At 45.5% G+C, this 71,702-nt stretch overlaps 1 protein-coding gene across 2 annotated transcripts; it reads left to right on the plus strand.

Moving 5' to 3' along the window:
- Positions 1-10,972: 10,972 nt before the first annotated feature.
- On the plus strand, positions 10,973-37,869 carry FAS (Fas cell surface death receptor). 2 transcript variants are annotated; one of them, XM_042960080.1, is made up of 9 exons: positions 10,973-11,138; positions 25,499-25,664; positions 30,005-30,142; positions 31,176-31,284; positions 33,949-34,007; positions 34,161-34,229; positions 35,670-35,776; positions 36,816-36,840; positions 37,554-37,869. In XM_042960080.1, exons 1-9 carry the CDS (start codon positions 11,109-11,111, stop codon positions 37,838-37,840), a joined length of 990 nt encoding a protein of 329 aa, XP_042816014.1. In that variant the 5' UTR covers positions 10,973-11,108; the 3' UTR covers positions 37,841-37,869. The 2 variants fall into 2 exon arrangements, with proteins under 2 accessions (XP_042816014.1, XP_042816015.1); XM_042960081.1 differs by having other exon boundaries at positions 10,978-11,138; positions 35,670-35,731.
- Positions 37,870-71,702: the final 33,833 nt, after the last annotated feature.

Genomic DNA, 71,702 nt, shown 5'->3' on the forward strand with positions numbered 1-71,702 from the left:
ATCCTAAGGTAACAGTGGACAAAGACTTTAACAGAAGGGACCCTTGAAAGCGGTCGGTGGGGGGAAACGTGGCTCCCATGGACAGAAGGTCCAGTCCCGTGAAGATCTGGCAGCTGACGATCTCCGCGAGCAGACGTGAGCACACTGCGCTTCCCTGTCCTGATCTAGGCCCACACTAAGGACACTGTCCCCTGCGACCTCTGTTTACTGAAGGAATAAGGAGGATGACAAGAGGCAGAGAGAAAGAACAAGTTCAGAACTGATGGTTGTCAAAACATGGGCATTGGTGAGAAGCATCAACACCATGTCGTTCTATGCTTAGGAATGTGGTCCACTGTCCAAAACACTGAAAAGCCAAGCACCGGCCAAACTCTAGCGTCTTTAGCTGCTACTAAGTCGCTTCTACTGAGCTACGCTGGTGTGGAGGAGGGAGGGAGGGAGGGAGGCAAGAGCTGTGATGAAGGGGAGGAAAAATGGGGTCAGCGAGTTTCCAGGCTCCACAGCGCAGAGGACTCTGGCAGCCCCATCTCCTAAGGAAGCCAGGCCTTGTGATTCATCGCGGACCAGATGCCTGCGGACTTCAAAGACAGAAATTCACTACAACATTCCAGCGCTACGAAAGGTTGACAGGCTAGCTAAATAATTGTCAAGAACCCTTACAACGTAGGCTACTCGTGTTAGGATGAAACTAAAAAACTCTGATTAGTGTAGGTGGCAGTAACCCTAATAAAAACATGAGAAAGAGAATATGATGGTCTCAAGCTGAGGCTAATCTCTCCCTGTCTCTGTGTCTCTGCGTCTCTCTCTCCCTCTCTCTCTGCCTTTCTATTATTGACGATGACACCATCGCTTTTCTGAACACGTCTACAATCCCTGAGAGGTGGGGAAGGACGGCCTGGATGGATAGAACTGTTTTGATCTTTCTATCAGAAATCAGGACAAAACTCCAACCTCATTCAATCAGGAAGAATTAAGGGTGTGGAGGGAAGGCGCAGGGGAGGAGAGAACTCAAAGCTAGTGTCTGGGGAACCAAAGAAGAGAAACATTCCTCAAGGTGGGGAGAGGCCAGGGCTGACTATTGTTAACCCTCTGCTGTGTTGTCTGCACTGGTCTGTAAAGCCCTGAAGGCAGGGGCCATCCCCGTCTTGCTCACTACTGTTCCTAGAGCCTGGCTGAGTCCGTGCCATGAAGTAGGGACTCATAATGTTTTACTTAATTCAGGAAAACTGTTGAGATCCAGACTTAAGCTCAAAGCCTCCATTCAAAGACTGTGGGAAATAATGCCTTCTTTTCAAGCGACTTGCTTCCTGATCAGTAATGTGTCTCGCGCCATCTAAAGTCACGTATAGTTGTGGAGCAGTGAACTACCTCGGTCAGACCGGGGTAGTTCATTTCCAAGCCCATATGGATTTATCTGAAGTGTCCGTTTTTAAAAAGAGAGATACTTTTTGGAGACTCAAAATATGAAAATTGGTCTCCTCACTCCTCAAAAGTGCAGAGAAAGTTCTAAGTCTGGAAGGGTTGCAATGGCGGGGAGGGGGGGGGGGAGGGAGGGGTAGCAAGTCAGGGAAGGCTCCAAGTGTTTCATTTTGCTTCATATGAAAAGTGGGGGTTGGATGGTCAAAGTGGAGGAAGCAGGTCCTTCCAGAGGGGCAGTTTGGATGACAGCACGGGAACAGGGTGCGGGGAGGTAGAATATAAGGAAGTCAGCTGAAGCAAAGGGTAAGACGAGACACCATCAAAGAGGAAGGGGACTCTGTTGACAGAGGGGCAAATTAGGAGCCGGGAGACCTGTGTTCCAAGCCCAGCTTTACCATGTCCTGGCACATAGTCTCAGGCAAGCTACTCAAGATCCTTAACCTGTAAAGTGAGGATAACAGTGAATATTAAGATAATGTGCGGATCCAATACGATGGTATGTGCATGAAGCATTCTCTAGTGCAAGTGACCCCCTGGCAAATGGTAGCAATGGGTTCATCATTGGGTTGCAAGATGGCTTTTTTTTGTTTTTTTGAAGGAATTGGCCAATGCTTTATCCTTCATCATCGCGTCTTATGAACCTATGCTATATCCACAATAGGAAAAGAAGATAGTACATTCTATTCTGAGGTGAGGTCTAGACTGGGATCTAAGCGGGGGAAAAGGCAAAATCAAGGGATGAGATCCTAGGGCATGATACAGCACCAAGGGAAGGCAAGAAAGGGACATTTTCCAATTTGATTCAATGTCTGCTTTGTAAATAGCACCACAAAGAGGTAGATGGGCCCAGGTGGGAGACATGATGTCATAGGAAGAGGGAACTGCAGGCAGGCGAGGGAAGCAAGCTGGGGAAAAGAGTGGAGAATCGGTTAGGCAAGGCATTTTAGATGCTTCCAGAGAGTGTCCCAGTGACAATAGGATATGCAATATTCTAGGTTGTGCTTTGGTGTATGCAAAGGTTTCAGATTGGCCCTCTATTAAAAAAAAGGGTGGGGGGGGCACCTGGGTGGCTCAGTCGGTTGGGCGTCTGACTTCGGCTCAGGTCATGATCCCGCGGTTCGTGGGTTCGAGCCCCACATCAGGCTCTGTGCTGACAGCTCGGCGCCTGGAGCCTGCTTCGGATTCTGCGTCTCCCTCTCTCTCTCTGTGCCTCCCCCGCTCGCGCTCTGTCTCTCTCTTTCAAAATTAAGTAAACATTAAAAAAAATTTTTTTTAATAAATTAAAAAAAAAAAAAGCACGAGGCCAACTCTCAATCACTAAGAAAGTGGAAGACACCAAAACATTGTGCAAAGAACACAGGGTCAGAGACAGACAGACCTGAGTCCCCACTTGCCCCGGGAACTTGATCCAGGTACCTGTCCACGTGAATAAGATAAAGCGATCCTTCTCTCATAGGTGTGGATCCGAGGGTTCAATGAGGTCATACATGGAAAAGGGTTTGGGACACAGTGAATGCTCAATTAGTTGGCACGTGCTGGCTCAGGAACAAGGGGGCCCATTGGTAAGGGCAAGAAACGATTCCTTGTCCTGGGTCGAACCCCAGCTCTGCAACTTACTTGCTGTGTGACCAGATCCTTAGCTGCTCAAGGCCTCACTCACTACCCTTCTGTAACAGGTGTAAGAAGACTTGCCTCCGGCCTTTGGACGAGCATTAAGCGAAAACATGTTTATAAAGCCCTTAGAATAACACTTTTTAAGTGCCCTAAATGTGTCAGATATTGTTAAAAGGTAATCAAGAGCTGTGTGTGTATTAATACCTTTTAACATAAAAGACAATGGGCTTTTAGATGAGAGATTCTTCAGAGCTTAGTTTTTTGTTTGGGGTTTTTCTTTCTTCTTTCTTTCTTTCTTTCTTTCTTTCTTTCTTTCCCTCTTTCTTTCTTTTTTTAGGACAGGAGAGGAAAGACATAAAAGGCAGACTATGCAGCACAGAGCTGTAAGACACATGTCCCCACGACAGAAATAAGGAAGGCAGAGATTCACTGAGGGGGGAATTTATGGACATTTATGGTCACATTATTCTGATTGGCTGAGCGAATCAGCAGGCTTCTGGCCAGGGTTCTTACTGTTCACGGAAATAAAAGCTCAGCCAGTTTGAAAATGAACCAAGTTTGTTTGTTCTTTTTCTTGATAGGAAGAGCTTATTTATATAGTCAAGGCAGACTTGTCTCTGCTAAGTAAAAATTGGGCCTCAGCTGTATAACATTAAGGTAAATGGAAACTGGGTAGAAATGCATGCATTAATTTTTTATGACATGAGTTAGTTTGTTGATCTTCCTAGATTCCCCACCTAATTCCGTAAAAGGGGCACCTGAATAATAATGCAACTGGCCAAAATGCTAGACTCAGCTAGTTTTTATCTGTATGAGATCAAATCCCCGGACTGATGGATGGTGTCTCTGAGCTGGCTGGTCCTTCGCCCCTTCCGAATGGTGCCGTTGACCTCACACGGGAGCTCGGGAGAAATACAGAATTTCACACGCCTCTTCAGCCCTACTGAATCAGAGTCCAAATTCAATCGTATCAGCAGGTGAGTCACATCCATACGCACGTTTGGAAAGGCTCCGAGTTAGAGCGTGGAGTTACGTCCACACAGGCTTAGTCGTGCTGTCCTTTATTTCAACCCGATCTGCAGAAGCCAAGAGCTATAATTTTTAGAAGGGAAAACGGATACAAGCCCAGCAAACCGTCTTGCTGGATAGAATTGTTAGCTCACGGCATTACGGCCCGAGTGAATAAAACCTGCAATTGAAGAAAATAAAACGCTATGTGTGTGGCATGAATCAACAGGAAACCACGCGTTCGACAGAACAGCAACACGATCAGGTTTCATACTTCCTTAGGGAGTTTATGTCTCAGTCATAAGGCCATTGATGTATCTGTTTTGAAAAGGAAGTAGATTCAGCAGGGACTTCAGAAGTTAGTTCTCTGCCACCTAGAGCCACGCGAGTCTGGGCAAGTTGCTACAAGCTGCTCACCTGAAATGGGATGGTAAGAGGACCCTGTTCGTGGCGGCAGCTGGGAGGTTTGGATGAGTTAACAGGTACGCAAGAAACACGCCAAGGTCCCTAGCACTATATAAGTATTAGATGCTGCTAGTCGCGATTCCTTATTTTTGTTTGATTGCACAATTCCTAGCTCCTTAAATAATTCCTCCCCTTACATTTTCCTGGCTTAAGTAAAAATAGCTTTGAAGAAAGATCGTAAAGAATTTTGGTAACCTCCTGGAAAGAACTGGAGACTCCAAGGGGATTTCAAAGCCAGCGCGGTGGGGAATATCTGTTTCATATCCTTCCTCAGCGTGGACGCTAGAAAAATCCGTCTCGCTCCATGTGCTGTGATCAGGGAGTCGGGCTGACTGGCTGGAAGCATCTGGAAAGAAGCGTCTCAAGACGTGGGTCTGTGAAGGGCTGGTGAGGAGGGTTTGGGTGGTAAAAACACCTCTTCTAACCTCGAGTTCAAGGACGGTTACTATCGCCCGTGTTTCATGGGGCATCAGGGAGCATTTCTGACCGCTGGAAAGTTCTGAAATGGAATGAGAGAGGCAGGGCGGGAAGGACTGCAGCCCAGGCCGGGGTTTCACTCCCCAGGCTGTCCTAGTGGGATTCAAGCGGGAAGGGCCAAGCTGGGGTCCCAAAGATCTCTCCCGCTTTGAGACTCTGTGACCGCAGGTCAGAAGCTGTCAGGAATGCCCCGCCGAGGGCCTCAAGTTTAGATTCTTGACACTAGCCCCACATGAGACTCTACATTGCAGTTTTAAGTGTTAAAAGTATCAGTCTGCTGAATGGAAGCACTTAAGAGACCGCACAGTTTTTGTCAACCCACGTTGATATTTGTGCTGATTTTCTCCCGGCTTGAATGCACCAGGAGAACTTCCAAAGGAAGTGCAGATGTGGCCCAACTTCTATGAGCCGGACCTCTCCTGAACTCTGACAGGTGTTGTTCCCCCCCCTTTTTTTTTTTTTTTAATTTTTTTTAATGTTTATTTTTTGAGAGAAAGAGACAGAGCACAGAATCCAAAGCAGGCTCCAGGCTCTGAGCTGTCAGCACAGACCCCAATGCAGGGCTCGAACTCACAGACTGTGAGATCGAGACCTGAGCTGAAGTCAGACGCCTAACCAGCTGAGCCACCCAGGCGCCCCGATAGGTCTTTTTCTAAGTGGACATTAAGTCTCTGGGGTCCATTGTCCCCTCGATCCGCACTTCTGCTTGGCCCTACAGCCTTTAATAAGAAATCCAATCCAACCAAATATATTGTGATGGTCCACAAAGAGAGGACCCATCAAACAGGGCCCAACACAGAACATATTTTGGGGGAAAAAAGAAACCTCACCAGACAGGTCTTTCCCCAAGTCAGTCCTCCTGATCCCGTGTTGACATTACCTCCCTGACTGCTGCCTTGACCCACCTCTACTTCCCCCAAAGATCCTCACCTTCCCTGGCAATCTCCCACCCCTTTCTTGTGCAAGGCCAGCCCCCCAAACCAGCAGACTCACACAAAGTCCCAAGTCTCCCAGAGAACCATCCTTCCTAGAGGGCGCTGTGTATAGGGGGAAGGAGATGCTGAGAAATTTAAAACTATTTTAAATCATATAGCCATGCCTCACCCCCTTTTTGGGGTGTTTCTCCTTACCATTTTGAACTATTTTATAATGATCATCTAGGCACGTCACAAAGATATTCGTTCTTTTCTTCACCAATACCTATCTGGTGGACTCGAGCCAGTAAATGACCCTGAGAGCACAGACTGGGGGCATGTGGCTTGCAGTGAGCCTCTGGAGAAAACCCTGGGTGTGTCTGAACGATCACATTTGTATGAAGAGAGGCAGAGAAAGATCGGCACCTCCTCTCCTTCAGGCCACACCTGACCAGAGACAACAACGGACAGTCATGGGAACTAAGAGTCTGATCCCATGATTCCATTTTAGTTCTTTTCCAGAAAAATGCAACCGAGCTATTTTCCCTGTGGAGAGGCTGAGCTGACAGGCTGCGGGCGATGCTGTGTTCTCTCACCTCGTGAGAAGGCAGGCAGTTCAGGAAATGAAAGGCACCGGTGCTGGGCACTGTGGGCGGGGACCCCATGTGTTGTCATCTATAAAACAAGTTGGTGACCCCGTAGGGTCTGAAGTGGACCATTTGCAAATTGCAAAAATTAAATTAAATTAAATTATACAATGCGAGACCAACTCCCAGGCAAATCATTACGATTCAAAGGGCTTATGTTTAAAGTGAGACGGAGAGAGAGAGGGGTTAAATATTATGCAAAGCTTCTCGTAGCTAGCGAGGTAATGAGGATTTAAATCCACGGGCCCAACCTTGTCACGAGTCTATTAGTGAACTAGGGCTGCCTTCTGCGGAAAACCTTCCACTTATCCCTTCTGTGGAAGAGACCTGTGCTCTGGACCCGCCTCCAACTGCCCCCCCCCCCCACTCTGGCTCTGTGGGACTCACTTTCTTCCTCCCCCAACCATTTTCTCCCTTAAGCTGACTCAGCCTGTTCTTTTTTATCATTATTATTTTTTAATGTTTCTTTGTATTTGAGAGAGACAGACGGACAGAGAGAGACAGGGGGAGGGGCAGAGACAGACGGAGACAGACGGAGACAGAATCCGAAGGAGGCTCCAGGCTCAGAGCTGTCAGCATAGAGCCAGATGTGGGGCTCGAACTCACCAACTGTGAGATCACGACCTGAGCCGAAGTCGGACGCTTAACCCACTGAGCCACCCAGGTGCCCCTGACTCAGCCTGTTCTAACAGGGAAAGGCAGGTGCCTGGCAGAGGGTCCCCCCCCCCCCCCCCCCCGGGTAAAGACAGCACCCCTTCCGGTCTCCTGGGGAGCGTCTGGGCGTCAGACCAGAAAGACTGGTCTTTCTCTGGCAGTCACCTGAGGGCTGGCAGGAAGGCCAAATTGGACAGAAGTCACCTCTACACAGTAAGTCAGCTTCTCCAGAAGCCTGTTGGCCTTTCCACCCGCGGGCTGGGAAACAATCCCTAGTGGTATGCAGGCGAATATTTTGTTTCAATAGTTGTATATTTATTTTTATGGATGCCCTCTGTGTTTGGTAAGGAATGTTGATTTTCCATTTATGGCTATATGACAATATAATTTTTTGTTTTAAAAATAAAGTCATCTTAGGAACCAAGTAAGTTGATTTAAAAATATAGAAAGTTAAATAAAAGTACAAGTGAGCCACACAAATGGCAAAAGGGGGACTGAGGCTGGAGGAGCTTTGTCTTAATCTAAGCCTTAGATCTCCTCCCCCCACCCCCACCTCCCACCCCCCATCCCCCCACCCCCGCCCCCGCCCCCACCCCCACCCCCAATGGACACCTTTTGGGAAGCAGCCCCTATTTTCCCATGGGCCAGTTTTGGACAGCAGGAGGTGATCACACTTCTCATGCGTGCTTGGAGGGCGCACCACAGGCGGCCGGACGCAGCAGGGAAGGGCCACTCAATGGCATCATGATCCCAGGCCTATGGAGGACCTGTTTCTCCCATCACTGGTTGCCCACGTGTTCCCTGCAATCTGGCCAGCACACTCTTAATGTTCCTTAATCCACTGTCTTCAGGTTCTTGCCCAGGAAGTAGGCTAGTAAAGCACTTTTCACACTGGGGGAACCTGGGAGCTTGAATAACGAGCTCCACATCTCCGTGGCCGAGCTTTCCAGCTCCGGGCCGCCGGGCTCCTAGCGCCTTTCCCTGGGCAGCACCTTCAGGCACGTGAACGCGTTCATACAGGAAGTGGGGGAGGAACGGAGCTGCAAGCCCTGTAACTTGTCTGGCTTCCCATCTGAACTTTGACCCCAAATCAGCAACCCGCCTCCGGAAAGCCCCACATTCACGAAGAGCAAGGGAGCAGTGAGAAAGCATTCACTGGTATTCTTGGAATGCGCCTGGTGCTCGGCGATTGTCTTTTCTTTAACCCTGTAAGACCTAATACGTTGTCAGGGAGATGAAATGTCTAGGTGATGAGGCTCGCAGACTGCCTGTCTAAACCGAAGCTCTCTCTCCTCCCTCTTCCCTCTCCCGAGAACCGAAATAGATTTCCGTTAATTGATAGAAACATTCAACTTCATCACTTGACTGGTGTGGTATTTGGCGCCCTCTAGTGGTAGGAAACGCTTCCGTCATACGTAATGTCTCCCGATCTTGAGCCATCTCGACAGGCTTGCTCAGGCAAACATCCCTTGCGTGAAGCTGAAAATGTAACAGTTAATTTGTAACAATTAATTTTGGTACCAGAGGACTTCTGAGGCTGATGAGAAGCTCTGACGAGCTATCATTCAGGATTCTTTTAGTTGCAAGAATCTGGCTTAAGCAAACACTGAGAATGTACCGAGTTTGGTAACTGGGTGGTGCAAGGTTCCGGATCGGGACCAAATCAATCCAGGATTCAGCGACACTGCCAGTCTCTGCCTCTCAGCGTGGTTTCTGCTCAGCAGGAGCTGACTGTTCCTTCAGCCCTGGCGGGTCCACAAGCTCTCTTAACAGCCACATCTGTTCTGCATTTCACGTCTTCCCACTTCAAATCCAGTGGAAAAGAGAAAGTGTGTCCTACTGTTTCCAGCAAAGGTCACAAGGTTTATGACCTTCGACACAAGGTTTATCTGGTAGAGTGCCTGAATTTCTATTATTGAGATTGTTATTTTCCCTTGAAGGCTTGGAGGCCCTTAGGAACGTGTTGTTAAAAATAAAAATAACTTGTAGAAATGTCCAAACTGTTTTCCCTAGGACGCCAACATATTCATGAGGTGTTCACTCGATACGTGGTCTTGAAAGGATCCCATAAAGAAGACACACAAGCGTGGGCCACAGTGTATATCATACCCCCTTGTAGACAGTCACAATGCATATTAGCCTATGAAAGGCTCCGAGAAGTCTCGGATTAAAAGACCTGTTTACATTTTTTAAATCTAGAGCATTCTAAAATCGTTTGGCCCCTCACGAAACACCCGTCTCCCCCACAAAACACCTATTACCATCTCACGGAACCTGAGGGTAATTGGGGGAGTGCGGGACAGCAGGAGCAGGGCCCAGGAGCAAAAATATCTAAGCTAATTCTTGGCTCTGCTATTGATTAACCAACTTTGCCAATGTTGCTTAACCATTTTTGGCTACAGTTCTTTATGTGTCAAGTTAGCTTAATAATCACCCACCTTGCTGGCCTAAAATAGTAAGTACCACGTCAGTAGGAAACATTTGTGAAAGTTGCTGGCTCATCAGTCACACTCAGGAGATGTTGATGTTGTCATGGCCTCTGTCTCCTTCCTCTTGCCTCATTCCTTCCTTCTTATGGTGTTTTTTTTTTTTATTTCAATGAACTTTTTTTTAAAGAATGGTTTTAGATGTATAGAAAAGTTGCAAAGATAATACACACAGTCCCCGTGTGATACCCCCCACGCCCATTTACTTCTTTTGTGTCTGTTCTGTGGGGGAACAGTGACACTTGAAGGGGGCTGGCCAGCCAGTCTTCACAGGGCTCGCTGACAACCTTCTGGAAGGTGAGGCAGAATCAAACCAACACCTACAAGTCAGGGCCTTAAGTGCAGGGTGAACCACAAAGTGAGCGAAGGCATCCAGGAGGGCCACCTGCCCCAGGCTTTGGGGGCCTGAATAGTCTTCCAGAAGAAAATGTCTACAAAGACGAAGCCGGCCAAGGGGAAGGAAGCAGAAAGGGGGGCGGGGGCGGGGGCGGGGGAGACTGAGGCTCAGAACTCCATGAAGGGTGGGAAGAAATTCTGAGTATTTCACTCGAGCCCCGCCTGGGAACCGCTTTCAGATTCACACTCCCAACGTCATACAAACTTCCCTTCTGTAAAATTCTTGCAAAATACTCTCTGACCAGACAGATCAATTTCTCCAAAACAGTAAAGACTTTGAACTGTGTTAACGCCATCACTAAAGAACTGCAATTTTAAAGAGGGGGGGGGGGAGAGAATTGGCCAGGAAATGATGAGTAACAAGGAGGGGAAGTCCTCCTGAACACGAAATGCTGCTGGAGCTGCGTGATGTGTCCTAACCGGTTAGCTTTGTCCTCTCCTTGAGCGATAAAGGCGAATCCCCAGGGCACAACATCTGAACCCTTTGCGGGACAGCTGTCACCGGGTACCGCAGTCAGGGGCTCTCGGGAGCCTCGATCGCAGCCACCGCCCGCGAGCGGAGGGAGGCCGGGTCTTCGTCGGACCGTTCCCAGCCACCGGCCGAGGCTCCGGGTCGCAGCAGGACGGCCAGCCGGCCCCCCGGGGTCCTCACCTGAAACCCCGCCCGCCGGCCGCTCGCGGAAACGCCTCCGCGCTGGGAATGCCCGTCTGTGCACCCGAGCCTGACCCCTCCCTGCGCCCCGCGCGGCGCCTCCCCCCGTCTCCCCCTGCCCCGGGCGCTCCCCGGCCGGGCTTCCCCCTGCGCCCCGGCCCCGGGACGGTCTCGGGGAGCCGCGGCGGGGCGCGCGCAGGTGCTGGGAGACTTCCGGGGCGCGGGGAGCGCGGTCGGGGCGGGCCGGGCGGGGAGCTCCTTCGCGGGCTGGCGGGGCCCGGGGAGGGGCCAGGCGGCGGTCACTCCTCCCGGACCCGGGGGCGGCGGCGCTGGCGCTCGAGGAGGCTCTGGCGGACCGGCGGGGCGCTCCGCAGCCATGAAGGGGCCCTGGGCCGTCCGTTGGCTGGTGAGTCCGCGGCCCCGGGGCGCACGGCGGGGGAGGCGCGTTGCGGGGTGGGGGGTGGGGGCTCTCCGGGATCTGAGGGCCGCCCCCTCCCCGGGGATGGGGGACGAGGTGGGGCGGGGGGTGGGTGTTCGGGATCGGTGCTGCGCGTCCGGCTCCGGGGCGGGGGGCTGTGCGCGCCGGGCCCGGGGACCGACCCCGCGCGCTCCGCGGCCGCTCCGGGATTTGGGGCAGAAAGCGGCCTCCGGGCGGTGGGGGACGTCGGGCTGGGGTTTCCCGAGCCGTTTCTTGGCTCAGGAAAGTGATTTTGGGGCTGAATGCGCCTCTGGAGGCTTGTGACTTTCTTATCAGGGGACAGAAAAAGAAACTGGTTTTATTTCCCTTCCGGGAATCCCTCTCCTTAAGACTGTAAGTCACCGTCTCAGGTTTGTGTTCTCTTTCGTCTCGTTTCTTTTTGTCCTTCCTTTTCTTCTCGAAACCTGGCTGCGCTGGCGCTCCTGCCGCTTCTGTCTCCGCCCCCCCCCCCTGGGGCGGGAGGTGGGACCTGATCCCAGCGCGCCCGCACCCGGGCGCCCGACCTTGGCCTCGAATCCCGGGCAGCAGGGAGAGTCCCCAAGCTCAGAAGCGCCAGCCTGGTGGCCCGTCGAAGGGACTTGGATCATTTGAGCTCCATGGGAGTCCACGGATTCTCGTTCTATCGGGACCCACCCAAGCTCCCAGCGCCGTGATGGGGCCGCTTATAAATGCCACCCCGGTCCAAGCTCACCGCGGGTGCGGGCTGCGGAAGATGCCTTCAGCTCCATTTCACAGATGGCGAAATGGAGGCCAGAAAGCTCACGTAAATGCACCCGAGATCGCACAGCGCGTGTAAGGGGCAGAGCTGGGCCTTGATTTAGACCTAGGTCCAAAGTCCAGGTAACTTGTTGCTGGGGCCTGGTTTCCAGACCACGCCAAAAGTTGAAAGGGAAGGGGCAGGGATGTCTGGAACCATCTTATGATGGGGGGTGGGGGGAGGGAGAAACCAACAACAACTCACTGGGCCTTTCGGAAGTAATGCACAATATTTGGCTTCCTTTAGGAGCTCTCTTAGAGAAGATGTAAGATTCAAAATTGATTTGTACAAATCAGACTACACTCTCTTCTTCCTATCCTTAACCACTGCTTTATCGCAGGGCCGGTTGCTTTTGCAAAATCTCTCCCCGTTCTTGGGACAGCAGCACTAGTGAGTGTAGCAAAATTATCCAAACCCAGAAGGGCTTCGTTTTTTAACTTGTATACTGTTGCATCTTTGCCAGAAGTTTTTGCTTTTCTGAAAGAATGCACACACAAATAATGTGTGTGTATACCTATTATGATGATATCTGTATAGTTACATATAATATATGGCCTAGCAGATTAAGAAGTTTCAGGTTTATTCAATAAAATTTGTAAGTGCAGACGAATAAAGAAGAAAAAAATCTGGCACAACCCCATCACGTAGGCAATCGCCGTCTATATTTTGTGGTGTGCATTCCGTTTCACCCCTCCAACGTGGCTCTTAAATTTAATTACACAGAATCTTGCCTCGTGCCCTCTGCTCGCCCAAGAGCATACCTGTATTCTTCAAGATGTTTCCACGCTGTCTGTCGTGTCACCTCCTGTGTTTCCAGCAAATGCTGCCTTTTGTGCCTTTGCAGGTAGCAGTGCTGACTTACTAGTAACAAGAATGAGAAAATGGCGGGAGGAGTGGAACCCAGAAGCAGATGTTTAACCTTGGCAATGGGCTTGCCTCATGTATTCTTCCCCTCGGTTTTTTCCAGTCTTCTAGTCTCTGTTGCTGCCCGTGGTCCACAGATACGCCCACCTCTTACCTCCGCACGTCTCTCTCTCCCTTCTTGGAGCCTTCTCTCCTCCAGCTTCTCCTGCTGCTTATGCGGCACCTACAAGAAATAAGTTTGAAATCCCCAGACAATTCACGAGTGTCTAAAGGAGACAGAAAAAGTGTCAGACCTAATGTAGAAATGTGTCTGAGAAAGAGCTGTGGGGACGTCTTGCTTGTTTCCTTCCTTTCTTCTTTTCTTTTCTTTTCTATTCTATTCTTTTTTTTTTTTTTCTTTTTCTTTTTTCTTTTTTTTTAGCACATGGCTCTGGTAGGTTTTATCTTGTACTGTTGAGGTCTGTGGTCAGGCAGGGACTAGATACACAGTTTTTTCTACATTTCTTAGAGCAGTTGTCTTAAAATTATGGTCAAGAGAAAGGAGAGGGCATTTGAAAAGAAACCAGTGTATTTATAAGCAATCATATGGAAGATTTTTGGTGGAAGAATTAAGAACGATTGCTTGATTTATAATTTAGTCATTTTCCTTTAAACCAACCTAAGAAACATGAAATGAGTTGTAGTGTGTGTTTTTTTTTTAATTTTTAAATTTTATTATTTTTTTATTTTAGAGAGAGACAGTATGTGAGCAGGGGAGAGGGGTAAAGGGAGAGGCAGGGAGAGAGAGAGAGAGAGAGAGAGAGGGAGAGAGAGGGAATCCCAAGCAGTCTCCACACTGTCAGCACAGAGCCCCATGAGGGACTCCATTCCACAACCTTAGGATCATGACCTCAGCCAAAATTAAGAGTCAGCTGCTCAACCTGCTGAGCCACCTAGGCGCCCCCTTTTGGTATATTTAATGTAATTTACTTTAGTTCATTATTTTATCATTTTTAACTTTTTAATGTTTATTTACTTTGAGAGAGAGAGAGAAAGAGCGTGACCAGGGGAGGGGTAGAGAGCGAGAAATCCCAAGCAGGCTCCCCACTGCCAGCGTAGAGCCCACTGTAGGGCTCGATCTCACCAACTGTGAGATCATGACCTGAGCCAAAATCAAGAGTCAGACGCTTAATGCACTGAACCGCCCAGGCATCCCTATTTTATTTTTTTGACACAATGTGTTTTTTAATGGGTCTTACTTCTCTCACAATGGACTTAAAAATTTTTAGAATGAAATGAAATTACAAAATGTAATTTAAAACAATAACCACGGGAATGTAAAAACACAGACTTCTAAAGGATGGCAAGATTGGGCAGCAGAAATGAAATTGCTACACGGAGCCCATCAGGGCCCCAGTCTTAGCTCCAGTTAGATCAACAAGTGTCCCCTCCTCCCTCTCTGACACACAGTTACCACCCCTAGTGGCAAATTAGAGTTTAAAACTTTAGAAAACTAAATTTCAGTTCTTGCCCTAAGTTTAGAGGGGGAAAGGTAAAAAGAGTCAGTAGGAAAGAGGACCCAGGATTTGGACGTAAGTCTCTTTGGGACACTAGACAAGTAATTTATTTCTAAATAGCTCTTAGGATAGAACTGTCAGGATTTTGAAAAAATCTCTCGGAAGGCTAGCGAAGCCAGATGACTCCACTTACAACTAGCAGTTAGAGAAAATGAACAACACTGAAGGGATGTCTAAAAACCTGAATAAGGAAATCCCCCAGTTGAAAACCCCTAGTGAACGAAGTGCCTTTTGGCAAATTATCTTGGTCCCAAAAGTCCCTCGTGAGCACATGTTTTGTAATAAGTACTAAAGACCGTTGCCTTAGGATGAAAAATCATAAAAGGGCATGTTTAAAAAGTGGACCCATAAGATGCAAAGCAAGGCAAAACCAAATTTAGGACAGTGAATCTCTTTCTTCCTTTTAAGTCAGTATAGAGAGAGAAATTGACTATGATGTGAAACAAAAAATAATTCTTTTTTTTTTTTTTAATTTTTTTTTTAACGTTTATTTATTTTTGAGACAGAGAGAGACAGAGCATGAACAGGGGAGGGGCAGAGAGAGAGGGAGACACAGAATCGGAAACAGGCTCCAGGCTCTGAGCTGTCAGCACAGAGCCCGAGGCGGGGCTCGAACTCACGGACCGTGAGATCATGACCTGAGCCGAAGTCGGACGCTCAACCGACCGAGCCACCCAGGCACCCCCAAAAAATAATTCTTGAGAAAATAAAGCCACATATTTTTTTTAATTTTTTTTTCTTTAACATTTATTTATTTTTGAGACAGAGAGCATGAACAGGGGAGGGGCAGAGAGAGAGGGAGACACAGAATCTGAAACAGGCTCCAGGCTCTGAGCTGTCAGCACAGAACCCGACGCGGGGCTCGAACTTACGGACCGCGAGATCATGACCTGAGCCGAAGTCAGACGCTTAGCCGACCGAGCCACCCAGGCGCCCCATTTTTTCACCACCAAATACAAGCAGTTTTTATTTTATTTATGGCCTCTTGGTTTCATCTACCCTTGCACATAATTACATGTTTCCTCAGTGGTGTTTATAGTCTGCTTTCTGTCCCTTCTTGGGTACACAGTTTTTATCTTTTAATTTGTATTGGATGTGTTTACAGAGAGGGCATTTATTCAGTGCACTTGGATTTCTATAATGCTCATCACTTACTGTTTTATTTATTACCTTGTAATAATCTCTTATTATAAAGAAAACATTTCTAATTGTACTGGGATCAATCTCTATATGTCTTATCACCAAAAAAATTATTTGTAAACCACTGTCAGGACCTTAGTGTATTTAGTACTATATTCCTTTTGCTGTCTGTGTGTATCTTTTCCCAAATGTGGGGAAATGGCATTTAACTACCTCAAAAGTCCTTTTCATTTCCGGAAGGCCCTTGCTTTGAAAAAGAAAAACAAAGTGCCTTTAGCTTCCTAACACCAGCTAAGTGTCTTCAGCTCAGTCCTGAACAGGAACAAAACGCAATGCACTTGCGCCCTTTTCTTGCCTTTGAAGTGAGATGGAAACCGTAAAGCTCTAATTAGGAAGAAACTGATCGTGGTAGCATCGGTAACCCCACCTTCCCCCGAAGGAATGCGCTCCTTCTTGCCTTTGATCTGTTCCCTTCTTGTTCTGGAATGAACTTCTGTGCACCTGCGATCTTTGCACCACCGCAGCCGTCTGTGGGCATTTAGCAACAGCCGTCTATGTTGGACAACTGGCCCGAGTTCCACCAGGTGTGAGGATGATAGTGAATTTAGCGTGGACTTGGGCATTTGGAGCAGGATCAGCCTTATAAATGAGCAAATCCGACTACAGGTCAATGGGCAGACATGCTGAGCCCAGCAAGGCAAGCGCGCCCCCTGTAGGTTTTGTTAAACGGTGAGCTGGGATAAACTTGCGACATTGGCATAAACTTGGCCATGGAGTCATTAATGACAGGCTGTCCCCTGGTCAAGTCGTGCAAGATTCCGGATGTATTCACCTCTGTGCTCTGGGAGGCTGTAAAAATACAAGGTGTGGGAAACATGGATGCTTTTGATTTCTGAGGGCAGAGATCTTGGAAGAGAGAGACAGAGAGAGAGAGACAGACAGAGAGAGAGAGAATATGTACTCAGAGCGTGTGGCTTATGTTCTTGCCCCGTGCTGATGATTGAGCTTTGGTTTTTTGCCATCCTTACAAGGAATCCTTGATCATAGTAGACTGTTTTTTCATATGGATGTCTTAATAGATTTAGGCCTGATTGCAAAAATTGGGCTGACACTGTCCCAGACTGGTTTTTTGTTGTTTTTCTTTTTTTGTCCACATGGGATTGACACATACTGTATATATGTGTGTGTGTGTGTGTGTGTGTGTGTGTGTGTATGTTATATATATATGTTATATATATGTTATATATATGTTATATATATGTTACATATATGTTATATATATGTTATATATATATGTTATATATATGTTATATATATAACATATATATATATATATGTTAGTGTGTATTTTTTTTTGACACAGAGAGAGGGTGCATGGGAGGGGCAGAGAGAGAGAGAGAGAGGAAGGCAGAATCTTAAGAAGGCTCCACACTCAGCATGGAGCCTGTTTCAGGGTTCGATCCCACGACGCTGGGATCATAACCTGAGCCGAAATCAAGAGTGGGAGGTTTAACTGATTGAGCCACCCAGGCGTCCCTGTAGGAACGTATTTTTAATATTAGTTGCTACCTCGGGGCGCCTGGGTGGCGCAGTCGGTTAAGCGTCCGACTTCAGCCAGGTCACGATCTCACGGTCCGTGAGTTCGAGCCCCGCGTCGGGCTCTGGGCTGATGGCTCGGAGCCTGGGGCCTGTTTCCGATTCTGTGTCTCCCTCTCTCTCTGCCCCTCCCCCGTTCATGCTCTGTCTCTCTGTCCCCAAAATAAATTAAAAAAAAAAAAAATATATTAGTTGCTACCTCAATGGTGGAGGATTTGGGTTTCTCTTGAAAAGTGGGAGACCTAGGCCCACATGCCCTACTCCCCTCCCCATTGCCTGTTAGGTACTCCTGTGCTCCCTCTTTGGCCCCCTGAGCATTTAAGGACTCCAGGCTCTTGTTTAGAATTTTGTAGCCCCCCCCATTATGTGTTTCCTCCATCAAAGGTGACTTCCCTTCCTTCGGGCCTATTTTTGGAAGGGTGTGTTTCTCTGGGAGAAGTCAACTTCTGGTTCGCAAGGGCAGAACACAGGCTGTTGGTCTGTAAAGCTCTCAACTTGTCACTTGTAAATGTCAAGGCTGGCTCCCCTCAGATCTTCCTCTAGGAGGACAGCCGTGGTGAACATCCACGGGACTGAGAACTTGCTGAAGGTGGCCATAGGGAGGGCCTCGTCCTCAGAGACTCTGATTTATTATTATTATTATTATTATTATTATTTTAACGCATCACTACATGATTCTGATCTCCATCACAGTTTTGAAAACTGTTTTTCTAACTCTAGTCAACATCTAATCCCAGGTAGAATTTTCTAGATTCCCTCACTGTATTTTGTTCATTGCTTGATCACTCAGAGATCTTGCCAGTCCCTTACCGCCCCCCCCGGCCCCCCAACTGCCTCAACTCTTTCTCTCTCTCTTGGTCTTTTCAGAAGCTGGCCTTAAGAAAGAAAAGAGATTACACCTTTTGAAAGAGTAAGAAGGAGTGGAATCTTCACTTATCTCTTTCATGCAGAAAAATTTATTTTATTTCTCTGCATCTCCATGTTTCAGTAATGTACCTCTTACAAAAGGACATGACTGTTGCCTGATTTTTTTTTTACCCGAATACATTAGAAATGCCTTTCATCATTGGAAATGGTGGACTGGCCATGGTGGACTGGCCATGGCCTAAGACGTCTTTCTCCTCCTTTGTTTTAAGTCACTAAACATCAAAAAAAGCAAGCAAGGAAACAGAATCATTTCTTGCTCCATTTATGTCCTCAGCAGCAGGGGACAGGGCGAAGCACTGAAAAAGGTCACACTCTTTCGATGCACCTGTTACTCATTCTTGCCATTCGAAGGGCAGCCATTTTTCACCACCTCACAAACATTATTTTCCCGTTTGCTTTCAACTTCACTAAGAGTAAAAAAATGTTTAAAAAAGGTTTTTTTTGCCACTTCCATTTCAAATCCTATTTCCTCTCTCAAGGGCAGTTGATTTCTCTGGAGTAATCCAAAGGGTAGTCCCAGCGTCTTCCAGCAGCTTGCTTAATTCAGTCACTGAGACGTCACTCTCTCTGAAACTACCGTGTTAGACCTTGAGTGTTTGCAAGTCCGGGGAGTGTGTGGACAGCTTGCCACACTGCGGTGTGGTGCATGGTGCGGGGCCCTGATCAACTTCCGGGTCTGGCCATCCCCACCTCAGTTCTTGTATTGAGGGTCCTGGTGGGCTGTGAAGGGTGATCCATCACTGATGCTGGGGACTAATGAATGTCCAGTTACTTTCTCAGTGTCTCGTCACCTGCTACAAGGAATAGACTCTCATGCAGCCCTGTTTCTGAGTCTCAAAAGGAGCCAGTGCAAAGATTCTAGTGGGGGGTGGGGGGAGACTTGGGGTTCCTATTTGTGCATTGCAGACCCCCACCCCTGCAAGAGACCACAGACCCAGTGAGCATCGTGCCAGTGCTCAGAAACTCAGCACCCACATCGGAGGAAAGGAGACGTAAACCCAACTTCTTCCCAAGTTGCAGACCAGGATGTGGAGTTTCGCCTCTTGTGCCAGCCAGAACCCCAACCAGGAAGAAAACTTCCTGCCTCAGTTTTCTCAGACTTGGGACTGACTCTGGTTCTCAGAGAGTTCCTGCCAGACCCCCTCTTTCCACCCTCAATATGCATTTCCTTTGCAGATTCTTTGTTTCTTGTCAACAAGCGTCTGAAAACACACTGAGTTGTTTGTGTGCCTAAGTGGAGTAGAAGTAGTTAGGAAACCATTTTACAAACCTAAAACAGAGCCCAGGGTTAGGTCAGGAGTGCTGGGTTTTCCCTTGGCCCTTCCCAGTCGTAGATTATTGGACAAGTCATTTCGTGTGCTCTGGGCACTATAAAATACGACAGCAGGGGGCGCCTGGGGGCTCGGTCAGTTAAGCGTCCAACTCTTGGTTTCCACTCAGGTCATGATTTCACAGTTTGTAGGATCCAACCCCACGTCGGACTCCACGCTGACAGCATGGAGCCTGCTTGGGATTCTCTCTTCCTTTCTCTCTGCCCTCCCCTGGCCCCCTCTCTCAATAAATAGAGAAACATAAATAAAATAAAATAAAATAAAATAAAATAAAATAATAAAGTAAAATAAAATAAAATAAAATCGTAAAGTAAAATAAAATAAAATAAAGTAAAATAAAATAAAATAGTAAAGTAAAATAAAAAAGTAAAATAAAATAAAATAGTAAAGTAAAATAAAATAAAATAAAATAAAATATAAATAAAAGACAGTGCGAATTCCTCATGCAAAGGTTTGTTGTAACTACCACGAGGAGATACATATTGTTGAACTTTGTACTGGGCCAGGCAAATGTCACGCCGGAGCGGGGAAAACGGCCTTCTGAGGGACCGGAGCCCCCACTTCACATTTTCATGGATAATTCAGGAGAGAGAGAAACAAATATTCTGATTTGCAGAAAATACTAAAATCCAGGGGCGCCCGGGTGGCTCAGTCGGTTAAACGTCCAACTTCAGCTCAGGTCACGATCTCGAGTTTGGTGGGTTCAAGCCCCACACTGGGCTCAGGTCCTGGAGCCTGCTTTGGATTCTGTGTCCTCCTCTCTCTCTGCCCCTTCCCGACTCACACACTGTCTTTCTCTCTCTCTCTCTCTCTCTCTCTCTCTCTCTCTCACACACACACACACACACATAAATAAACATTAAAAAAAAATTTGTTTAATGTTAAAATCCTGTAGATAAGGAACGACTCAACGGAGGTCTGTCTTGCAGCTGAACAGGTGTTTGTGGCCCCTCTCTGCTCTGACATTCCAGGGGTCCATGAGGTCGCTGCGTCTACGGTTATGGTGGCCATAGAATCCCACTATGGCTTGCTAGTCAAAGTGCTAATGACTTGTGTGGCTCGGGAGACGTGATCCTTACTTATTTTAACAGCTAGTTGCTAGTGATGATTTCGCTGAGGACCTCAGGCTCTTCCCTACTTTGGCAGGTCTGAGTGCCACCTGCCCAGAAAGCCACCTGTTGGCTCTTCCCCACATTTCCATCCGCTCACTGCGCAGACATCTTACTTGGTGGCCTTCCCGGACCACGCTTTCTAAAACAGCACCGCCCCACCCCTCCAAGTCTCCACACCCCCTAAGCTTTCTTTATTGCTTTACATAGCACTTACCCCTCCCTGGCATAGTGTGTATTTCTCTGTGTGTATTCACGTCATATCCTTGCATGGGATGCTGCATTGTATGTCTCAACGTGACTGGACCACAGAGCTCAGATATCTGCTCAAATGTTATTCTGGGTGTTTTTATGACAGTGTATTTTTGGTGTGGTGTTTGTTTTTTGTTGTTGCCACTTTTTAACAAGATTAGCATTTAAAGTGGTAGACTTTGGGGTGCCCGGGTGGCTCACTCAGTTAAGCATCTGACTCAGCTCAGGTCATGAGGTCATGATCTCATGGTCTGTGAGCTTGAGCCCTGTGTTGGGCCTGTGCTGACAGCTCAGAGCCTGGAGCCTGCTTCGGATTCTGTGTCTCCCTCTCTCTCTGCTCCCCCTGCCCCCGCTCATGCTCTCTCTCTCTTTCTCTCTCTCTCAAAATAAATGAACATTAACAGAATTAAAAAAAAAAAACAAAGTGGTAAACTTTGAGTAAAGGAGATTTTCCTCCCCCATGTGGGTGGGCCTCATCCAATCAGTTGAAGGCCTTAACAGCACAGAGACTGCAGACCTTAAGGAAGAAGAAATTCTGCCTCCAGACTTGAACTGGAGTCAGCTCTTCCTGACTTCCCATCAGATTTTGGACTTGCCAAGCCTCTCTCTCTCTCTCTCTCTCTCTCCCACACACAAACACACACACACCCTCTCTCTCTCTTTGAGTCCTATTTCTCTGGAGAACCCTGACTAACACAGCTCACTTACATATGATCTGTATGAGAATAGAGTCTTTACGTGTTCACGGCTCTGTTCCAGGCACCTGTCTGGCACATAGTAGGTACCCAACAAAGTATTTGCTCAGTTAATTAATGGATTAATGGGTTAGAGAATATTCCCAGCAGAATACACAACTGAGGTTCTCTGACTTTCTCATCTTTAGGATGATGGAGATGTAAAACTATTTTTCTTTTTCATTGTTTCCCGTTTGGTTATCATCTGACTTAGTTTCTTCACATTTCAGACCTTTAATTTAACCCATTTTGGGGCCTTTTCAGCTTTTATGCAAACTTTTTTTTTTTTTTTTTTTTTTTTTTTTTTTTTTTTTTGTTGAGCATTCAGATCATTTAGTTCTTTGTGGGTTTCCTGCCTTGTCACAGTCCAAATGCCTCAGTTCCTGCCCGGACAGTTTGGGTTAAATCTTTGCATACTGCAAACTTGAGTTAATGCAACCATCAAAAAGGAAATACAAGCTGTATGGAGCACGGGGCACGGCCTACATCACATTTTGTACCCGTCACTGCCTGCCCTTCAGATCAGCTTTCTTTTTCTTATTTAACGTAAGTCTCTGAGGCTCACTTGAGCTCAACTCTGTGAAGCAGATGTGATCAGACATGAAATGAAGTTGGGCCTGATGTCTGTGCTCGTGGCCAGTGATAGTCGTGTCTTTCCATGCTCTACCCCGGGTTTTGCATGTCTCAATGTCTTGATGGATTTGGCACAGTGGATTTTGATTTCCAATGAAAAATTTCAAAACTGGGGCGTCTGGGCGGCTCAGTCGGTTGAGCGTCTGACTCTTGGTTTGGGCCCAGGTCATGATCTCACAGTTTCATGAGTTCGAGCCCCATGTTGGGCTCTGTGCTAGCAGCATGGAGCCTGCTTGGGATTCTCTCTCTCCCTCCCTCTGTCTCTCTCTGCCCCTCCGCTGCTCGTGCGCTGTCTCTTTCTCTCAAAATAGATAAATAAACTTAAAAAAGAAAAAAAAAAACTGTGAAACAAAAACAACGTGAGTTGGAAAGTACGTTGGTTTTAGACAGCTGTAGAAAGTCGACTAGATGCACGGTTCTCCAGAAATCGCATTCGTATCACAATCCGTGAGTGTAAGATGTGAGCACTTATCGCCTAAACCGAGAATGCCTCGTGGACCCGCTCGTAACACTGTCTCAGCAATACTGGATGGAATTAGAATACCAAAGAGGATGGGGCCCCCTGGGCCTAGGAGACCCCCACGCACACAGGATTGGGTATCAGCTCTCAGCACTTTTCACTTGTCAATTTGGGCTGGCTCAGTCCCCATCAGTCTCTTCTGAGTTTAACTATGTACCATTTTCTTCAGTTTCTGGTGGGAAACCTGAGTTGAAAGAGGAGAGCAAGTGTTACTCACCGTGACCTCCGTCTTCATAGCCGTGGAGGTGCCTGACGACGGGAAAGAATTTGGGGTGCTCACATCCAGTCTTGTGTTATCTGTTGCAAACAACACTCCCTGGTAACTTCCGGCAGTGGGGAGATTTTTACACTGGCTCGAGACTGTACGTGCTGGCGATGCCTGGAATGTTAGATGGCTAGTATGTTTAATCCCTGACCGTCATATAGAACAGCCAGACGGTTTTGGAATAAGGATCCTAAAAATTTGGAAAATTTTCATTGGAAAGCCCTTCCCATCTCAGCAGTTAACACTTTGCTATGCTTACCGTCACATTATTTTTCCCAGGACGCCCAATTCAGTTACTATGCATTAGCTTTTGATTCTCTGCTCTAGAAGAGGGACGGATATTAACCGGATGACAGGATAACCCACAGATAAAGTAAGAAGTGGGGAACAGTCACCCGGAAAAGAGAGTTGGATGCTAATAAAGATCTTTTGTGCAAAGTTGCACATTTTGGCTTAGAAAAAGCTCATAGATTCAAAAGTCTTTTAAAAAACTGAGAGGCATCCATCCCGGGGTGCCTGGGTGGCTCAGTCGGTTAAGCGTCAACTCTTGATTTCGGCTCAGGTCACAGTCTCAGAGTTCGTTGAGTTCAAGCCCTGCGTCAGGCTCAGCGCTGACAGTGTGGAGACTGCTTGGGATTCTCTCTCCCTCTCTCTTTGCCCTCCCCTGCTCACTCTCTGTCTCTCACAGAATAAATAAACTTAAAAAAAATTAAAAAGGAAGAGGCATGCCAATATAAAGTGTAAAACATCCCCAAATTATTAATGCACCACAAACAACCTGCCTGCAAATGTGTTTTTGGACACTTAATACTCATTGTCTATTACAGTCAATGTTACGTTGTATTCTTGTAACCTGGCGTATAATAGGTGCTCAAGGAACGTCTGTGGGATTGAAGAGGCAGTGAAGCCAGCATATTTAGGCATTATTCCTCTGATCTGGGTACCAGTTCTAGTGGTTCTTTACGCAGAAGTGTTCATATAGAAAGCATATGTATAGGCTATAGCCTGTAGTAAGCGCCCCTGTCTCTTGGGTGTAGGGAAAGAACGCCACTGTGAAAGGCATTTGGAGACTCAGACAAGTCCTACCTTTTGCTGGCCAGAGACCCCGGTCAAGTGAGATATTTTCTTGATATTTTGGTGTCTTTCGCCCTCTTGGAAGAAGAACGAATTTTAGAAATGCATTTTTAAGCACATCCATCCCAGGAGGAAAAGAGGGCCATCTCATCTCCTGTAAGGTCCCGTGGTATCCTGTGACCTGAAGGGGATACAGGCTTTGGTGACATAGGGGGAGGGGCTAGAAGGGAAGACGTAGGAACTTGTGTGCAGGGGCTTATACGTGAAGAACACTTAGTTCTCTTTACTCAGAAGGTGCTGGTATTATTACTATGCCATAGAGTAGAAAAAAATAATATGTGCCATGAAAACGGTGAAAAATGACCTTAAAAAAAGTCTTCGGAATTAAGAGTTTAAATTTTTTGGATGCTTAGCGATAGAATTTACATATTCCACCTAAAAGAAGGAATTGTTTATATTTATGGTTAGAGACACCAAAAATACTTAGGCAGTCAGAGAAAGGAACCAACCAGAGATTATGTCCAAATGCTTCCGTACGTTTTGGGGGGCTCATTTTTCCAAGGAATTCTGGTGTGTAACTGACTAAGATAAATTTGACACCGATATCACTTAAACCGATGGACTTTTATCTCCAGAAGAAGGGAACTGAAAATAGATCAAAGACTGGTTCTCCACTAAAAGAAGTTCATTTTTTTTTTTTTTTTTTCTGAACAAAGGTGAAGAAAATCCCATCGGATTCATTGTATGGTTGGACAACCAGATAAGACTTCATCAAAACTGTTTGTTCTGTGGTTAGGTATAAAAAGAGAAGACATAGAACTTGTTATAAACTAAATGCCAGGTTTGGTAGAAGCTATCACTTCTTATCCTCCTAATAACTCTGCAAGACACAAAGTGCTGTCGTCACCTACGAGTCAGGAAATTGAGGGTCAGGGTGGTTTTATAAATTGCCTGAAGCCACACTGTTGGTAGAAAAGCCGGGATGCACACCGCAATCAGTCATTTTGAAATTTACTGGTTTTCCTACGTCACGACGTTGTCCCTCACTAGAGCTGTGTGACGATAACAATAATGGTAATTAAGAAAACAGTAATAATACAGTTTACTGGGCACCTCTTTATTATGTGCCAGAAATCGCGTGAAGAGTTTTAAGGGCGTATTCCGTTTAATTATCACAACAAACTCATGAAAAGGACATCATTTCCACTCATTTCCGCTCTATAGATAACGCAATGGAGACTGGGAGCATTTGAGGGACTTTACCCACAGTGATGGGGCCGGTAACTGGGGGGCCAGGGTTCACTTGAGCCCAGAATCCTGGCGCCTGTCATCCCCGATGCCATTAATAGAGTAGTTTGGATTGTCACACGACCAGTGTGCTCCCTTTCTGGAGGCGAGTCAGCAGAAGGAGGCAGCCCCACGTGGATTTTGCCTGTGCGACAGCAAATGTAACCGTTCGGGGCAGGTCACCCCTGTTTACCACGTTGCCTGGTTGACAAGTCAGTGTTTGCTCATGCTTTCCTTTTTCAGATACTTACCTCTGTTGCCGGATCACTGTTCAGAGGCGACAGTGCTCAGGTCGCCGATGCCAACTCCAAGGTGTTGAAATTGAGTAAGAACGCTACCGAAGGGGAGCCTGGATGCAAGGAAGGTCTGCATCGTGGGAGCAAGTTCTGCTGTCTGCCATGCTCTCCTGGTATGTGACCCAAAACATCCAGCCGTTAGCTGCAAAGTCAGGGTGAGGCGTAGCACGGAGTAATAATGGAGAAAAAATGTTTGCGGTGCTTGGTTCTCCTCTATCAGAGCATTGCTGGAAAGAGAAACAACTGGGAAATTCCTTTCCGGACGCTAATGTAGTTCAACTGTATCCTGCTTGTTGGGTGCGGGTACAAATAAATACGATTTATAAATGGCAGGTGCCGCTGGAGGGAGAGCGTTTCTTCAGCTGTTTTTCAGGAGCAAAAGAAGACTCATGTGTGGATATTAAAGCTTATCACAGGGGCGCCCGGGTGGCTCAGTCGGTTTGACTTCGGCTCAGGTCATGATCTCATAGTTTGAGTTCGAGCCCCGCATCTGCCCTCTGTGCTGACGGCGTGAAGCCTGCTTGGGATTCTCTCTCTCCCTCTCCCTCTCTGCCCCTCCCCTGCTTGCTCTCTATCTCTTTCTCAAAATAAATAAAAATACACTTAAAAAAAAAACTCATCACAATGGGCCCGACTAAAATATATCATAGTATATCATAGTAATTGTGGGGCTCTGAAAGCAAGGGACCCCCCCCACCCTTCAGAGATGTGTCTAGCAATTCCCTTCGGTTGGAAGGTCTCTGGAGCCTGCAAAATACATTTGCGTTTTCGCAGCTGCGACTCGGTGAGCGAGAAAAGCAGTGGACAAAGGCCAACAATTTTAGAACACCAGGGTTTTGAAACGCAAACCAATTTCAGATCGGAAATCCTTCGAACACGAGCAAATTCGAAGCTTTGCAAAAACGCAGTTGTGGGGCAAGCCTGGTTTTCAACATGAGTAGAGTGGAGGGCTAGTTCCTACCGGCATGAACCCCTCTCAGCTGCACGGTGAAGGGAGGCAGGAGGGGAGAGGGAAGAGCACCTGGACTGCCGTAGATTAACACAGCCAATGAGGACCGAGCGTGGTAGGTTTCGTAGTGGGTCTGCAGGCTTCCAGAACTCCAGCAGCTGAACAGGCTTAGGTCCTGTGTCGAAAGATCCTACCAGCCTCCCTTGGGCTCCCGTCCAGTTTTTAATAACCTTCATGGAAAATCCCACCCACTTAGACTCAATCCTCTTTACGTGTATTTCGTCTTCTCCAAATGGGAATAAAGAATGGCTTCCTAGCTTTTTTATACCTTGTTAAGCATCATCCATGGGGCCTCTGGGTTAAGATCCTTATGTCTTTAAAGCGTAAGTTGCAAATTCAAACGTGGATAAGAGGCTCTGCGTATCAGACTGTCAAGAATTTTTGTGTTTGCTTTTTTTGTTTGATTTGCTTTGTTTCATTTTCTCTGAAGAAGTGCTTTCAGCCCCGCTGAGCTTGCTTGTGAGATAAGAACTCTCAGAAACCACGACTGGAATGTAAATTATCACTAACTTTTTAAGAAAGAAATTTGGACACACGGAACAAAAACTTGAAAACGTTCGTGCCTACTGTTACAGTAATAAATTTATGGGGAAAAGGTCTTTAAAAATCATCAGACATAGGGGCGCCTGGGTGGCTCAGTCAGTTGAGCGTCGACTTCAGCTCAGGTCATGGTCCCGCAGTTGATGAGTTCAAGCCCCGCATTGGGCTCTGTGTTGACAGCTCAGACCCTGGAGCCTGCTTCCGATTCTGTGTGTGTGTGTCTCTCTCTGCCCCTCCCCTGCTTGTGCGCTCTCTCTCTCTCTCTCTCAAAAATAAATAAACATCAAAAAAAATTAAAAAGTAGTCAAATGTAAAGGAAAATATTGTATGCATGGCATTTCATTGTGGTACCCTGTGATGTGGGATCGGTGAAGTAAATCTGGGAGTATTCAAAAGTTAGAATGTCTCAAGCAAATATACCATGTTTTCTCATATATTTCTGACATGAGCCTCAAGGTGTAAATTCCCTGAGGGGATTTCTCACTGATCTGTCCGTTGGATTACCCGACTGTCTCTGCTGCATCCCTAAGAATCCTGGGCGGTGACGAATGCACACTGATCCGCTGCCCTTCCTTCTCCCGCCTGTTGAATTGTAGGCTTATCGCTATTCACATTGCTTCCAACTCTTTTTATGCTCATGGGTGCTGTGATATTCATGTGTAATTTAATCAACTATTATATAAACCCATGCTATATGAATACGGAGAAAAGGCAGATTTTATTCCTATGAAAACTCATTTCCATGTTTGCAGGATTTCAGTAAAGGCGAGTCTCTGAAAGAATTGTTGATGAACGAGATGAGATCAAAGTCAATGGAAAAATCACAAAGTCCTTGAAAGCTTTTCATACAAATTACTGGTATCTTGAAGGTTTTATTTCCATCAAAAAGAGGAAGAAAAGAAAAAAGGGAGGGAGGGAGGAAAGGGAAGAAAAACAAGAAAGGAGGCATTTTGGATGTCACTTACATGAGGAAGAATCTGGAATTATAACAACTTTTTCTGTGCCATCAGACTGGGAAGTCATTATATAGTTATGTTTCATAATTTGAAATATTTACAGTATTTTTTTCAATGATTCTCTACGTGAACTGACTTTTGATTGACTGATCAAAAAGCCATCCCTTCACCATATCCGATAAGAAGGATTCTGTGGTACACTGAATACATCACACACACACACACACACACACCCACCGCATGCACATATACTCACATGTACGTGTGCGTGCATATGCGTTAAGAACACACCAAAACGATAGTGAATCTCTCGGAGTGGTTGACATATAGGTGCTTTTTAGACTTCCCTAACTTTTCCAAAGGCTCTACGGTGAGCAAGTGTACTATCACTTTCAGAAACGCATGTATTTTAAAATCTGATTTGCAAGAAAACAACCGCTCACTTTTGATACTTTGATAAATTTAGGTTGTATACATCGGAGGAGAGAAAACTCTGGGTTTCTTGTATGCCTGTCATGCCCTAGACCTTGGGCTGGGCATATTGTGCAAGGTAATCCGCTAGGGAGGCCGATTCGTTTAGAAACCAGTATGACACTACCACTGGCAAGCGAGGAAAATTAAACTTTGGCTCAGTTTTTTTAAGCATCCCTGTGATGTTATACAGCACTGTATTTGAATTTGAAGTTGGTTCTGGGTTTTCACAATTGGTTTATTTTTTTCTATCGGCACACTGTTGTCTTAGTTTATGATAATATCACCCATGTTTAAATTGCATAATTTGCGTATGTAGTATTTTGTTTTATCAGAAAGAATGCTATCGTGTTACTAAGAAAGTTACGTGTCCAGGAAACATAGCTTAAATTATTGTTGCTGTGCACATGTGTGTGGCAGACAGACTCTGTTTATTCTTTTAATTTTTTTAATTCTTTTAATACCATGAATAATTGGGGTCACGAGTCCTGCTTCCTCTTAGATTTTCCTTCTCTAGCTCTTGCCCAACATAGCACTTACCCCCATGTTTTCCCCAGAACACTTACCATCACCTGACATCATATGCTTACTTGTGCATTTTCTGCTTCTTCCCTGGAAACACAGAGCCCCTGAAGATCTAGGCTTTGTCTTGTTTCGTGCAGCATCTCTGGCTCCTAGAAAGTGCCTGGCACACAATAGGCATTGAATAAACACTTGTTAAATAAATGAATTTTCAGGAGAAAGCATGGTTGTATAAAGCTTACTAACACCGATACAGTGACTCACTTTATTTGTAAAGGAAATGTGAATATTATTCACGATTGTGTGTACTGAGATAAAAAAAAAACCTAATGATAAATGTTGTAAATATGTTCATGCCTTCCCATCCAAACGTACTCTATCCCTTAATGGCAAAGGAACAGAAAGAAATTGAATGAATACCAGCCTCTGACCTCCTTGCAAAAAAAGTTGCTAGAGGCATTTCTTCAAGTGCATTTGGTCATCGTAAGCTTTTAAAAAAGATATACTCCTGGGGCTCCTGGGCGGCTCAGTCGGTTGAGCGTCTGACTCATGGTTCGTGAGTTCGAGCACCGTGTCAGGCTCTGTGCTGACAGCTCGGAGCCTGGAGCCTGCTTCGGATTCTGTGTCTCCCCCTCTCTCTCTGCCCCTCCGCAGCTCGTACCCTGTCTCTCTCTCTCTCAAAAATAAATAAACAATAAAAAAATTAAAATATATAATCCTATTGTGAATCATCCTATGTCTGTAGGCATATTCCTTCAGTCGCTCTTTTAGGTTTAGTCTTGGGAGCCGTCCCGTCTGTTGACGTGATTTTCACAATAACCTTCTCCCCCGTTGTGTTTGTACTTCGTTAGCCTAACAACCCTGACCCCCATTTTGTTGTCATACCTGCATGTCTCCCATGCTGTTGCGTGACCACCTTGTGTTCAAACACTCGTTCCATCTCTCTCTTGGGCAGGCACACGAAAAGCTGCCGACTGTGAAGAAGATGGGGGTACAGCATCCTGTATACCCTGTGAAGAAGGGAAGGACTACACAGACACGAGCCATTTTTCTCCCAGATGCAGAAGATGTAGAATTTGTGATGGAGAGCACGGTAGGCATCTTTCAAAGCAATCAAAAAGACCAATCATGGGGCTCCATGTAGAACCATGCATAATCCAGTTCGAAATTGGGGCCTACTCTGGTACTATGTTCGCACACAGAAAAGGGCAGCATGGAGCTGGCCGGGGTGAAGCGGGACCAGGTACCAGGCTAATCACCTGTCTACACATTTGCGGGTCAAATCCAGGCAGTTCTCCCAGAATAACTAAATACGAACCTGGTGAACAGGGTTCATCCGCTCCGATCAACATTGCATACATTTTTTCGCCACCTTGATTTATGCTCTTGTCGTGGCCCTCAAGAGCTCAGAAGCCTCCTGATACAAGGACAGAGGAATCCAGAGGTGCGTGGGATGCTCCCCGTTCTTTGAGGATCGATTTTGTCCTGATAATTCCAACGGGGGACCTGAATTTTTACGACCGTCCCAATCTATTGTGAGAACCTAGATTCAAATGTAACAAATACTCCCAGTTTCATTTGATATCAAGAAATCTCTGGACATAAAGCTTTCCTTGGCCCCACGCAGGCTCTAAAGCAATGTTTCTCAACTGTGGCTGTACATTAGGGTCACCCAGGGAGCTATGAAAAATGTCAACTGTTAGGTCCCACCTCAGAGCAATTAAATAAGGATCTCTGAGTGAGGGCTTTGGCCTTGGTCTGACTGACTGGGTCTGGAGCAGGGCCTGATATTCTGCATTTCTCACAGGCTTCCAAGTGATGCCGATTGCTGCTGGTCTCCACCCCAGGCCCTGAGCAGCCAGGCTCCAGAAGAACAGGGGAACTATTTAAGCAAAAGTGAGGTGGCATTCGTTGCTGGATTGTCTGCCCACTTAAAACTCGGCTAAAATGATTTCGACTATTTCCACCTGGGGTTACCTCTTTGCCATGTAAATACTCTCTGTGTTAGGGAAGATGTGCCGATTTAAGCGGTAGATCTCAAAACTTCTTGTGGCCCCTGCTCACCATTTGCAGGGTCCACTTATAACCAGCTGCTCTAATTAATAGTCTGAAAATTGGCTTTCTAGGCTTAGAAGTGGAAAAAGCCTGTACCCGGACCCAGGATACCAAGTGCAGATGTAAATCAAACTTTTTTTGTAACGTCTCTCTGTGTGAACACTGTAACCCGTGCATGATGTAAGTTTTCATCTTTCTTTGATCAAAATGCTAGAGATCTACCTGGATAGACCATGTCTTCCCAGGGGGGAAACAACACTGGCTGGGAGTCAAGAATTTGGGTTCTAGTCTTGCTTCGCCTCTTCGTTCATTCAAACATCCAGTCTCCGAATGTTGATTGAACATCTCCTATGTGCTGGATAGTGCGCGAGCTGCGTAAGCTAAGAAATGTTCTGAGCAAGCCATGTTCCCGGCATCAAACGTCTCAGGAGAGAGGCAGAGGCAGAGAGAGTCAAGAAAAACAATGGTTATGGGGCCAACACCGTGTGTCGAACAGCAGAAGAGACCTGCGCCCAGGGTGTTATGAGTTCTACAGGAGAACCTTTCCCCTCGGCCTGGGGAGGTGGGGGGCGGGGTGTGAAGATATGACACGTGGCCAGAGTCTTGAAAGAGGAAAGAGAACATTCCCAGGAGTACACAGACGGATAGGACATCTCGAGCAGGGAACAACATCTGCCGAGAGACAGGTGGACACTCCAGAGAGCAGAGTAGCTGGCCGGGGTGTGGTGAAAAGGAGCCAGGGCCAGATGACAAAAGGTGTTGTCTTTCATGCTACAGATCTTAGTTTTGAGCCAATGGTAGAAAACCTGATGGTGCATCTCACTTTTCTTCTGATTAATTGGGTGATTTTGAGCAGAGTCAGCTAGCCTCCCTGACCCCCAGTTCCCTCACTCAGAGGACGCAGATAATACTCACTTCTCCTGTCAGCCTCACTGCTGTGACGTCAGGGTGGGTAATATGTGTTGTATATTAGCTTTTGCTTTGTAAGTTATTGTTTTGTGCAAATAGAAACGTTTAGCATTATGTTCAGGTGCCTGGCCTTAAACTTGTATTTCACCTTGGGAACGTTGGCTTGACAAGTAGGGACATGATGCCTTATGTCTCTTACTTACTAGAAAATTCTAAATTATGGGCAGTCAACCTAGCCCTTACTTCTAGCCCCACATGTCTGAGAGTGCCTCATGGCGATAGGATAGGTAGGGACTAATGTACGAAAATAAGAGGAATAATAGTGTGGGTTCACTTATGTGTGAGTTTCTTTCAAGAAGTCTAGTGCAGCATTGTAAATGTATATTCTCTTCCTTATGATTTTTAAATGTCATTTTCTTTTCTCTAGCTCACTTTATTGTAAGAATTCAGTATAGGGGTTGCCTGGGTGGCTCAGTCATTAAGTATCTGACTTCGACTCAGGTTATGATCTCACGGTTTGTGAGTTTGAGTCCCACATCAGGTAAGCTCCAGCCCCTCTTTGGGTGAGCCCCACTTCTCTCTCTCTCCCTCTCTCTCTTTGTCTCTCTGCCCCTCCTGGGATTGTCTCTCTCTGCCCCTCGCTCATTTGCACTCTCTCTCTCTCAAAAAAGAAAAAATACAGTATAGAATGCATACAGTATACAAAATATGTATTTTTAAGTTTATTTATTTGAGAGAAAGAGATAAGAGTGTGAGAAGGCAGAGAGAGAGAGGGAGAGAGAATCCCAAGCAGGCTCTGCACTGTTATGACAGAGCCCCATGTGGGGCTCTATCTCACAACTATGAGATTATGACCTGAACAGAAACCAAGAGTCGGATGCTTAACGCACTGAGCCACCCGGGGGCCCCAGTATACAAAATATGTTAATCCACTGTTTATGTTATCAGTAAGGCTGTTGGTTAACAGTAGGCTATTTAGTAGTTAAGTTTTAGGGGAGTCACAAGCTGTATGTCGATTTTCAGCTGTGCATTGGGGGGGCTGGCGGTCAGTGCCCCTAGCCCCATATCCTCGAGGGTCAGCTGTAATAATAGTTCTAAATACCTCATAATCTCCATTCAATTTTGTTCTCACCATAACTGTTGGATGCAAATGTTATCTCTTTGTTATTGATGGGGAAACAGGCTCATGGTGGATAAGCCACTTATCCTAGCTCGCTTACTTAGGGAATCGGCTGAACCGATCTCATTCAGGCAATCTGACAATCTGACTGTCAGGGTTCGGCTGTCGAAGAAAACCCCAAGGATTTTCCTCTTGAGTGTCCTCATCACCACTGGATGCCCTGACATCTCTACTGGCCAGCTGGGTGGGATTTCTAAGCAGTATCATGGGTAGTGCTTGTCCTCGGGTCTTTTTATAGTCCAGTGGGACTGTTTTGAAATAGTTTTTTGGCAGTTTATGATTTCAAGTTGTTTCCTACGAGTTTTAAGATCTTTGTCCATTTCATCCTTTTTCCTAATTGTCAATGTTTTATTACCTTTCTGTAATTCTTGGCAGCGTAAAGATTTTTTTTTAAGTAATCCCTTCGCTCATTGTGGGGCTCAAACCTGCGACCCCGAGATCAAGAACTTACAAACTGTGAGATCATGACCTGAGTCGAAGTCAGTTGTTTAACCGGCTGAGCCACCCAGGTGCCTCTCAACTCTTTGTCTTTTAAAACATCCTCACTCTGTAGGATATTTCTCACCCAAACGTCCAAATCATGTTGTGAATTTGTGCCAGCGTCAGATGCTAATCTAGCAACATCTGAGGGAATATGTTTGTCAGAGATGCAAAGATAAATAAAATGGCCCTGCGTGTATAGTGTGCCGTTGCAGATGATCAAGGAGCCAGTCCGCCAGGCATTTTGAATTTCCTCTGGATTCTTTGCTTTTTAGGTGTGAACATGGAATCCTTGAGAATTGCACACCAACCAGCAACACCAAATGTAAACAAGGTGACTGTTTCTTTCTATGACTGTATTCTCCTTTCTCTCGTCCCCCTGTAGAATCTGACGGAAAGCCAATCCCTTCTGATTCTTTGGGAGTACTCTGTTTAACCTTAAAGATGACTTGGTTTCACGTTCAGTGTTCCATGTTTCTCCCTACAGGATCCAGCTCCAAACTTCTGTGGCTTTGTGCCCTGCTCCTGATTCTGCCGTCCGCACTAGTATGTTGCTGTAAGTTCTTGCTGTGTTCAAACTGCAGGATGAAATAACTTGGGAAGTAGTAATTCCCAAGAATTCCCATCTGTCTCCTGCCCATAAGAAAACTGCCAGGTAGGCAGCCTTGTTGTGTTGTTAAATTCCTGCCACCGGATGCACCCCCCTGAGACCTGATAAGAATGAGGGGTACGGCCATCCCTCAGCTACTGTTTTTAAACAATTATTCTGAAGTCCCGAATGGATATTCCCATCCTCCCTGTGAACAAGGATGTTTTCATCCAGGCCCCAGCTGAGTTGGCCAAGGACGGGAAGTAATCCTTCACTGCTCACTGAGATGGTCCCATGCATTAAGAGAACAAGAAGTGGGGCGCCCGGGTGGCTCAGTCAGTTAAACGTCCAATTTCAGCTCAGGTCACGATCTTGCAGTCCGTGAGTTCGAGCCTCACGTCAGGCTCTGTGCTGACAGCTCAGAGCCTGGAGCCTGTTTCAGATTCTGCGTCTCCTTCTCTCTCTGCCCCTCCCCTGCACGCACTCTGTCTCTCTCTGTCTCTCAATAATAAATAAACATTGAAAAAATAAATAAAAAATAAAAAAAAAAGAGAACAAGAAGGTTCTTCCTGGGCAAGCCTGCAGGGAACACTTAATAAATTCATCCTCTCTGTGCCTCCTCTCCTTTTTCAAACTCCATGGGTTTTTCTTTTAATTTTTTATTTCTCCCCCTTAATTTAAAATACTTTGGCAGTGTAGTTTATGCCAGGGCTACCGAGAAAGTCAACACGTAAGCCCCAATTGGGTATATTCGTGATTACTGCAGGAAAATCGCTCATAAAGGCACAGAACGTGTCAGGTTTTGAGAACTCTAGAGCATCCGGTTTTTCCTTCCCCATTGGAACAAATCACTGTCTCCGGTTCAGGTGAAGATGCAAAGGGTGCTTTGTCTTTGGAGACCAAATAGACACCAGCTGTGCTTGGAGATGTACCCACTCCTTTCTTGCATCTCCTACTGACTCGAAGGCACATGCACACTGAGTGTGTGTACTTAGCTATTTGTGTGAGTATGTACTTGAACTGCCCGGCATGAAATGTCACCCCGGGGCAAGCCGATGCCAACTTGCCACGTCCTCTGGCTTCTGTGTTCTGCGATCGACACGCACCCAACTCCAAGCTGGTGAAAGGGAGCGGCGGGGCCCCACGATAAGTGAGAAGCCAGCTTCCGGCTAGGCCAGGGTGTGATGAACGGATGACTCGCGTGAAATGTGACATACCCCTAGAACATTCGACCGAGGGGGCCGGGATTTCCAGAAACGGGACAATGCTGCCTCTTGGGTATTGGTCACGTTAAGTTTCAGGGAATTGCTCCCTCCTTCTCACGCTTCTCTTCGTGGGAGAGTGTGTTCGCACAGGCTTCCTGCAAGCCTGAGAACCGAGTCTGATAGAAATCTCTTTGTCTTTCAGGTGTGTTGAAAAAGTACAGGAATACGAAGAATGGCCGCCGGAGATCTACAGTCTCATCTACTGTAGGTGTTGAAACGTGCATCGGCTTCCTTAAGGAAACAGAGAAAGTAGTCATTCAGCTTTTTATTTGTTCTTTTTTTTTTTTTAAACAAACACCTATGGTGTGTGCGTGTGCGTGGGCTAGAGGGGCATCAAAAATGAACTAAGGGGCACCTGGGTGGCTCAATCGGTTGAGCATCCGGCTCTGGATTTCAGCTCGGGTCATGATCTCATGGTTGGTGGGATCGAGCCCTGCGTCAGGTGCCGCGCTGAGTGTGGAGCCTGCTTGGGATTTTCTCTCTCTCTGTCTCTCTCTCAAAATAATAAAGTTTAAAAAAGAACTGAACTGAGATATGGTGCCCAGTTTATAAGAAGCCTCGACACAAATAACGTAAGTATGAGAATGTACTCAGCGTGAGTTGGAGAGAGAACATGGCCAAGCTTCTGTGTTCTGCGTTGGTGTTATCCCTGCAGACGCACTGCGGACAGACGTTCTTTACGAGAGCAGGGACTCATTATCCGAGCCCCGGGCACACAGAAAACTCTGAAAGCCTGTCGCAGAGGCACAACTCAGCTCGCTCCAGCCACTTGTTACCTTGTCTCTCACCATATCTTTTATCAACGTGGATCAAAGCATTTCAGATAGCAAAAGATACAGTGGGGAGAGAAAACAGTTCACTTGATGAATGATGATTTCCATTTGGGGTCAGGGCTCGGTGAAAGTCGGGGTTTATGAAGTAGTTTCAACTTAAACCATTTTCTCAGGTCAAAAAGAAGATTAGTAACTGTAAAGGAAATTGTAGAATAATTATGTTTGTCATGTTTATTCTCACGAGTCTATATGAAAAAATCATCTCAGCACATTCCATGAATCCTTAGATTCCTTGCCTGCCTAAAAAATAAGCTAATATTCCTTAGTTTCGGGCAGCATAAAACTTTGGATGGTGGGAGAATCCTTCTCAATCATGTAATCTAGCTAATTTTATACATCAAGCTACTGATTGTACCTCCTTTGTATTAAGGAAGAATTAGTTACATGTAGAATATTATATACAAATATATTTTTATTTATCTTGCTCCTTCCCTCCCTTTTTCTTGTCCCCTCAGGAGAGTATCCCAATGAATTTCGCAGGTAAGGCTTCTGTCTTTTCATTTCATGGAGATGGCTTCCTTAGGCGTTTACGGGCTAATTTCAGTGACATATCGCGAGGTCTTACTCCTCGTTAAACACAGTCCTTCCTGCTCACCGTCAAGTGTTTATCCGACAGTGTGTTTGAATGTATAACTAATACTCACGGTGAAAACTGAATTGGGTAGCAAGAAGACAGTATATTCTGAGGCTTAAGAGAATTTTCCTCCATAAACTGGTTTTTATAGAACGCCTGCTTAAGTTGACCTAGCGGCCAAATCAGCTGAATTGCAGACTCTGTTATTAGTGGTGTATTCCTGGTTCTGTAATAATATTCATGATTCTGTTCAGTCCTGCTCCTTGGCCTGTGAGTCAGAGAGAAGATCATAGAGTCTTGCCTGCCATTGAACTTTGTGGGTCATTGATCATCCAATCCATAGGGAACGTCAGAGGTGATCTCTCCCAACGCTCTTAGTTCATAGCTGAGAAAAGAACATGTACCGAGATGTTACGTGACTTGCCCGGGTCATCGAGCGCACTACTGGGGTCACGGGAGGGGTGGGGTTTTGTTTCCCGCCCACCCCCTCCGACCGGCTCTCTCGATCTCTAGGACTTAACGAGTATCTTTAATACTATTGGAGGAGAAGTAAACATGGTTTTCTATGAGCATTTCATCTAGAGAAACCAATGTTTAGAGACTGTCCTCTATTTTGCAGACATCGACTTGAGTAAATACATCAGTAGCATTGCCGAACAAATGAAAATAACTCAGGTCAGAGAATTTGTCCGCAAGAACGGTATCAACGAAGCCAAAATAGACGAGATCAAGAACGACAACCTCCAAGACACAGCTGAACAGAAAGTCCAACTGCTCCGGAATTGGTACCAGCTCCATGGGAGGAAGGGCGCATATTACGCTCTGATGAAAGGCCTCAGGAAAGCCAATCTCTGCGCTCTTGCCGAGAAAATTGAAGATATGGTCCAGAAGGACAGTGCGGGCTAACTTGAGAATGGAAACTGCAAACACGAAAATGAAAGACAAAGCCTGGCTGAATGTGAAAAACAACTCAGTTCTGAGTATCTACTAGTCCATACAGAGCAAAATGAGCGTCGGAATGAGTTCTTCATCGCTGTTGACCATCCACACCGTTCGCGTGTTTACAGGGCGTGTTTACTTTTTCATTCGTTAGGTTCTAGAGCTAATATATTTGCGGGTTTGGAGGGTCTCATGATTCTGACTTGAAGGACATTGGGAAGACAGAGCCGGTTCAAAGTAAATATAGTAGCATGACTTGTGTACAAGTGTGTGTGCAGAGGAGAAAAGATTGGGAACACACTCTCGTGTCTAAACTCGAGTCAGAGGGTGTGGGTGTGAATAGCATCCGTGCATGTGAATGCAAATGTCTATCCCTAGGTTGATTCCCCTCCATAAATCAATAGAAGCTGTGAGTTTGTTGTGATGTCACAATCACTGAAAAGACCACTTCGCCTGTACCTTTACCTCCGTACTGACTCTACAGATCCCATTGTTTTTGTAAACTTTCCACTCCGAGAAGAATATTTGAGGAAAGTTTGCATGTGCTCTGAATGTTTCTATCTCAAATATCTTTGTACAGGTTACTGGCATTTCCTTGTGAGGTATTTCCATGTTGAATTCACACAGAAAATGCAGACTGGATTATAACGCTTGGATATTTCCTATTCGTCCGTATGCCATTTTTCTGGATCGGGATGACTCACTCACTTCTCAGGTGTCGAAATGTTTCCATCAAGGAAGGACTACTGGAGCTTTGTTGCCTGTCCATTCTCTGCCTGATTGGCCTTGTTTGCCAACACGCTCTCCAACCCAGAAGTGCGGCCTAAGAAACCCTTAATGATCCGCTAAAAGCCGCTTAATGATCTATCTGCCCATAGAAACTTCTGGCCTGCTTTGGAGAGACTAACTGCTGTTACAGAAGGTGGCCTTGTGGTCTTTCAAGGACCCACGTCTACCACCGAAGATGATAATGTAGATTCCTATCTTGTCCTGTTCCTCAAAAAATGCTCAGTGAGGCTGCACGTGTCCTCTCTGGTGACAAGCCTACAGACGCAGCTCAGACACAGCAAAAGGGTGAAATCATCCTCAGGTTTTAGGAAGGCTCTTGTTACTCCCTGCAGCTTCCGAGACAAAGAAGCCCCCCTCCCCGCTGCTCCTTCCTTTTACCTGTAAACACTTCCGAAAGTTCGTGTTAAATATGAATTTTAATAAACGCTATTTATATATAGGTAGATGTAAATCGAAGATAGTGATAAACCGAAGCAGATAGTTACAACCACCTAAAGAGCTTCCATTGGCAAAGGATCTTTTTTTCTTATGTTTGGAAACATAAAATATTTCATTAAAATCCTGTTTTTGGCAGTTCTGGTTGTCTCTTTTTTGGTTAAGGGCTTGCTTTCTGTTTGGGTTTTCCTGTGCTCTGACTACTGCTAAAGGTAGCCTGTGTATGAATCTCTAATTCTCTCTTGGATCTCTCCGAAAGTACTTCCTTTTTTTAAAGTCCTCCTAGTAGTTAACCGCCCAGAGGATCTGTCCCAAATAGTACATAATTGTTTGTTATTACAAGAGGATTGGATGTGAGGCTCTGAAATGTGGATAAGAAAGTAAATATTTCAGGGATGCCTGGGTGGCTCAGTCAGTTAAGCGTCCGACTTCAGCTCAGGTCATGATCTCACGGTTTGTGAGTTGGAGCCCCACGTCGAGCTCTGCGCTGACAGCCCAGAGCCTGGAGCCTGCTTCGGGTTCTGGGTCTCCCTCTCTCTCTCTGCCCGCCGCCCCCCCCCCCCCAAATAAATAAACATTAAAAAAAAAAGAAAAATGTTCTACCCTGCATACTTGCCATTCTGGCTACTTTGTGACCACTGGATTATCTCTCTTACTTAATTTAATTTTGATAATATATCTTACTTAATCCCATTTTTCCCAAAATATTCTTATTTCAAGCTGTAATCTATATAAAAAGTTCTGATGAGATAGTTTACATTCCACATTCATTTTTCATACTAAAACCTTCCAAACCTGGTTTGTATCTTATTTATTATTATTATTTTTTTATAATTCTCTCTCTTTTTTTAATGTTTATTTATTTTTGAGACAGCAAGAGACAGAGCATGAACAGGGGAGGGTCAGAGAGAGGGAGACACAGAATCCAAAGCGGGTTCCAGGCTCCAAGCTGTCAGCACAGAGCCCGACGCGGGACTTGAACTCACGGAGTGTGAGATCATGACCTGAACCAAAGTCGGATGCTTAAACGACTGAGCCACCCAGGTGCCCCTATTTATATATTTTTTTTAATGTTTATTTATTTTTCAGAGCCCAACATGGGGCTTGAACTCACGAACCGTGAGATCATGACCTGAGCTAAAGTCGGACGCTTGAGGCTCTTTTACCAGGACTTTCGGAGTCCCCAGTGCTGAGCCAGGATTTTATAGAGCTGTTTTGGGAATCACACCCCCTGGTGACATTGGGGCTCTTGCAGATTCAGCCATGCATCTGGGGGCAGCTTGGCAAGGCTTCCAAGGTCATGGGGGTTAAGCCCCCATCCCGGACAGTGTTTGCAATAACTTCATTTTAGCTCTTTCATGAATTGGGGAAGCTCTCCCTCAGTCCCTGGGTTTATGAAGGGAGCCTGGTCCCATATTCTCCCTCAAGAGGGACACACATACTCTCTCCCACACGGGAGAGGCTTTTCTTCCAGGCACTGACCCAGCGAGGTTTCATTTGTGCCCCGGTCACCATCTTGCAGGGAAGGCTTTATCTCATTCTTTAGCCTGGCTTTGCCTTTTTACTTTCTTTTTTAAATGCTTTAATGCATCATTGCTGTTTATTGAGATGGGGAAGGAGTGGCCCTCAAGAGGTAGACTTACAATGCTGTATTGATAATAAGGCCCCAATTTTGTCACTAGATGAGAAGAAAGAATATTTTGTGCTACAGGATTTTAAATATATTTTTAAAGTTTATTTATTTACTTTTGAGAGAGAGAGAGAGAGGCAGAGAGAAAAGTAGAGAGAATCCCAAGCAGGCTCTGCACTGTCAGCACAGAGCCCGATGTGGGGCTTGAACTCATGAACCATGAGATCATGGCCCGAGCCAAAGTCAAGAGTCAGATGCTCAACCGACTGGGCCACCCAGCGCCCCTATATTAAGGTACTTCTTAAGGCTAGAGTCTGGAACCAGGCTGCCAGGATCTGACTCCCGGGTCTACTCCTTGCTAGTGTGTGAGTCACCCAGGTGCCCTTGTTGGACATTCTTAAGTTATGAATGTCAAGTTGATTTCAATTACATTGGGCCCTTTGACAGGAATCAGGAGAGTAGAACAGAGGCTGTGGGGGTTTTGTGTAGGCCTGAGGATTATTATAGTGACAAATCTAGAGTCATACAGATCTGGGGTTAGATTCAATGTCGAGTTTCTCCAAAGCAGTAGAAACAAATGACTTAATCTCTTTGAGCCTTAATTTCGCCATCTATAAAATGGAAAAAATGTTCCAACGGTTTTGAGTTTTATGAGGATCGAATGAAGTGTATGTGAAGTATACCACAATGTCTGGTTCTGTACCTTGAAAGACAGTAAGGAACCCCCAGCTCAGGTGCTGAAGCAGAACAGAAACTGATTGCCCTAAGTTTCTGGAGGCTCAAAGACATCACTCGATATGACCCTTAAGGGGAGGAGTTACTTTGCTCAGATACCGACGGCTTTGCATTTTTTAAGTAGAAGAAATGGACTCATAAACTGTAACCAGGTGACCACACTTGGTTACACCTCCTTTTGGAGATTTTGCTGCCAGCTTGAAAGTCCTACCTTTTGTTTCTAGTCGCCAAGCTCAGCCTCGGGCTGGAGACATTTCCCATCAGTAAAGCTAAGGCCAACCTCTGTCTTCCTTCCTTCCCCTGGGAAGTTTAAAGGGAGGGATCGACTTCTGGGGACGAGCGGTGATCACTTGTATTTATTTTATTGAAAAGGGACAAATCCAGCCGGTAACGTCAGCCCCCTCGAGAGACAGACGCTTGCAGTCGTCAACGGTCTTGTCTTTTCCTCTGCCCCACGGCCCGCCTGGCACAAGGTGCTGCGGGTGGCACGAGGTCCTGGGGAGGTGGGGGGACTTCCCGCCCTGGGATCCAGCCCGCGCACTCAGCATGTGAGCCCCGCCCTCTCCCTGACCACCCTTGCCTCTTGCATTCCTTCCACGGCGTCCTGACGGGTCTTGTTTTCTCTCTCGGCCCTCGGACCCACGGTCCAAGCAGCAGCCACCGCAGCCGCCTCGATGGCAAATCGGACACCGCTGCTTCCCTGTTGAAAATCCTCCATGGCTCCCGTTGCTTCTTGAACAGTCCGTCTACACTCGGGTTACGGGTCCTGCCTGTCGTGGGCATGTGCACCTTTCTAGCACCCCTTCTTGACCCGTTCCCCTCTCCAGTGTAAAGCCCTGGCCAGGCCAATCCACTTTTGTTCCTCAGAGCCGCTGTGCTGCTCTGGCCCCGGGTTTTTTGCCTTCTTGCTCCTTCCCCCCACTTTTGTCCGGCTGCATACAATTTAACCCTCAGGTCACAGCTTGAGTGCCACCTGCTGTGGAATCCCACCGTGATGCTCTCTAACCCACGCAGCTCTCAGGTGTTCCCATGCAATGCCCCCTCCTTTTTTTTTTAATTTTTAAAGTGTATTTATTCATTTTGAGAGAGAGAGAGAGAGCAGGAGAGGGGCAGAGAGAGAGAGAGAGAGGATCCCAGGCAGGCTATGCCCAATGTGTGCACAGCCCAACGTGAGGCTTGAACTCATGAATGGTGAGATCATGACCTGAGCCAAAATAAGAGTCGGATGTTCAACTGAGCTACCCAAGCGCCCCTATTTTTTATTTTTTTAAGTTTATTTATTTATTTTGAGACAGTGTGTGAGCAAGAGAGAGGCAGAGAGAGAGAGAGAGGCAGAGAGAATCCCTAAACCCCAGCCCAAGGTGGGGCTCAAACTCACGACCGTGAGATCATGACCAGAGTCCAAAATGAAGAGTCAGATGCCTAACTGAGCCACCCAGGTGCCCCTCTAATGCCCTTCAGGTGGCTGCTTGTCTCTCCGTCGCTGGACCACCAGGCACCTGAGGGCAGAAATCGGGATTGACGCAGAGCAGGTATCCGTGCGATCGACTTTTTTTCACTGAATCAGCTAACAAAGGAATAAAAGTGAGTCTAGCCATTCGTGTTGGTTCGTGGGTTTGTGACCGCCTTTCTGGAGGAAGATCCTCGCTCGACAAGGAGGCTGACCTTTTGTCTTAAACAAACGATCTTATGAAATCATCACCTGTGTCCAAGGCCCTTCCAGACGCTTCCCTCCCTGTGTTGTTCCAGCCTCTTCGGCCCCGGCCTCCTCAGCGCCCCACGCCTTGCTTCTCACCGCAGCACAGAGTCAAAACGCCGCCCTTGACCGCCTGCACCCTACCTCTGCCCCAGCCTCCAAGACACATCTCGCCAAGTTCCACCCTTCCTCAAAGGTCCAGGGAAGGCACGAGCTCCCCAAGGATGTCACCAGCTCCCAGAAGCCTCGAGTCTCCTGAAGTCATCGTGTGACGTCTTCCGGACCTCCCCTGCCCGCCCAGCAGGTGCTCTGTATCATTTGACTTGGGAATATGCATGTGCCTGTAAGGTCCATCGGGGCAGGAGAGGAGCCATAAGGAAGGGGTTAAGAGGGCTGGCTCTGAAGACAGTGCTTTGGACTCTGTCATTCCTCTCTTGGGACCCGGCCACCTTGGACACGTCAGTTACCCTCTCTAGGCCTTGGTTTCCTTCCAGGTACTGGAAGAATAGTACCTGCCACGCAGCGCTGCTCCGAGGTTAGATGGGATATTCCACCGAGTTCCCGGAATGGTGTCAACGCAGCCCTCCTGTAATTATGTCACCTCCAGGGTTCCACAGGCCCAGCCCAACGCTAGCACGTGCGCAGTGTCGACACGCGATCCTTGAAACGGATGCCTGAGGAGACCACACAAAAAGCTAGGGACGTTGGGCTATGCATCGGCCGTCATGCCACAGGATTCTTGCGGCCACCGCATAAGAAAGAGAAAATACAGGAGTCTGCAGGAGAATGCCCTGAAGTGGCCACTAGGAGGCAGGCAAAGCATGTGACAAGTGCGGCGGTCACAGGTCACAGGCAGGAACTTTTACCCCTCCCACCTCCTTTCCGTGCTGATTGATGTCGCAAGTGTGACAGACATGCAGAGCCTCCCAGCCACCATCCCGGTCATCCAGCGAATGGCACTCCAGCGGGAGAAGCAACCAAGTATTTCTTTTCCTTCGCCTGCTGCCCACTGCCCTGAGAGTACAGCGCCCACTCTGCATGGCAGGGACTTAGATCTGTCCCCAAAACCTGGCGCCCAGGTCCCCCTGCGTCTGCTCCCAGCCCAGCTGATGACATCTCAAAGTCTCCGCATCAAAGCTAACAAACTCAGCGGTCCAGCAACTGACCCAGTGACCACCCCTCCTAGGTACCTCTTCTCGGACCGCGTTGGAAGTGGATGTCTCTCTCCCATGTTGGAAGGTCAAATGCCACCTTCTTTCGAGGCTTTGGTGAAGACCACGTGTCCAGTGAAGGCCTCCCTGGGGTCTCAGGCTGAAGACGCTTTTCTGACTCTCACATTCTCAGGGCTTGGGCCCCGTCTGCGTATCAGAGCTCATATGCTGCCTTTTGTAGAGAGGATTAGAGATGATGGTGCAAAGGTTCTAGAACAGCATCTGGGTCACTCAAATACGGAATCCATTTTTACAACTGTCACTCTCATCGGGGCACCCGGGTGGCTCAGTCGGTCAAGCAGCCGATATTTTTTTAATGTTTATTATTTATTTTTGAGAGGAAGAGAGACAGAGTGTGAGCGGGGGCGGGGCAAAGAGAGAGGGAGACACAGAATCCAAAGCAGGCTCCTGGCTCCGAGCTGTCAGCCCAGAGCCCGACGCAGGACTCCAACCCGTGAGCCGTGAGATCATGACCTGAGTGGAAGTTGGGCACTTAGCCGACTGAGCCACCCAGGCGCCCCAAGCATCTGACTCTTGATTTCGGCTCAGGTTATGACCTTGCGGTTCATGAGTTTGAGCCCCGAGTTGGGCTCTGCACTCACAGCCTGCTTGGGATTCTCTCTCTCCTTCTCGCTCTGCCTCTCCCCCTGCTCTCGCTCACTCTCTCAAAATAAACAAATAAACTTTTTAAAAAAACTTAAAAAAAGCAATTATCACTCTCGTCACAATTAATGCAAAGCTTATCACCATAAAAGCGGGAAGGGCGGAGTTGTGTCTGACTAATCTCCCACATGCAAGCATCTAGAAAAGTTTGTTGTTCAAACTACCACCTAAATTAGTGAGCCAATCAACCCCTAATTCATCCCTCAAGTAACAATGGAGAGCAAATGACTCCTGTGGGTTTTTTTTTTTTCTTGTAATTATGATTCTGAAGTGCATGTCAGTAAATGCATTCATTGTTTTTCTTCCCCTAATTTTGAGGTCAACATAGTCACTTAGGAAGTTCAAGTAATACAGGAAAATATAAGGAAGAAAGTGCACGTTAATGTAATCTCACTGACCAGGGATAACCACTCTGATGAATCTACGCACACACAGAGTTAAATAAAAGTGATCTACTTACCATAGATGCTTCTAAGCTGGTTTTCTCTCAACAGTAGGCCGTGGATGCTTTTCCATATTAATAAATATAAACAATCTTTTTAACATATTTTAAAAGTATAACATACGCTTGGGGTACACGGTATTCTACCCCTGAGGCAGCATGCTTTATTAAAACACAAGTGTTATCATTCATTTTGCTAAAATATAAGCCTAGGAATGTCACAGTCATGTCGCCACTACGGGCATTTAGTACTTTGAGTCTCACTTACCTAACCTTGAACTGAAGACGTGGTGGGGAAGCGCAAGAAGACAGTGACCCAGAACTTGGGCACTGCTAAGGCAGCAGGCCCAGAGGTGAACAGAGCGCCTCCAGCTGGCTGAGGAGTAGGACCCCCGGGGGACAAAGGCTAAAGGAGAGCAGCTGGGTGCTAGAAATGGTCATCTCCGAGGAGGCACGTTCCAGTCCGCCCTGCTAAGGTTTGGGTCTCCCCAACTCTCAACCCTTCAATGCAAGCCTCAGCCAAGTTCAAAGATGCAGGGTCCGGAGCTGCCTCAAGCAGAAGGAGATTCTTTCCATACCACTCAATGCTGGCCAACCAGCCAACGAGGAAGTTACTAGAAGGAGGAAAAGAAAGAAAACGTAGCTATAGAGGAAGGAAATGAGTTTTACCGAGTGCTTACTGTGAGCCAGGCTATCTGCTTATTTGTAAAAAGCAGTGACGAAATTGAACATCTGTTGAAGATGAAATTTCTACGAAACTGGAAGTAGAAAGGAATTTCCTCACCCTGGTGAGGGGTATCAAGGAACAGCGTATCACTCACATCATAGGTAATGGGGAAGGATTAAAGGTACCTTATCTGGCAACTCCTTCCAATGGCTCTGCTTTTATTTTATTTTATTTTATTTTATTTTATTTTATTTTATTTTAATTTTTTAGTACCAATACTTTTTTATGTATTCTCTGCATTTTCCCAGGGTAAAGAGAGAGGGGAAAGGGTCAGCGTGTACCCAGTACAGCAACATCAGCCAACAGGTAAACACTTGCCCGAGATGGACTCACCACAGCCTGAAAGGGCTCATCTCCCGCAGTTCAGAAATGAGGGCAGGGGACCAGGGACAGAACAGATAGGTACACCCTTCCTTACCCTCCCACCCTCCGCAGAAATTCAAGATTTCACACAAGGCTTTGGTTCCTATTAAACAATCTTGTGGCCACCTGGACGTGAGTTTCTTCGGGTTGATGCTCTGCCCTCTTTCTCTCAAAAATAAACATTTAAAAAATAAAAAAATACTTAGAGATGAGGACTCCTCTGTCCCCTTCAGCTCCAGCACACCGATCCCTGCAAACTCCCGAAAAAATCACCCAGGCGGACTACCATCGGGCAGATGCGTCCACGGAGCTACCCAGACAACTCCCCAAACGGCAGTGTTACCTGGCCAAGGAGACAGGCCACCATTTGCCCCCAAGATAACAAAAACTCTGCTCAAGCCGCCCCAGGCATCCGTGCAAAGTCTCAAGCACCGCTCAGGGCTCAGCTCTGGAAATCTTCACACGTGCCAGTCCTGCCTCCAATGGCAGACTTCCAAGTGGCCGCACAGTAGGGCCACAGGGGCCCCTCGCACCGCCCCCCCCCCCCCAGGGCTCCACACCAGTCTCTTCGTTCCTTCCGCCCCCACTCCTGCTCACTGCTGCCACGGGAGCCTTTTACATCCTCCTCCTACTTTTGGATTTCAGGTCATGGGCCGTTTTCCTGACCTCACCCACCGGGCCATGCTGGCCCCCTTCCTTTTTTCCTAACGGCGTGTGTCAAAGTCGTGGTTGAGCATTTGGTGGTGCCACTCTCTCATTACTGTTTGCATTTAGACTGCAGGCTCCTCGAGGGAACGGCATTCACAGGCCTGAGCCTCGCACGGTGCCTGGCACAGACTAGAAGTGCGGGAAGCGTTCACTGATGGGCTGGCAGACGGACCGAAAGCGTTCACTGACCGACTGATGGACAGACGGGACGTAAAGTCGGGCTCATCCTGCTGCCACAACCCGATCCTTCCCACCTTCGGATCGTACCTTCCAAGCCGTAACTTTGTGAGATTGCTTGGTGGGGTGCCAGCTCTCTCAAAGTTGCTGCTTAAACCCTGTTTACCTAAACCCCAAGTTCAAGGTGGGGAGAGGTCAGACCCACTCACAGTCCTAGCCAGATGGTGAAAGATGGCAATTTTGCTTGACACCAGCCTGGCAATTTCTTGAGGACGTTCTGACTCTGACTGTGTGACTTTGGATGAGTTCACTGGCCTTCATCTGCAGAACGGGGATCACAGAACCATTGGGGGCCATGGGCTCCCCCCACTACCCTGGGCTCTGTGTCATTGCCACCCAGGCGCCCCCAAAATCTTTTTGATAAAATTTTAAAAAGTGAAATGGCTAAGCCTCTAGAGATCTAGGATATGTTGGCTCCATAAACTTTGTCACCAGGGTCCCTTGGATCTGTTGGTTGTTACCGGGCATGAAAGACGTTGCGGTATCTGCCCTAGGTGATAAATTAACTTCAGCTACGAGAAGTTCTCAGTTCCAAAAACCAAAGGACAGGAGACCAGTCAGCTGGTCCTCCAGGCGCGTCCGTGGAGAGTGAGGATGGCTGAACACAAATGCATCAGTGAAAGGTGCTACACGGGGAGAGAGGAAAGGGTCCCTCGTTCAATAAAAAAAAAAAATACTGTTCCCTCATTCACTTTGCTTCCAGCTGGCCACAAGATGGCACTCTTTCCCCTGTACTCACTTTGCCTCTGTGCCTGTAGAAGATTTTGTTATCTTTGTGGAAATAATACCCCGATCGATCGTCGTCGTTTGATTCTTCTCTTTTTATCCAGGAGAGGAGTAGCACAGCATGGGTCAAGTCAAGGATGAGATCTGAAATCAGGCGAATTCAGGTTCATAGTTTAGCCCTGCCACAAATCCTTCTAGCACAAACTGTTACCACCTTGGATTTAACATCTCTTGAGTTTGTTTCCTTATCTATAAAATGAAGACACATCTCACCTGTCCTTCTTATAATTATGAAGAACAAGAAGAAAATACATCTCAACCATTAATGTGCATAAGAATCGTCAGAGGAGGGGCGCCTGGGTGGCTCAGTCAGTTGAGTGTCCGACTTCAGCTCAGAACATGACCTCACGGTTCATGAGTTCGAGCCCCAAGTCTGGCTTGATGCGGACAGCTTAGAGCCTGGAGCCTGCTTTGGAGTCTGTGTCTCCCTCTCTCTCTGCTCCTCCTAGCAAAATCAATAAATATATTTTTAAAAAAACTTTAAGAATCACCTGAGAAAAAGTTTCCATGCATATTTGCAGGCTCCGCTCCTAGAGACGTTTCAGTAAGTCCAGTGTTGTGCGTGGGAATCTGTATGTTACCAAGCACCTTTGATCATTGGGAGGCCCGGGGACCACAATGCAAGGAACTGCCCTTTGCCAATACATACCAGCGACAGGAGAGAGACTCAGGCACAGAAGTTATTCTTCGCTTCCCTTGTAACAGCATTTGTGATTTTCTATTTTATTTATTGTTTTATTTTTTTAAGTTTATTTATTTATTTTGAGAGAGAGCACGTGCGTGTGCGTGTTCACGCGTGCGAGTGCAGGGGAGGAGCAGAGAGAGAGGGAGAGAGAACGAGAATCCCAGGCAGGCTCCACGCTGTCAGGGCAGAGCCCGATGTGGGGCTTGAACTCATGAACCGTGAGATCATGACCTGAGCCGAAATCGAGAGTCAGACGCTTAACCGACTGAGCCACCAGGTGCCCCTGAGATTTTCTATTTTAAATAAAAGTTCCACAAAATCTCCACTGCTCATAGATTAACTAGCGAGGGCAGGAATCTGTATTTTGTTCATTCTTTGATGGTTCAGAGCCAGTAGTTGAAATATTTCTGTGGTGGTAGCTAGACCTGGGACGGCCTGTGGAGCATCCCCAGAGGTTTTACTCCATTTATTGGTATATTTCGGTGACAGGACTTGGCAAACTCAATAGAGTTTTGCCTTTGGAGCCCCAAAGGCTCATTTCCGCTTCCAGATAAATGACCCAGTGCCTTCTGGTAATGACTGAATCATGGCTTCATTCACCCTGCAGACACAGCTCCAAGTTTAGCAATGAGATTCCATGACTCCCGGGAGTTGTCCATCACCATGGCTCTGGATGACCCCCAGGATTACTTGACTGGTACCAGCAAGGTGTTCACAATTCCTGAGCAAAGACCCAGCCCCCCCCCTCCCCAGAGGGTGCACCCCTACTGGGCTGTTGCCCTGCAGGGAAGGTCTGATTCGAAGCGGGAATATAGGGGTGCCTGGGTGGCTCAGTTGGTTAAGCATCTGCCTTCGATTCAGGTCATAATCTCACAGTTCAGGGGATTGAGCCCCACATCGGCCTCTCTGCTGTCAGGACAGAGCCTGCTTTGGATCCCCTGTCCCCCCTCCTCTCTCTCTGCCCCTTCCCTGTTTGTTCTCCCTCTCTCTCTCAAAAAATAAACAATCATTTAAAAACAAACAAAGTGGGAACGTAGTGGAGAGGGATGCAGTGTGGCCCCTCGGCCGTGGCCGGGGAGGAATAGCTCGGATTGTGTAACCACGGCCCCCGGGGTTGGCTGTTTTCCTATCGTCTTAGGTATGAGCAGACAGGGCTGTTAGCACAGCATTCAGAACCGGCTACAGAGCCTTGCTTCACTTGGACTGTGTCCAAACGTCGCACCGATGGAGAGAAGACAGTGTTCAGCCACAGCTACAGGATTTGGTTTTCCAGCAAATAGCTGCCGAACGACTACGACTTTTGAGTCAGGCACGTTTCCAGTCCTTTCACTAAAAGGTGAATGAGATACCCTGAGACTGCCGTTGGCGAGCTGAGAGGCTGGCCCAGGGAGACGCTCCAGAAAGAATCCGTGGACTCGACTGCCCTTAGGGGGGCCCGCGGAGACCGTTTGCCGGATGGGCAGAACCCTGAATCCGCGCAGGAAGGGGCCTCCGTGGGGCGCGGTCCACACCCATCCCGCCAAGGCTGTCTTGTGAAGGTTTTCCTCTGCTCTGGGGTATTTTCTCCACTCCTGCGATGCTCAGCGTTTCCCATGCATCACACCTTGCTCATCTTTTCACTGAGAAAGGGTTTTCTTCACAGCTTGGAATTTGGAAAGTCCCTTCCTTCCCTCCCACCGCCCCCTCGCCACCTTTTTGTTTTTAATTGAGGTGAAATTCACATCGCATACAGCGACCTGTGTTGAAGTGTGCAGTTCGGTGGCATTTAATGTACTCACAGTGTTGTGCAACCACCACCTCGTTCTAGTTCCAAAACATTTCACCACGCCCGAGAACACCCAGCACCGCCCGGATCCTGCTGCTCACTGCCCCCTTCCTCCAGCCTCTGGAAACCACCACTCTGCTTTCTGTCTCTGAGGGTTTGACTAGCCCGGATAATTCATAAGATCTAATACGCCTGGCTTCTCTCGTGAAAGCGCACTGCTTAGCACAAGAAGCATTCAAATGATGCTGTACGTTTTATTGTCTTATTTTTTAAGTTTTATTTATTTATTTTGAGAGAGACAGAGACGGCATGAGTGGGGGAGGGACAGAGAGAGAGAGAGAGAGAGAGAGAGAGAGAATTCCAAGCAGGCTTCGCAATGTCAGCACAGAGTCCGAGGCAGGGCTTGATCTTACACACTGTGAGATCATGACCTGAGCTGAAATCGAGTCAGATGCGAAACCTAGTGAGCCACCCAGGTGCCCCGAGGCCATAGATTTTAATCGCTGCATAGTCAGAGGAAAAAAAGGCTTACTGGTCTCTGCAGCATCAGAGGGTGACATAAGGAAAGGGAAATATATGTAATGCTGACAGATTTCTGTATCTTAGGGCTAGTTTCCTTTGGATAAAGATCCAGAATTCAGAAGACAACAGTAATGGCTTAGCTACATCGTCTCATACCCCTACCTCAATTTCCTCCCTCCTGGCTCTGAGAGCAAGTGTTTGAAAAGGGAAGTTTACGGAGATGGTCTCCTGTGGGGAAAATGGGATGGGACAGAGGATCTCAGACGTACAGAGGTCTGATTCTCACTCTTCCCTCTCACGGAGTATTATCATTGGGCCATGCAAGTACCCGTTTTAATTTTGTCTTCATCGATGCATGTTATTCTCAGACTTCGTGGCCGGTACCGTTACCCCCTTTGAAAGAAGAAGGTTCCAAGAAGACAAAGTATGTAAACATTCATGCGTCTTTCTGCTGAAAACTCACACTGAGTTTTTTACCCTAGACAGAGTCCTAAGTGATGAGCAATGTCCTCGGTAGGAATGCTTAGTCACGCACTCACTGGAAGCCTAGTGAACTTTCACTGAGAGCCAACAAGGCTCTGGCAGGCGATCTAGCAGTAGGTGAGCAGTGCTTGCCCCTACCTGGAGAAGGTTCTCGACTGACAATACAGGTGACCGGACTGGGCTCAGTTCAGCCAGGTACCTTCTCGGCCTCCTATGGCTTTTCTTTCTTTCTTTTTTTTTTTTTTTAATTTTTTTTTAACGTTTATTTATTTTTGAGACAGAGAGAGACAGAGCATGAACAGGGGAGGAGCAGAGAGAGAGAGAGACACAGAATCCGAAACAGGCTCCAGGCTCTGAGCTGTCAGCACAGAGCCCGACGCGGGGCTCGAACTCATGGACCGTGAGATCATGACCTGAGCTGAAGTCGGACGCTTAACCGACCAAGCCACCCAGGCACCCCACCTCCTATGGCTTTTCAACTGTGTGTGTGTGTGTGTGTGTGTGTGTGTGTGTGTGTTTGCGCATGCGCACGTGCGTGAACTCTTCACTCTGTTTCAAGTTTACAAAGTGCGATGGTTCCCAGTGAGGGCTAAAGTGGCATTCTTTGTTTCCACGGGATTCTTTCATGATTGCCCTTTACCCCATGACTGAGGAGGCAACTAACTGGCTTTAGAAGCACAAGCCCATACAGACCCTTAATATTAGAGCTTGTGGACGGGACAGCTACGTATTGAGTAGGTACCCAACAATATCCCTGGAATTCGGTTAAATTCTAGGGATACAGTAATGAATAAGACGGACACTCGGGTTTATCTCAGGGTGGAAATATACAGCAGGAAACAACTACAGTGATTAACCAAATAATGTATTCTCTGATAAGGGATACCAAGAAAAAGTACAGGTGCTAGGAATTGGCGTAACAGAGGAACTTAATGTAGAAGGGTGTCAGGATAGAAGATCAGGAAAGAGCTTCTCAAGAAAATGGCATCAAACCCGCGTCCTTCCGGATCTAAATGCCGCTCTATCTAGATATGAGCAGATATTCATGAAAACTTCAAGACGATGATCTCCAGGCAGAGGGCATTGGAATTACGTGGGATTATTCTTTTTCCTTGAGATCTTAGAACACGGATGTATATACCCTCAAAAGTTATACGTTAAAGACATTTCCTAGGCAAATAAGGTACACACACATTTGTTGAGGGTTCTGGTCAAGTGGAATCGAATCAAATCCATCCCTGGACTGAACTGTGCTGATTTTGTAGTTTAATATGGAACTCTTTGATATTCACAGAGGAACTTAGGAAATCTCCAGTTTCATTTTTCTGAGAAGTGGATTGCAAAATACCCATTAGCAATTCAAAAAATAGACAGCGTCTGCTAGACGCTAATTGAAGCCATCACATGAGGCGAACTTTCCCGGACTTCCAGGCAGGGTGCTTTTGTGAGGCATCCCACTGGTCAGAGACTCTCTACTGTGCAGATGTACAAAGGAGGTTACTGGGCAGAGTTGCTACCGCATGGAAGCTTGCTCTCCAGCCGGAAAGACAAGCCAAGCACCTGGAGTCACAGGCTGAGTGCACGTGGTCTGTCTTCTCTTATTCCTGCAAATAGCCTAGGACGTCAGGCAGGGCATTTTGACTTGGTCATTTAATTTGACCTTGGTGACAGTGAGTGCACCCAGATCATCTGGTGGGGTAAGTTTAACCTTTAGAGGATGGTACTCGTGCCCAGAATGTGTAATGTGGAGGCTCAGTGCAAAAATCTGAATTCCTGGGGCGCCTGGGGATGCTCAGTGAGTGGAGCATCTGATTCAGCTCCGTCCATGATCTTGCAGTTCGTGAGTTCGAGCCCCGCGTCGGGCTCTGTGCTGACGGCTCAGAGCCTGGAGCCCGCTTCGGATTCTGTGTCTCCCTCTCTCTCCCTCCCCACTCATGCTCTGTCTCTCTCTCTGTCTCAAAACTAAATAAACATTAAAAAAAATTTTTTTAATCTGAGTTCTTAACTTATTTCTCCAGTAATGGATTCTGGTGATGCCCCTTTGAAACATACTTACCTGAAGGACCTGGCGATGCTCTTCAAGGGGCTCTGAATCCTCAAAAATTAAATACCATGTATTAACTTGAACTTGCATGTACATTTGTCAAGGAAACAGTCCATTCTGTTCATGAGCTTACTCTAAAATCCCTGTTGGAAATGGGTTAAAAATTACCTCCTTGGAGAGTACTGCTTTGCACTTCCCAAGTGTGAGGTCCTCCCTCATCCGGGCAGTTGACACACACCATCTCATCCCAACAAAAACCTGTGAACTAAGGAGTCTGCCAATAATGAACCTGAGGCTCAGAGAAATTAAATATTCCCTCCTCACCCCAGTGCCCCGGTACGATTCATCCATTTAAAGCATATAGTTCAATGTTTTCAGTATATTCACAGAATGGTGCAGCTATTACCGTAATCTAAACGTAGAACATTTTATCACCTCCCCCAAAACCCATACCCGTTAGCAGTGAGTATCTCCTCACCCTCAGCCCTAGGGAACCGCCAGTGGCTTTCTGTCTGTATCTTGGGCCTTGCACATCAGGGCAGTCGCGCACCGTGTTGCCTCTTGGGACGGGCTTTTTCCAGCTAGCGTATTATTTTCACTCTGCTGCTCTAGCTCGTACTCTGTATCAGCCCCTCACTCCTTGCTGGGGACCCATGCGACTCCAGAGTACGGATACGTCACTGTATTTATCGGTTGATGAACACGTGGGTTGTTCACGCTCCATGCTGCTGACACCCGTGTACGAGTTTGCGGCGGGCAAACTCCCACTTCTCGTGGGTGTAGACCTAGGGGTCAGTAGAATTGCTGGATTATGGTTCACGTTTTGATACACTGTCGAAGTTGTCTACAGAGGGACGACACCACTTTACACATCCAGCCGCAACGAACGCGATCCCAGCTCCCTCACGTTATCCCTGACACTTGTAACTGTCTTTTTGATTAGAGCCAGCCTCAGGGAGTGTGGTGTCTTCACTGCTGTTCTGATTTGCAACTCCCTACTGACTAAGGATGTTGAAAATGTTTTTGTGAGCATATTGCTATCTGTGCAGCTTCTTCGGAGAGACTTCTCTGCAAGTCCATTACCGTTTTTCATTGGCTCATCTATTAAAAAGACATCAAATTGTAAGAGCTCTGTATGTTTTCTGGCTGCAAGTCATTTATCAGGTACATGCTCTGCTATGTGTCCTATCCTGTGGGCTCTCGTTTCACTTTCTTAATGGCATCATGTGCAGCATGAAAGGTTTTTTTATTGTTTTTTTGTTTATTATTTATTTATGAGGGAGAGAGACAGAGCGGGGGAGGGTTAGAGAGAGAGAGACGGAGACACAGAATCGGAAGCAGCCTCCAGGCTCCGAGCTGTCCGCACAGAGTCCCAACTCGGGGCTCGAACTCACGAACCACAAGATCATGACCTGAGCTGAAGTTGGATACTTAACCGACTGAGCCACCAGGTGCCCAGAAAGTTTCTAATTTTAATACAATTCACTTTGTTTCTTTCTCTCGTCATTTGTGCTTTTGGTCTTTTATCTAAGAACCCATTGTTTAACCCAAGGTCACGAAGACTTGCGCTTGGGTCCAAGAATTCAATACTTTTATAACTTGCATTTGGGCCTATGTTCTATTTTGACTTAATTTTGGTGTATGGTGGGAGATAGGAATCCAATCTGATATATCTGCCTGTGGAGACCCAGTGGTCCCAGCACCACCTGTTGAGAAAAAGATTCTTTCTTCTTTGGGTTGCCTCGGAGCACTTGTCAAAAATCAGTTGAGGGTAAATGCTAGGGTGTCTATATGAATAGTTCGTTCTAGTCCACAATCTACATGTCTATCTTATGCCAGTACCACACTATCTTTATCACAACACATTTGAAATAGGAAAACACACATGCCCAACTTTGTTCTTTTTTAAAGATTACTCCGGCAGGGTGCCTGGGTGGCTCAGTCAGCTAAACGTCCGCCTCTTGCTTTTGGCTCAGGTTGTGACTTCACAGTAGTGAGATCGAGCCCGGCCTACGGGCTCTGCGCCGGGGGTGGGGACTACTTAAGATTCTCTCTCTCCTTTTCCTTCTTCGCCTCCCCCACTCTCTCTCTCTCTCAAAAAAATAAAAGACTTTTAAAAGTTTTTTAAAAATCACAAGAAATAAGGGCATCCGGATGGCTCAGTCAGTTAAGCATCCAACTCTTGATTTCAGCTCAGGTCATGGTCTCACAGTTCATGGGATCAAGCCAGCCATGGGCTCTGCACTGACAGCTGGGAGCCTGCTTGGGATTCTCTCTCTCCCTTTCTCTCTGCCCCTCCTCTGCTTGTGCTCTCTCTCTCTCTCTCTCTCAAAATAAATAAATAAACATTAGAAAAAATTTTTAAACAAAAAATAAAGATTGCTTTGGTTATTTGGGGTCTTTTGCATTTCCACATAAATGTTAGTATCAGCTTGTCAATTTCTGCCAAAAAAACAAAACCCACCATGTAACTGCAAAGCAAATTTATGCTTTATCTTCCTTTGCTTGCTTGATATTAGACTCAGAATATATGATATTGGCAGACATATATTTTCAAGATGTTGTGCTATTGAAAAATATTTCTAGAGTCAATTTTCACCAAGTAATCATAAAAACAAAAACCTGACTATGGTAGTCAAAAATGGAAAAACCGAAATATTTGCAAGATTCTGGGTTTTCGAAGCTATTAGAATTTAATGTCCCACTGAGTGCCATACTACAAAGGCTTTTTTACCATCTTAGTGACTGATCGCCACATGGAAGTTAATGTTACATGCTGAGAGTCTAACATTTGCAAGAAGAAAGCCAACGGGTTTATCGTTAAAATTGAAATGATTTGTTTCTAACTGGTGAAATGAAGGTTCCAGTTGGCTTTCAGTGAGCACTCTTCGTAAAGAGCATACTTAGGTAACAAGAGTATTCCTACCAATGAAAAATCAAGTTGTATATAATTGAGACTCTCTTTTTTTTTCCTTTTAAATTATGTTTTTCAGCATTCAAAGGTGCCCAGAGTCCTATGATTTCAAATAATTCCACAAGAGGAAAGTTGAGAAGGAAGAATTGCACATGTAATATTGTTTTCCTAGTAATGGCGTGTCTTATTTACTAAACTCATTTAAGCAGTACTGAGTACTTACAATGAGGGAAATACCATGCCCAGCTGTGGGACCGTAGTGAGAGCAAAACAGACACTCAACTCCTGGTGCCAATGGTCAAGTTGGGGGAGACCTTCCTCCAAGCCTGCTGCTTTCGTGCTGTGATCTGTGAGCTTCTTCCGAATCCGCCTGCATTCCCAGCAGCGTGGCCTTGGTCAACATTTGTAGCCTCGCGTGTAAAATGTGTGTCGGGCTGTGAGGATTCCGTGGTGTGAAGGGAGCACCCAGTTTGCAGCAATGCTCCAGGAAAGGAGCGCGGCTTATGCACAGGGCACAGGTCTTACGCATCCTTTCAGACTCCTTTCTCTGCACCCACCTCTTGGAACCCAAGCTATCAGGACAGCTCCTTAAACTCTACTCGTGCCCCCCATTCTAGTCCCAAGGCCACGTCATAATTTGCTTTGAGGTGTTCACTCAGCCTTGACTGACCACCTGCACACTTGGAATTTCTGGTTCTGGTCACCATTTCTGGCACAGAACACCCACATGCTAGCGTCCCAAGGTCACTGAGAGGGTTGGATGACCTCCAGAAGCACAAGGATATTATCTCCTTGAGGGGAAAAATTTGACCACTGGGAACCATCAGGCAAGAGGAATCTGGACAGATAAATCCTGTCTCCTTCCTCTTTCTTCCACGGAGAGTGTTTCCTGGCCACTCAAATGGAGAACACCCGAAAAGCTATGCCTGCTGAGCGGCTGTGTATGTTTTCGAGACTTGTCATGGATCGGTAGACAAGCATCATCGCAGGTGGCTTCACCTGCTTCCTTGTTCAGACACACTTCAGCAGAGTTCAGGCAGAAATTCTCTTGCCATTACTGCCTTTCTTGGTCTACGATGATTTTTCGTGTAGATTTCGGGTAAGAAATTACTAAGAGCATTGACACAAGCATTGATAATTTAACAGAAAACTCCCTCTTTGAGCATAACCCCAATGTTCCTGGAAACCTCTTTTTAGATCAGGCCCTCTGGAACGCTGGAACTGGTAACACAAGAAAAGAAACATCCCAGCTGTTTATTCTGTCCTGCGGAGGAACACTTTAAGCTACAGAACTCAAGCTTCCTCCCTTTTTTCTCCCACTTTCCACATGCTATCTGTCACCGACGGTGGCCAATGCAAGTTGATATTTTTGAACCACTTCCTTGCTCTTGGTCCCACTATCAACTTCTTCAGACTTGAGTCATCACTCTTCCAGAAAACATCCTCAGAAGTGCTGGTCTGCCAGCCTCCGGCGTCACTCTTCTCGAACCCATTGTCCAAACTTCTACCAGATCAGTCGGTCCAAAAAATAAGGTAAATTGCTTCCTCCTCTGCTCACCAAACCTCGAAAACTCCCCACCGCCTTTTGGAAAGAGCCTTCAGGTCAAACCCCTTCTCTGACCATCCGCCCCTCCTGCAGGAGTAGAGTAAGGACAAAACTGTATGATAAATATTGAGGAGGGACAGGCTAAGCGTTGTGAGAACACAGAGACAGGCTCCCATTGTAGCTGGGAAGTGGGCGCCATTGTCAGGGGGCTATTGATAATTGAGCAGCGTCTTTTCTGAAACTAGATTTAGAAAGAGTGCAAACCACTTGATGAGGGAAACAAAGGCGAGGGAAATGTAGCTTACCTGAAATCTCCTTACAGCCCACAGCCGGCTGGTAGACACCTGAAACATGTAGGGTGTGACCTTCCTCAAGCAACTCATGGCTGCCTTACTTCCTTAATGTTTTTGTTTCATTACAGACTAAAAGTAACCTTATCTTAACAGCAGCTAGCCCCTCAAGGTCCTGAAAGCCTGGCTTTCAAATTCCTAAGAGACCTGGCGCTATCCCTAATCCCCACTAACTTAAAAGTATATAACCAGTCGCTCCCCAACAAGCCCAGTGCAGCTCTTTCTGCCCGTGGGTCCTGTGCCCACGCTTTCATAAAATTACTTTTTTGCACCAAAGACGTCTTCAAGAATTCTTGCTTGGCCATTTATTCAAGAACCCCAGCACACTGACTCTTTTACTGTTCTTTCTCCCAGATAAGGATGTTCCCTCTGGCAGATCACAAGATTGCTCAGCCCATACTCCTCCTTTTTGGGGGAGGGGAGTATGCGTTCCTTCCACACTCCCTACCCCACTTCCCCACCCTCCACCCACCCTAAACCCTACCCCCCACCACCCCACCATCCAAATTACAATTTCTCATACGCTTTGAATTGTCAGCCTCGGCCACATGACTTCCTTGTCCAGTGCGATGTGAATGGAAGCATGTACCTCTTCTGAGGAGAAGCTTTAAGAGCCATACCGTGAGTGGGTCCATCATTTTTTTTTTTTCTCCCTTTACTAGGAGATCAGCAGGTTGCAGCTAAAGCCTGATCTTCCAGTCTGGGTCCAGAACAAAGATTATTTGGAATGGAACTGTAGTGGACCCACAATGGACAAGTGATGCGCCTGAGAAATAAATATTTGCTGTTGTATGTCTCTGGGGTTTGGGGGGTTGATAGTTACTGTGGTAAAACCCGGTCTAAGCGGATGCATACCTTCCTTTAGCAAGTGTCCCGGCCATCCATTGCTGCCTACAGTCCACCCCGAAATTAGTGACTGAAAAGGGTGGCAAGTATTTAGTTTGCTTACAAATCTGCAACTTGGGCAGGCCCTGGGAGGTGGGGGGACGTCGGGAGTACCTTTCTTTCCCTGCTGCAACGAGGCATAAACCAGTAGAGGGCAGCGGCTGAGAGCTGGCACGCTTTAGTCATCACTCGCCGGTATGTCTGGGGCTTGAGGTTGCTTGTGACCCGAATCTCAGCTGGGCTGCGGCCGGGACACCAACCCGCAGGTTTTCTCTTTTTCATTTGCAACCTGCCAGCATGGTGGTTAGGTCTTGACCGCTAGCGCCCCTTTTAGCCACCTGATCTTAGACGTCATATGGAGTCATTTCTACGGCACACTTCCTATCCTCATCATCAGAAAATATGTATCAGGGCTCTCCAGGGAAACAGGATGGCGAGGTTGTATGCAATGAGCTTTAAGGAATTGGCTCACGCACGCGTGGGAGCTGTCGTCTGCAATCCACAGGGCAGAAGGGCAGAAATCTAGGGTGCTGTTCTGAGTCTGAAGGGGGTCTAGGCACAGAATGCTTTCAAATTTAACTCAGGTGTTGTAAATTCCCCAGAAGAAATACAGCTCTAATGACACAAAAGAGATAATCGGTTCTTCTTGTGACCCAACGACACAAGTAATCCATTCATGGGAATTAATGAAAAGTGGCTATTTTACACGAAAAAAATGGGAGGGGGGGCAGATGGGGCAGGGGAAATTTCTAATGCACATTTAACTTAAGATACTCCAATTACAATGAAACATAATCAAATGCACTTCACGGGAAAGAAAATTAAATTCTCGCAGAATACAGAAGTAAAGGAAAAAACAATCTGAAAAAGTTGAAAGGAGATGACGCATATTTGTCATTAAAATGACCTTAAAGTTGCCATTAATATAGTCTGACATTAAATAGATTCATTTAATCCAATCAGTTAATAAGACAACCTTGGTAGGAATCACAGAGTATCATCTAACCACATCAGATGACAAATTTGAAAGAAATTAAGAAAGACATGAACCCAGAGAACAGGGTTTAAAAACTAAGCCCTTGTGATGAGTATGAGCTTGGAATCTCCCTATTGAGCCTACAGCTGACACCTTCACACGGTGGGCTGGGTGGTCCCAACACACTCATGGCCTTGGCATTGTCAGCCTGCACTTTCTTCGGGCCCTTCTTCTGTGGCCTCTAGCTGCCATAATGCATTTAAGTTGAGTGCTATCAAATAATTTGCCAAAATACATAAACTGCATTGAGTGTTTAAGGTGATTTGGGATTAACTACATTTATCGGTGAATTCATTAGGTGTACAATTGTTTCAGTATTTGGGAAAAACTTGATAGTCGGGGTTGCAAACTTTGAAGTATTCGACGGGAGAATTGAACACAGTGATTACAAATACATTTAAACTATTTTAATGATCTAATATTATTAAGTTTGTGAATAGCTTAATATGTTTGAATTGAGGTATCACACATTAATCAAAGCCTCTCCCAGAAATAACAGTTCATATTTTATATAACATGTACTCAGTTGTTAGATTTACAAGATTGGCAAATAATATAAAGGCTCAAAGAAAACTAGGTCTCTAAATTTTTACTTTAGTAAATATTAATTTAAGACCCAAGTAGCTTTAAGTAGTTTTTTTTTTTTTTTTAACTTGAAAATTCCCGCATGAAGACAAAACTGTCATTGGTAATCTGGAGGTCAGACACGAAATTTTCAAATTAATAAGGATGGAGATTCCAAGTAACTGGAATCAAAGTTACATCAACACATGACTGAATTAAACTTTCCCAGACAAATATTCTTTTTTATCAAGACCTTTTCCATGCTGTATTCCTATGAAGACCAAAGAATGTGTTAAATTTAAATCATCAGTATAATCTCTAAATACACATATAAAAAATATAAAGTATTATGCTAATATGTCAACTCTGAGTGGTACATTTGTGTGATTTTAGTTTTTTATGTATTTTGTATTATTATTGAAATTATTTCTCAGGATATATTACATTTATAATCTGAACACATTAAAATTTTTTAATTGTGCTAAATGTCATATAAAGTAGTCATACTTACATCAAAATATATGTCCAGCAGGATCCAATAAAGGGCTCCCAATGGCCAGAGCTGGAAGCATTTGAACAACAAAATAACAGAGTATTGGGTTATAACCCAAAGTGTAAAGCATTTACTCCACCAGTCCATACTGATATAACAAATAGGTGAATAAGAATAATGAGAAGAGACAACTCCTCTATTCAGAAAAATTCCAAATAATTGCTGTAGATACTCCTCACTTTAAAAAAATGTTTATTGGGATACGCCTGGGTGGCTCAGTTGGTTGAACATCTGACTTCGGCTCAGGTCATGATCTCATGGTTTGTGAGTTCAAGCCCCACACGGGGCTTGCTGCTGTCAGCCTGGAGTCTGCTTCGGATCCTCTGTCCCCACCTCGCTGCCCCTCCCCTGCTCATTCTTTTTTTTTTTTCTCTCTCTCTCTGTCAAAAATAAACATTAAAAAAGTTTTTTAATAAAAAATATGTATTTCTTTACTTATTTCTTTATTTAAGCAATCTCTACGCTCAACATGGAACTCAAACTCACAACCCCGAGATCAAAAGTTGCATGCTCTTCAGACTGAGCCAGCCAGGCACCCCGATATTCCCCACTTCTTATGTGTGAGCTATGTGTGTTAACTTCCTTCAAAAGAGCAGAGTATGGAACTTGGGGGGGCGGCGGTGGGTAAAAGTAACTTTACAGTGGAGACACTGGACAAACACTATCTCAGCCAGGTGGTCAAAGTCAACGTCAAAGTCATCAAGCATATTGATGGTATGGAACCCTGATGTGACGTGATCAAAATGGCACTTCACCTATGTGATCTTCCTCGCGCAAACTCATAACACTAGTCTAATCATGAGACAGCATAAGACAAGTCCAAAATGAGAGACATCCTATGGAACACCTGACTAGTTTTCCTCAAAACTGTCAAGGCCATCAAAACACAAGGAAATCCTTAACTGCCACAGCCATGAGGAGCGAATGGAGACATACGACTAAATGTGATGTGGTATTCTGAGCGTGATCTTGGAGCAGGACAAAGGCAGTAGGTGAAAATGAAACAAGGATGAATAAAACATGGACTTTAGTTAATAATTTTGTGTGAATATTGCTTCATTAATTGTAACAAATGTTACGTATATGTAACATAGATTAACGTATATGTTAATAACAGGAGAACCTGGGTGCTAGGTAGGTGGGAACTTACTGTATTATCTTCTCAATTTTTCTGTAAATCTGCTCTAAAAAAACAAAGGTTATTAAACAAAAATGTTTCCCTGTCTTCCTAACCCAAAACTTCTGAAAATGGAAACTTCCACTGGAAGTACAGGTCCAGCGGCTCAACGAGGAGGAGAATCTATGTGCTATGCTGTGAGAGGGATGCCCACAGAGGCCGTGCTCCCAACTTAGTATGCAGAGAGCAACTTGGCCCATTTCTTGAGTTCCCAAAGGCTTTCCTGCACTTGAGATATAAAAGCCTTTTTGAGGATCTAAGCCTTGTGTTTTGGAAGACTTTGAGGAAGGTAGGGAAGAGAGAGAGGGAAAAATATGGAATTATACTATTTCTTCTTGTTTACTAGGTGGTGCATTTTCCCTGCACCCCAGTTGGTTTTTGTTAAACTGAAGTTAGAGCTTTGTTTTTCCTTTTATATGAAGACCTTTTGGTAACTGGCAACCCAGGCCAATCTTTTCACCTTCCTTCTTGTTGCATTGGATTTAAATTATTCTGGGATTCGCCTCATTTGTTGATGCTGGATGTTGGGCTCTAGCTGTTGAGCAGTGTTCCTGATGCGAAGAATTTGAGAGTACTGTAACTGGGCAAAAAGTTTGTTTCTCTTTTGAAAAATGTAAATAAAATATAACACTGTAATATTATATGTGTATGTATATATTATCGTATATATGGTGAATATAACAAAACCATAACACTACACAATACAATAATAAAGCATTAATGTACTCACTACCCAAGTGTAACAAATATCAACAGCTTGCCATATGTGTTTCAGATATCTTAATAAAAGAAAAAAATTTAAAATATTTGACTGGGGAAAAAACACCATAAAAACCACAGACAAAAAATTCCACTCTAAGAATTTTGCACTGTATCTTGGATCAAGTAGGAAGTTAAGATGTACATCCTCAGGAAAAAAGAAAGTTACAATACAAAGCTCCAAGAAAAAAAAAATTAATAGAAATCTGTACTGTTAAAAGGAGGGAGAAAATATCATGCAAGTTTCCTCTTAAAGTTTCAGGAAGTAATTTGCTAGAAAAGAATACAGAAAAACTAAAACACAGCCTTGGGTCTGTCTTTCCTGGAAAAATACAATTGTGTGTAAAAATATGCACGCGCACACACACACACACACACACACACTGATTTGCCCCGGTGTTTATCCTTTCTGGAACTTTCTAAATCACCGAGAGGTAAAATTTACTTTGCTTCTAATTTCTTTGGCTCTTACTGTCTAAGCAACCACTACCTTATCATTTATTATCGTATTTCTTGATTTAGACAGTTGAGCGGTCTATTTCATAACTCCACAGTGTGGTTAGGTCTTATCACTAATCAGTTTATAATTTCATATCTTTTAAACCCAACTGGGCTTGTGTGTCATGATTTTGGAGACAGAGCACCCAGTGATTTGAGAAGTTGTGTATATTGTAAATCTTCAATAAATACACATTGTGTGATTGAGTGAATTGATATTTTTAATGTATAATCAGTGGTTGGTTTGTACTTTAAACTTCCTGTATTAATTCAGAGCAAATGCCCTCTATTCTTGAGACCCTCATTAACTTCTATTAATATTTCAAAGCCCATCTTACTAAGTCCACACTTTTGAAAGAAGCCTTTTCTGACCCCTCCAAACCATTAGGCATTGACAATTCTAATCCATACAGTTCATTTGGAACTTTACCATGTACCTTTTGTATTTTATCTTATGCAGCGCATTGTACTTGCCTTTAAATTGCACCGTAACTGATATGTTCACATTTGTACATTTTGTAACCATACTATGAGCAATTTGACAGAGGACATCGCAGAAAGCCAGCATTCTGAAGCCAGAAGCCAGCCACTGACTGGTTGTGGGCCCCTCATGCCGTGCCTGGTGGGTGCTCCATAAATGTGGGACAAATAAATAACTTAAACCCTTCTATTTTCAGTTTCTTACATAACCTAGAGAAATACTGCAAGGACCAAAAGACATAATGTGTCAAATATAGTCATATGTAATAGAAAATGTGTATTTCAGGACCCATCGCTGGCATGGGCCTGCCTTTTAGTTTCCCACAGATCTAGTGGATTTTCTCTGCGTGGATCCCCAAGATATCTTTCTCTTTGCCTTTGAAGGAAAATACACCTAATTCATTTCTTATTTATTCTTTTACAGTACCCCGTCTATTTCCTTCATGCATGTTTTTTCATGTACCCGACACTTCTGGATAGTATTGTTCACCTGTAAGGTCTCCCATAGATCCCTCCCTCGCCCCCACAACCACCCCTCCAGCACTGAGCTTGACAACTCATTTGCACCTTTTTCTGAGGATTATCACACCACACCGTTTGCTAAGTGGGCCGCAGCTCCTGGGTGGCTTGCGTGAGTCACCCTCTGGGACAAAAGGACAGGATCTCTGCCTCCACTGCACTTGCAATCGTGAGATAAGGAGAATGACTTATCCTTTCCCCTGAGAGGTGATGAGGGGACACTGGCAGGAAGTGGGTGGGGGGACTCCTCCCGGGAACTGGGAAATGCACTGGCCTCTTGGAGAGGTCTATGAACTCCGGCAGGACAGAGGACACATTTCTAAAGAAACTTCTTAAGCAGGGGTTTTCTAATACTTGAGCATATAGGAATATTTGAGTGCATAAGAGTCACAGGAGTTTGTTAAAAATACAGACTACGCTAGGGGCACCTGGGTGGCTCAGTTGGTTAAGTGTCCGACTTTGGCTCAGGTCATGATCTCACGGTTTGTGGGTTCCAGCCTCGAGTCAGGCTCTGTGCTGACAGCTCGGAGCCTGGAGCCTGATTCAGATTCTGTGTCTCCTTCTCTCTCTGCCCCTCCCCTGCTCAAGCTCTGTCTCCCTCTCTCTCAAATATGGATAATAAAACATTTAAAAGAATTTTAAAAAAAAAAGAATGTTTGCTCCAATATGACTGAGAATTTTTAAAAATCTGAAAAAATCCTGAATTATCAATAGCAGGGGCTTTGTTAAATAGTTTATTTCATTTCAATACATTCAAATAATACTGCTTAGTTACTTTAAAAATCACACTTAAGTGTAAATTTATTCAAATGAGAAAATATCTTTGAAATATTGTTAAGAGACAAAGAAAGATACAAAGGAATGTATATAATATCTCCTTTTATGGCATATATGGATGATATTTAAATGGTTAAGACCATCAGCAAATGATTGATTTTTCTCTTCTCTTTTTTATAATTACAAGATTGTTCTACATTAAGTACTTACTATTTATGCAATCAGAAAATGTGTATGTGAATAAAATAGTGATAATTTTTTTTAAATCTCCTGGGAAGGATGTGGCCTTTTTGAGAAATGAAAGCAAGTTTGAGAGAAAGCTGAAAGCCTAATAAAACAGGTACTAAAATCATGTTAGTGGGGAAAAAAAAGACTCAATATCGTAAATTATAAAAATTTCACTTCTGGGAGCGTCTGGGTGGCTCAGTAGGTTAAACGTCTGACTTCATTCAGCTCAGGTCGTGATCTCACAGTTCATGAGTTCGAGCCCCGCGTTGGGCTCTGTGCTGACAGCTCAGAGCCTAGAGCCTGCTTAGGATTCTGTGTCTGCCTCTCTCTCTGCCCCTCTCCTGCTCATGCTCTGTCTCTCTTTCTCAAAAATAAACATAAAAAAGTCATTTCTCCTCAAATTGATCTATAAATTAATGCAAATCCAAATACATTTCAAGCATGCCTATATGCCTGCTATGTGTGTGTGCATGTGTACATGTAGAAATGAATAAGATGCCTCTATCATTTGTGAAATACAAAGATCTGAGAATAGCTGAGATAATACTGTAAAAGAAAAACAAACCTGAAGGTCTCACATTACTAGATACAAAGATTTGCTATAGAGCAGTTAAGCGGTGTCAGTGTGGTACTGGGACAAGAATAGGCAGACCAAAGGAACAGAAAGGAGTTTCCAGACACAGACCAGTTCATAGACGGTCTCTTGATTACTGCAGTGTCGTGGGGAAAAGGAAAGGATCGTCTTCACAAACCTGCTGGGTCAAGTGGAGGTCCATATGAACAAAGATGAATTTTCACTCCTACTTCTCACTGCCAGACAAAGTGATTCCAGGTGGACAGATGGCATGGCAACATAATAAAGCTTGTAGGTTAAAATATGGAAGAATGTCTTTACGACTTCGAAGTAGGCAAAGATTTGCTAAATGAAATCCCCTAAAAAGCACTAATCATAGAAAAGAGACATTAGACTGCATTATCATGAAGAATATCCATTCTTGGGGCATCTGGGTGGCTCAGTCGATGAGGCACCTGACTGTTAATCTCGGCTCAGGTCTTGATCTCAGGGTCGTGAGTTCAAGTCCTGCATTGGGCTCTGCACTGGGAGGTAACCCTATTTTTTTTTTAAAAAAAGAAAAGACAAGACATTTTACGAAAGGAGGTATTCAGATGACCAATCATCCCAAGAAAAGGTGCTCAACTTTGTAAGTTGTTAGGGAAATGCTCATCAAAAACAATTTGAATGCCATTTCCCAATTACATGAATGACTAAATGAAAAAGACAAGCACTTCCATGCGTTGGTGATATGGCGGCTCGACCGGAAGTCTCCTGCACTCGTGGTGTTGGGTAAGTACTTGGGCATACTGTTTGGCAATATCTAGTAAAACTGAACAGGAGCACTGTCTATGACCCAGAGATTTCTTTTGTGAGAACACACCCAGAAGAAATGCATACCATAAAACAGAATTATCTGCGATGGCCCCATACCGAAACCGACTCAAATATACATCAACAGTAGAATGGATATATACATGGCAGTGTTTTCATACAACACGAGGAAGACAATGCTATGTGCAACGATGCAGGTGATTTTCAAAAACGTAATACTGAACAAAAGAGGCCAGTGTATAACCATTATTTCACATCTATGAAGTTTTTTAAAAAAACAAGAAGAAAGTAATCTATCTGTTATAGATATATCCCCGCAAAGGTAATGCCTGTTAAAGGGCGTGAAGATATGGGTAATGTTTTAGTTTTCTATTTGGGTGCTGGTTACATGGTATGTTCACTTACTAAAAATAAATCAACAAGCTAAACACTTGTACGTGCGTTACACTTTAGTAAAATACACATTTTAAGAAAAGTGGCTGAAGGATCCGTTTGTATATTATTTGGTAGAAGGGTGAGTTAAAATACATATATTTTTTTAAAGACGAAAGGTAAACCTAGTTGCCAAAAACCCAACTTGGCCTCAAGCTTCTGTGTGTGTTGAAGTTTTGATACATAGCAGGACACAGATTCCAAATGCGTTTTCCTCTTGAAGTTTCCTGAGCTCTGATCTGGCTCTTCCAGTAACTTCTTGACTCAGCTCCTTATGGTAGCGGTCTTATCTTGGTGCTTCAGTCCTCGGCTTCCTGTCTCACTGCCACTGGACTCAGTCCCCTGCGCGAGCCCAGGTCCCCATCCCCTGGACTGGCTTCATGTCTATTCTATGGCTTAATCTCTTCAGATTTTGCCTTCACACCAGCGGACTCTGATGACTTACCATCTGAGGTGATGAAATCCCTATGTAGATAAGCCCTGGAAGGAAAACTAAAACCATTAAGAAGATTTATTCTGCAGACATTACTTTCCTCTCTCTCCATCTGGCTTTTGTAAAGCTCCCAGAAATAAAAAGCATAGAATGTCCATCACAGGAAAAAAAAAAAAAAAGACAGCAGGGCACGAGTTGAAAATTGAAATGTCCAGAGAGGCCAGGCAGATGAAACATGATGAACTGTTTATAAAAATGTGTTTCCCATGAAAAGAAAAACATACGCTCACTTTCTTTTTTTTCTAAAATTATGCAACCGTCAGTCTAAATTTGTGGAACAGAGAGAGATGCATTTACTCTACATATGAAGGATAACTGTGCAAATAAAATCCTTAATGGCAGCACCTCTTAGGGCAGACGTCTACTCTAGTAAGCATAGGGCTCATGTCTTAACTACAATGGATAGCTGATACTCTGTTCCCCCCCGTGTGATGCTGTGGTGAAATATAAACCTGGCACTAGAAGAGATAGAACCTATATGTTTAGGTAAAATCTCCTGACGCATAAATTCTCGTGTAAAAAAAAAAAAAATTACTAGACCATGAAAGTCAAATCCAAAGTGTTTGGGGGCTGGATTTGGCCCAGGAAACGTTAGTTTGTAACCCCTCCCATGATCTATTTGCATATTCATCAAATTTATCTCTAAGGAAATTCTAGGATACTGACGATGGAAATAACTACAGATCTGGGGATGCTTGCAAGCTTTGGCCCAAGCTAGGAAGAGTCAAGGTCAAGTACTTTTTCTTGGATTCAGAGACAGAAGCAGGTTTAGGAGGGTAAGCCCAATTCCTTCATTCACCCAATGAGCACATACTGGACAGCAACTCCCCACATGGAATTTGGTTTAACTTGGTTTGATTGGATTTATTCAGTTAATTTCAAATTTATTTCAGTTAATTAATATACAAACTTATTCATTTAATTTCCAAATGTAAGCAAATCCATAAACCAAGAAAGCTTTTGGTTGAATGATAGGCCTAGACTGAACACTCAAGAACCATGAACCCTCTCTGGGAAAACTTTTGGCATCAGCTTTTATGGTGTTTATTCAGGGGTTAGTCATAGAGTCTAGAAGGAATGTAGAGGCCTCTGAAGGCTGAACTTTCTTTTTGTTCTTGTTTTAAGTTTATGTATTTTTGAGAGAGAGAGAGGGAGAGAGAGAGAGGGAGAGAGAGAGAGGCAGAAAGAGAGGGGGACAGAGGATCCAAAGTGGGGTCTGCCACTGACAACAGGCAGCCCGATGCAGGGCTCGAACTCACGAACCATGAGATCATGACCTGATCCAAAATGGGACTCTTCTTTTTTTTTTTAATGTTTATTTATTTTTGAGAGAGAGAGACAGAGCATGAACAGGGGGAGGGACAGAAAGAGGGAGACAAAGAATATGAAGCAGGCTCCTGGCTCTGAGTTGTCAGCACAGAGCCTGACACGGGGCTCGAACCCTCAAACTGTGACATCATGGCCTGAGCCGAAGTCAGACTCTTAACTGACTGAGCCATCCAGGTGCCCCCATGAAGGCTGAACTTTCAAACCAAAGTCTTGTCATTGCTCAATTCAAACTCAAGATAGAGAAACAGAAGACAGAGAAAAAGCTCACTAGACACAAACGGTTAAATAAGAGTGAATCCATGCATTTGGAAGAGGGAACAGCTCTGGGACTAAGGTTCTAAGAGCTAAAGAGAGATCCCAGAGGAGGATTTAACACATACCCAGGGGGTCTCACCCTTCCCCTTTTTATTTTAAAGGGACAGGCACAAAGAATAAAATGTGTATCATCCCAATAGCCCTTTTTTTTTTTTTTCCTACTTTCCCTAATGGGACGAGGGTCGAGGTCTCTACTCTTTTTGGTGATGCTGTCTCTGTGGTCCAGTTTTTTCCTTACATGTACAGGCCAATCTTTAATAAATTCTTTTCCTCTCACAATATTACCCAAAGAACCCAGACATTAATTCTTTCAAATGACAGCAATTACCCTTTTATGCAACATCGGTTGTCCAAGCTACAGAGGGGCTTCCCAGAGATGTTGAAGTTGCCAGTTCAACCCAGATTGAGTGCAAAGCCAACAGGAATCCTTTCCTGGAACCAAACTGCGTCTTTCTGAACTTTGTTTACAGACATCAGCTTCTTCTCTCTTTAGTTCTAACAGCGTTTGTGACAAAGAAATATGAACACATTCTTTAGCGGTTCCAAGGTCAAGATCATAGAACAAAAGGTCCCCATAGTTTATTCCTTCTTATCAACATTTTGTGTGGATGAAAAAGGATTGTTAAATTTCCCCGTATTAAGGTAGTCAAAATCGTGCCTGATTCAAAAAAACAAAAGCAAAAACCAACACCGACTGGATTTTGTTGGCCTAGGCTTCATCATCATTAGAAAGGAATGGAAATGCTTAGCAAATGTTCCCCACCTGCCCATAACCTTCTCAAGCTCATAGCTTTACACCGTGTCCATTTCTTCCAAGCTAACGTCTACTGATTCATGAGCATAAGACAGTGTCTTCGTGAGCACAGCATAAGGCTCCTTGTCTCCTAGGTTTCTCCTCAGTGACAGTCACCAGAAGAAGACAACCTCTGAGGGTCACCAGTGTGGTGGAGAAGTCCTAGATTTGGAGTCAATGTCAATAACTTCAGCTTCTTCATCTCTATCATGGAGACAGATATCCACACACCTAGTTGCAATACAAGTTTAAGGAAATGAGGAATGGGAAATACCCAGAATGGCGCCTTGGGCAAAGGAAGCTTCCAATAGATGGTGGTTGAATTTGAATTTATAAGAGAAACGGCATCTTGAACATTGATCACAGAGTTCTGTGCTATTCACAAAATTCCAAGAGAACAGGCAGTCTGAATTATCAATATACAACTCTTCTCTTGGTTTGAAAAAGGCCTGAGTGTTTCAGGATTTTACTAAACGAAGCACACATTATTTATTTCAGAAAAGATGCAGGTTCCAAATTGTGCTGCTAAAAACACCATCATAGGAGAACTCAAATGCATTTCCCCTCCGCCAAAGGAACCCATAAAAGTTTTTGAAATTCCAAATCCGGTTATTCAGAAAATTAATACAAAGGTCAAAACAGGACATCTTTCTGGTTGAAAATCCTGTTTATTTATTTTAATCCAAACATTTTAGAAATCTGAAAAAATACGTTGATTACATTTTAAATAGTCGCGTTGGTCTGCTTGGTTCCACTTGGTTAAAGGGCTATGGGATCTGGCCAGGAATTTTTCTTAGAATCAAGGGTCAATTCTCGGAGGAAGATGAAACCCACTCACTGGGTTGACAGCCCAACAGCCTGTACTATTCACTG

This window comes from Panthera tigris, chromosome D2 (assembly GCF_018350195.1).
Source record: "Panthera tigris isolate Pti1 chromosome D2, P.tigris_Pti1_mat1.1, whole genome shotgun sequence".
Taxonomy (NCBI): Eukaryota; Metazoa; Chordata; class Mammalia; order Carnivora; family Felidae; genus Panthera; species Panthera tigris.

Bases quoted from the DNA above. Each gene is read 5' to 3' on its own strand.
- FAS (XM_042960080.1), top strand. From the start codon at position 11,109: ATGAAGGGGCCCTGGGCCGTCCGTTGGCTG. The intron at 30,143-31,175 runs GTAGGCATCTTT...TTGGCTTTCTAG, and splicing joins AATTTGTGATGGAGAGCACG to GCTTAGAAGTGGAAAAAGCC. The intron at 34,008-34,160 runs GTGACTGTTTCT...TTCTCCCTACAG, and splicing joins CAACACCAAATGTAAACAAG to GATCCAGCTCCAAACTTCTG.